The following is a 72089-nucleotide window of genomic DNA, read 5'->3' as shown; positions in this document are numbered from 1 at the left end:
ATAAACTATCTAGGGAAAAACTCCTAATTTGATAAACTGCTGGGAAAACCAAAAAGCAATCTGGCAGGTATTAGGTTTAGACCAACATTTTATATTATGTTCTGCAACACATTCTAAATAGATACACTACTTTAATAGAGAAGAAGAAAAAGGAGGAGGAGGAAGAGGAGAAACCAAATCATATGCCTCTCTATTCATGGGAGATATAGTCTTTGCCAAACAAAAGATCAAATTAATTAAGAAAGAAAAATAAAAGATAGCTGATTACATGAAACTGAAAAGCTTCTCCACAGACAAAATCAATTCAAAATATTAAGGAAAACAGTTGAAGGGAGAGAAAAATTTATATCAAATTTCTCTGATAAGGTTTAGTATCCAAACTATACAATTAACATATACACACACAAATATATATATTTATATACATGCATTATGCATATATGTGTGTATAGAGATATAGTTATTTGTGTGTGTGTGTGTGTGTGTGTGTGTGTGTGTGTGTGTGTGTGAAACAAATTTCCAGCCCACAACAACCTGGATGGCTGATGGGAAAGGTCTGTTGTGCCTGGGCTGAGAAAGGAGCACACTTCAGCATGGGCCTCACAGGCAAAGACAGGGCCAGAGGAAATCCAGAACAGGCCTCAGGGGACTGAATCATGGGCAGCTGCGGCAGTTTCCAGACTTCTCAACCCACAAATGCCCAAGACAACTTAGAAGGTCAGTGAGAAAGGTCTGTCTGACCAGGGTGAGAGAAGCATGGTCCAGCCCTGGCCCTAGTGCAGCTCAGGAGGCAGTAGTTGCTTCTGGAGCTCTCAACCCACAGATGGTGGGGGGAATCAAGCTGCTGATCAAAGGGTGTAATTGAAAGGATTACTTACTGCGCAGTTTCAATTTAGGTTCGGGTCTCAAAATATAATGACACATACTCAGTGTGAACTTAACAAATAATCACATTTATGTTACAATAATTAATAATGATTAAAGCTAAACATACATTAAGATGAGAAAAACATTCAATATAGTAAGTAATAATCAAAATAAAGAAAAGTGGGAATAAGAAAAGAAAGGATACACACTCACTGACCAGGTGAGCTCAAATACGTAATAGACCAGGGAGACTGAAGAAATGGCCAAGAGGTCTGGTCAGGCAAGCAACGGGGCAGCATCCCACTCCAACTCAACAGAAGGTTAGTAGACAGCTGGTGCAGAGACAAATACCCCAGAGAACTCAATGAAGGTAAAGGAGAAGTTTACATCCAACATCATTTAGAAAGTTTTTTAGCCCAAAAGTAGCTAGTATCTGGGGAATTCCCTTGGAGAGAAGCACCAAGTCATTGACAAAGGCCAGATGGGTAAGAAGCAAGTCTACAGGCCTCAGCCTGGGGCCAGTGAAGAAGGTGATGGTATAAAGGCCTAAGAGGAAAGAGTTTCCCAGGATCCCAAGTCCAATCTGAAAGATGAATAAATGCCTTAGTACTATGTCACTAGTAATCATTCTCTTGATGTTTAGAGGAGTTGACAAGAAATAAGAATCAGAGAGACGTAGAGAGAAAGAAAAGGTACTGATAATCTTCCTTAGAAGGAGGGAGTTAAACACAGTTATCTGACACAATTACCAATCACCAATCACCATTCATTCTCACTCAGAAATATCTACTGAGAAGGGCTCCTTCATGGCTGCCAGATGTGCTATATGAAACTATTGTAGACATGAAAATTATTAAATCCTGTTTTGTCCTGGAAGCCTAGAAAGCTCTTTTCTGAATTGTTTTATAGATTAAGTTCTGCTGTGGTAAGATAATAAATTACAATGCTCGTCACTCAGTCCTTGACATAGCATAAGGTGCTAGTAATGAAGGAACCTATCGGTAGAGGGTTGTGGGAGATGGTGTAATGTAAACCTAACACTGATAATATCTAATACTTTTTCTCAGTGTAAGGATGAGGGTCCATTGACTGATACATCTTACTGGCACAGTGGATACAGTGCCTGGCCTAGAGTCAGAAAGACACTAGCAGTGTGACCTTGACTAAGTCACTTCACTTTGTTTGGCTCAGTTTCCTCATCTGTAAAATAAGCTGGAGAAAGAAATGGCACACCACTCCAGTCTCTCTACCAGAAAGAAAAGAGTAGGGAGGGGGGGAAGGTCACTACTGAACACTGGACACTACTGTGTTGGACACTACTGAAAAGACTAAACAACAAACCAGAAGAAATTATCTTTGTTATATAAGAATAGTTCTTGATTGAATCAATTAATCAGATATAGGTATGAACAAGGCCTGGAATCTTCCTCAAATCATTTGATGATATTCAGTTAGGTACAGTAGGAAATCTGTTCAGATGCCATAAAGAATTTGGTCACATTCTGAGAAACACCTGTAGAAGCAAGAACTAGCTCAGAACTGGGAAGAGATTTTGAAGATTTACCATTGAAAGGAAGGAGTTAAAACAAGAAGAGTTGATATGGAAAAGATTAGAAGAATTTAGAGAACCAATGAAAGAGAAAATAGAAAGTGATACTTTAAATAAAAAAATGTGGCAAAAAAAAGGGAAAGATTGAGGAAAGGCAATGTGCTCTATAGGCATCTCAAAACAAGTCAAAAATTTCTTATGAAGCACCTGCCACGTGCCAGGTTCTGTGTTACGTGCTAGGAAATACAAAGACAAACAAAAAAGGTCCTTTTCAAGGAACTCAGAATCTAATGGGGAAGACAAAATGAAAACAACTATGAACAAAGATAAATTAGAAATCAACAGAGGAAAGGGACTAGAATTAAGCAGGATTGGGAAAAGCTTCCTGTAGAAAGTAAAAATTTACCTGAGACTTGAAGGAAGTCCCTGAAACCAGGAAGTGGAGATGATTGAGAGAATTCCAGTAATGGGGGTCAGCTACTGAAAATGCTCAGAGTCAGAGGATGGAGTATAACATGCAAGGAAACAAAATTTGTTCAGTGTCACTGGATCACAGAGAATGTTGAGGGGAGAAAAGTATAAGAAGACTGGAAAGGTAGGAAGGGGTCAGCTTGTGGAGGGCTTCAAATGCCGAATAGAGGATGTTATATTTAATCTTGGAGGTAATAGGGATCTACTTGAGTTTATTGAATGGGGGAGGGGCAAGAGTGGTTAAATCTATGCCTTGCAAAGAGTGAAAGATGCACTGGAGTAGGGAGAGATGAAGCAGAGAAACCAACTAGCAAAGTATTACCATAGTCCAGGAACAAGGTGATGAGAGCCTGCACCAGGGTGGTGGTAGTGTCAGAATAGAGAAGAGTTCATATATGAGAGATGTTGGGAAGGTAGAAACAGCAGTACTAGACAAATGATTGTCTGGGGGATGAGAGGGAGTGAAGCCTTAAAGGTAATACACCTAAGTTGTGATCCTGGGTGACTGGGAGAATGGTGGTCCCATTGATAGTAATAAGGATGTTAGGAAGGAGGAATGCTTTGAGAGAAAGGTACTGAGTTCAGGTTTGCATATGTTTAGTTTAAGATGTCTAAAAGGACATTCAGTTGGAAATGTCCAACGGGCAGTTGAAGATTTGAGACTGAAGCTTAGAAGAGAGGTTAGAGTTGGGTAAGTAGACCTGAGAAATAGATAGAGGTGAAAATTGACTGTGTGGTAACCAATGAGACCACCAAGTAAAATGATATAGAGGGCGAAAAAAAGATGACCCTGGTGCACATCCAGGGTTAGTGAGAATGATAGCCAAGAAGACTGAAAAAGAACAGTTCAGAAAGGTAGGAGTAGAACCAGGAGAGAACAGTGTCACAGAAACCTAGAGAGAAGCTAGTATCAAAAGGATGAGGGTGAACAGCAGTTTCAAAAGTCAAGAAAAATGAGGCTTAAGAAAAGGCCATTAGATTTGGCAATTAAGAGATTAAGTTGTAACTTCTGAGAGAACATTTTCATAACACCAGTTGCACCCACCTACTCAAAGATTGAAGGACTTTTTTTTTTTTGGCTAGGCAATGGGGTTAAGTGACTTGCCCAGGGTCATACAGCTAGTGTTATGTGTCTGAGATCGCATTTGAACTCAGGTCCTCCTGACTTCAGGGCCAGAGCTCTATCCACTGCACCACCTAGCTGCCCCTGTTTGAAAGACTTTCTAAGAAAAGGTCTGCTTTCCCTCCCTCAGCCTATTCATTAACAGACATTGTAATATACTCTGGTATTTTTTCCCCTGCACATTTCTCATAACCTGAATTTTGCTGAAAAGAGGCCAGCTGGACATTACCAAGAAATAAATGTAAATATTAAGGCAAGAAAGCCAAACCTCTGCCTAAATACTAGAAATTTCCCTAACTGGGGCTTGGAGCAGTTGCGATGATATTCCTAAATTTTCATTTAATATAATAAAGTCCCTAAAGTTATAAAGGAAGAACTTTTATTTTGCCACTAGATTTAAAGTAAACTGATAATTTTAACAGGATGTTAAACCTAATTGGAATCTAATTTATGCTTTTGAGCAGGCTGCCCAAAGATAGTCATAGCCCAATATGATCAAAATTTCTGGTCTTCAATTTTCCTTCAAAGGTTGAACTCGATTTTCTTGCCTCACTGATGTCCAGAGTGGTGGGGAGATGTCAGTAGAGGCAGTGAGATGGATGGAAGTGATGGAACAGCGAGAAGCTAGAAGAGTAAATGAAAAGATTAAGGAACAGAACACTAGTCCTGATGCTGCTGCTACTACTTTTTTCATCATGAAATTTCCTCCAGTCACTGCCTTCTCTCAAGACAGGGTCAAGGGAAACATACTAAGATACATTTCCCCTTTCTTGATACAGAGGTACAAGTGTATTGGTGCTAAAGTGTTGCAAATGCTGACAGATAGGGCCCGATGCTGTTTAACTCTACTTACTATATAGGTATATATGTATATATGTTTATGTATGTATATATGTATGTATGTGTACGTGTGTGTGTGTGTGTGTGTGTATTTGAAAGGTCCCGTTGTAAGATTATCAGGTAATAACTGTGGAATTTTTAAAAGGCACCAATAAAACATCCAAAAAGAGGCAAGTTTGTGAAAGGGGGGTATTGCCCAGGTTACGAAATCTAACATACTTTGACTTAAACCTCTTGACAATGTAACTAGATCTCTTGAGTGCTGGATTTGGATCAAATGACCAGGATTAAAATAACTATTCTTTCAATTGCCAATCTTTGTGATTTGGGGCAATTCATTCAATCTCCCTGGACCTCATTTTCCTTGTCTGCAAAACAAAATAGCTGTACTAGGTGGTCTCCAAGTTCCTTTTAAGCTATACCTATGATCATATGATCCTGAGGGAAAAAAGTAGAAAATGCCATAAGGGTGGCAAAAGAGTCTCAAATCAAGGAAGAGAAAAGCAGATAAGAAGAAAATGATATGAATATTAAAAGGCTGGGAGAGAAGAGGCTTTATACTGAGCAAAAAGGAGAAAGCCAGATGTATCAACATTCAAGAAACATCAGGGACCACTGTTATTATAAAATAATTAGAAATTATAACATCATCCTACCCTGGTGGGTTTTGGTACCTGATTCTCTGTATTATTGTTGTCTATAAGCAGACTATAGGGGAAAACATGTTCATATGTAAGTATGTATAACATAGGTTTAGTGGGAGAAGGATTAATTTCATTAAGCATGCATAAGGAATTTCCTTTGCTGTGGTACCTTGCTAAAGAATACATTTGATCTATTGGCTCCTGATTGGCCCTCCTGTGGACCCATAACGTCTTGCAATGTCAAAGATAAGTGACCACTGAACCAGGACAAGTTGCTTCCTCATTAGGGATGTACATGCACACACATGCGGGCACACACACATACACACATATACATATATCTATATGTGTGTGACATATTGTGTACAATACACATGCATGTATAGACACATGTTTGTATGCATGCACACATGTTATATACACATATGTGTGCCTATATACATACCTCTATACCACAGAGAGAGCATCTTATATACATATAAATAGATATCTGCCCTTTGTTTTTGAAGAAGACCAAAGCCATCATGATGAGTGATGTGTTGACTTGTGCATGAATTGGATTTAAGTGCACAGTCATCAGCCTCACTCTCTCTTCCAGAGTCATCAAAGTCCAGGGGCAAAACAAAAGTAAGGATGATTGGTGACAGTCCAGGATGCAGCAGATGAGCTTGGGATTTTCAATGTCTTACCAAGCTCTAAACACTTAATAATGCTTGCTTTAGCCACTTTCATGGCTCTTGGAATTAACTGTTCTTGTCCACCTATTCTACTGGGAGAAGTCTTCACATGCTTCTCATAGGCATCCCAATTCACTAATGGGTTTGAAGTCTGTCGGTTATTCTCAACCTGTTTAGCCCATCTGTTGAGATAGTTTACTGGAGTGTGGCCACTGTACATGCTACAACTACTTGGAGCTACAGGTGAGAGTTGGGTGAGAGGTGGACACCAATGGTGGGTGAGTAGTCCTAAAAAAGACTCAGCAAGCCCTCACACCAGAGGTGCTAGTCCTCCCTGAACAGCCCAAACAGACAAATTATGTGTGTGTTTGTGTGTGTATTTATATTTATACATACACACACATATAGGCAAATATTGCTAACATTTATATTACACTTTGAGGTCTGTAAATCTTTATAAGTGTTAGCTCTTTCAATCCTCACAATACTGCAAGGAAGTTGCAATTATTATTACCCTCATTTTACAAAAGAGGAAACTGAGACTGAAAGAAGTTAAGTACCTTGCCTAGGCTCACAGATCTAGTACCTGAGTACTTGAGGCTGGATTTGAACTCAATTCTTACTGACTCCAAGTCCAGCATTCTATGCACCACACCATATACTTGCATATGTGCACTATATCATATATATGCTCGCATACATATACACATATGCACCTGTATACATGCACACACACACACTTGGATGTATGTATATATAGGCAGAAATTTGGGTGAAATGTACCCTCTCTTTATTTCCACCCCATAGAATCCCTCATTTCCAACCAAATTTGGCTCAAGACCTCTTAAGGACATCCTGGATTCCCTAGCTGCTAGTGCCTCAATTATCCTAAATTTATTTTACATTTATTGTTTATACATAGATTTATAATGTACATTTTTACATGGGAAGGTAAGCCCCTCAAGAGCAAAAGATTAATAAATCCTCACTTGCTTAATTCATTGACAATCACCAAGAAGAAATTTGAGAAAAGCTGTGAGACAGCTTTAGGGACAAAAAGGTATAAAACACCCTTTAGGACTCTTCCTCAACTTCCCCTAGAATTGAGGAGTTGGGTTCCCAGAGGATGCCTGACTATTACTCCCCTCATGGTTCTAGAGGTAGCCCTCAGGGTTGGAGTTTCTAGGGCTGTAACTCATGAACCCCACCAGTACACCTCCCACCGATTATCAACCAAAATCAATGAGTATTTAGAAAGAAAATTTTTTAAAAATAAATAGGAAGAGCAAGGATAATTGTTACAGAAACAATTCCCCAAACCAGGGACACATTTTCCTCTTGTCGGTACAAGTCTCCGGGAAACATGGGCTTAAATTATAGGAAACACGTGTGGCTAGGGGGAAAGCTCACACAGTCTTGCTAGTGACAATCCTTTTCTGAAGCCTTCATGAAAATACTGCTGTCGTAACTTCTACTGTTCTGGAAGCACTGCTGTTGGAGTCAGTGAACATTGCTCCCAATAAATACAGGAACTCCAGATCTTCCAGACTTGGGGAATTTGCAAGGTCACCCCCTAATCCATGGGAGACTAGGGGTGAATACATCTACAACTCCCAGTACATACGTTCAACAGTATATATTTCCCTTTGTTTTTAGTAGCTTTCTTCCCAGCATGATGCTCGTAGAAAATCTTGACATGGCTGAGCAGCCCATCTGCCAAATGGTTACAGAGGCCAAATGGAGCCACTCGGGAAAAGAGAGAAGCACCATAAGCAAAGGAGCACTTAATGAGACTGGAAAAAGGCCTTCTGGCAAGATAGCTCAGTGTGAGGTTGGATATAAGCCATTACTTTAAAATAGCTAGAAATATGTCACTAAAATCAACAACAACTAAAATATGAGAAGGAAAGGAAACTCTAGATCATAGCATCATAAATTCAGGAAAAAAGATGAAAGTTTAAAATATTTAAAATGAAATTTAGATGAAAATAATGGTGGTGTTCAAAAATTTTAAGATAAAATAAGAAATATTGGGAAAGGGGCAGCTAGATGGTGCAGTGGATAGAGCACTGGCCCTGAAGTCAGGACAACCTGAGTTCAAATCTGGCCTCAGACATATAACACTTACTAGCTGTGTGACCCTGGGCAAGTCACTTAACCCCAATTGCCTAAATAAATAGATAAAAGAATATTTTTTTAAAAAAAGAAATATTGGGAAAAATCAAAGACAGCAAAAATATCTAAAATCAAAAATGACTGACCTAGAAAATATGGCACCAAGATATGAAGTAAGATCATTGGTCTTCTATAAAAATATCATGAAACAAAAAACCTGAAGGCCATATTTAAGAAAATCATAAAATCACATTTTCCAGAAGTACTGGGACCACAGAATAAAGTACAGATAAATTGAACCCACACTAAGGAAGTGTCCAAAGTTGGAAATCCAAGTTTTACTGACTCAGAGGTGTGATTTTAAAGTTCCTTATCTCCTATGTCAATGAAAAAATATTGCAGGTGGCCAGGAAGAGATGCATCACATCCTACGGATTTCCAAGGCTACTTATCAGAAACAAAAATAAAAGGAAAAGGAAAGAAATAATTGGATCATGATATCCCAAAAGGGACAAGAGTTTTTGCTTTCATTAGCAAAGGGAACTACTATATGAGGAAATTTCCTCTACAAATTCAAGCTGGCACTTTCTTGCAACTTATAGTCTTGGAGAGTTTCCTGGAGCACTGACAGATGTGAAGTACCTTACCAGAGTCACATAGCCAGTATGTGTGAGAGGCAAGGCTTGAACCAAGGTGGATCAGTGGATAGAGTACCAGATCTGGAGTCAGGAAAACCTGAGTCCAAATTCAGCCTCAGGCATTTACTAGTTGGGCAAGTCACTTAACTTCTGTTTGCCTCAATTTCCTCATCTGTAAAATGGATAGAATAATAGCATCTACCTCCCAGGGTTATTGTGAGGATCAACTGAGATAATATTTGTAAAGCTCTTAGCACAGTGCCTGGCACATAGTAGGTGCTACAAAATTATGTCATTATTCCTGTTCCAAGACCAGCTCTTTACTGACTATCCCACACTTTCTTTAAGGTATAGCAAAAATCAAGGGAAAATGGCTTTCATGTAAAAAAAAAAATTAGTCTGCAAAACTAAATGTAGTCCACAAATAAGGAGACTGAAGACAATGAGTAGAAAGACACTAAACTGACAAATGGAAATTCCCTGTAGTCAGTCTCCCCTATCCCACCCAACCCTGGAGGGGCAAATCAGTGAGACAGAAAGCTGATGATAGAAAAAGACTGGGACCTGGGAGATGTGGAGCTAGAATGGAGATAGAGAACCCAGGCACAAATTGGAAATCCTTCCTCTATAAAGAGGGAAGCATTATCATGGTTATCAACAATAAGAAGGGGAAATTTTTATCTTTGATTATTAGGACTTTCGAGAGCAATATGAAATATTGGTTAAGAGGCCCGCCTTGGAGTTAGAAAGATCCTGATTCAACACCTGTCTAACTGGTTAGGACAGGTTAGGTCTTTCTTAAGCTGATGAAATCATAGCTCGAGGGGGGGAGGAAATGAGAAGTATTAATAAAAGTTCTCTTCTTCCTATTCAAATAGTATTCTGGATCAATGAATCAATCAATGATTCAGATAACATTGATGAGACATAAATTGACAGGGAAGAATAAGGGAAAGCAAGAGACTAGGTAGTTAAGTGCATTTTCAAATCTAAATTATATGATTCCATGATCCTAAGACATAGACAAAGGGATAAACAGTATGTGTCCAGAGTAGGCAGCAACAACAGGCTTGCACAATCTTGGGTGGACAACTCTACCTACCTCCCCCTATAACCTGTACCTGCAAAGCTTCTCCATCAAGTTCAACCAGTTTGAGCCAAAGGTTAAGTTAATTTTTCTTTTCTGAATTTATATGCTATGAAATTTGGATCCTTTAAGTTTAAAAATGAGATTGGTTTATTGCCAATGGTTATTTTAAGTATAATATAATTTTCTTATCTTTGTGAATATTGTATTTTTTTAATCTTCTATGAGATTAAATACTATGATTCCTATCACTCTTGCTTTTGTGGATTCCCCTGATGCATACAACTTTATTCTCACAGGTTCTCTTCTCTCCACCCTCAACCTTTAACTCTCCCCCATTTATTAACCCTTCCCTTGTTTGAGTTTTACTTAATTTATTGATTATTTTTTTTATTCAGTCACTCAATTCTTCCCCTCTCTTTCCCTTATTTTTTCCCTATCAGTTAAATGATTAGTTCAAAGTCTCCCTCTTCATGCCTTCATTTTAGTTAGATTTTTCTTTTTCTAAGAATTTTTACTTCATTCTCTTCATTAATACTCTTCCATTTCTGTAATTTCTGAACTTTAATTCTTTGACTCATGGTATTTCATTCAAAAATGAAATCTGAAGGAGAAAGAAAAGGTAAGATATGACATGCAAAAGCAGAAATAGACATAGGGAAGAGGAATGAGGAAAAGAAGTATGTGAAGTGAGATGATTAATACACATTTTGGGGGCTTGTAGTTTGGGTTTTGGTTTTTGTCTTTTTGCAAAGTTAGAGAAAAGGGAGGTGATTTATGAGTTCACTAGGAAATTAATGGGCAGACATAATTCTCAGCAACAGAAAAGAAATTTGGATGAAACAGATCGTTCATTTACCCAACATATTTCTTTAGTACCAACTAAGCAGATGGTGTTGTCTAGGTGCAGTTAGTAATAAGACCTAAGGCTCACAGGATGTAATAAAGGAGATAAAATATGTGTAAAAATAACTGTAGGGCAAGACAACATGGGAATAGCACAATGAAGGCTATCAATTGTCCTGAGAGTTCAGAAAAAGGGCAGTTCATGTATGTATTGGGAAAATAAAAATTTCACGGACAAGTTGGTGCATGACATGTGTTGGGAGGGATGGGTAGGATTACAATAGGCAGTGAAAGGAGGAGGCGAAAGCTTGACCACCAGGGCAGAAAATTATATGTTTGGGAAATGGTGAATAATCAGATTTGGCCACCATTCAGAGTATGTGTGGAGGTAATGGAGGATTCCTTTCATGTGTGTGTTAGTCTATGTAGTTACTTAGGTTCCCTCCAACTCTCAAATTCTGCAGTGAGAGATGAGGATAGAATGGCACCAAAAGATGAAGAGACAGATGAGGGCAGAATGGAGCCAAATGACAAAGACCCTTGAATGTCAAGTTAACAAATTGGGAGTTTTATCAATGGGGAGTCTTTAAATGCTTTTGAGCAGATAAGTAGCATGTTGGAATGATGAGTGGTTTTACCAGATTTATCTGGCAGGTTATGTTTAAAAGGAAGAGACTTTTTCAAGGTAGGAAAAAAACAGAGGCCTCTCACAATGGTCCAGATTTGAGGTGATGATGCTGGTCCTGGAGAAGGCTGCTGTCAGTGGTACCGTAATACTGAATTATGAGGGGATTCTTGGAGTGGAGAGGACATTTGGGAATTGAGAAGAGAGAGAATCAGTTAGAGAAGAGGACAGAAAAAAAAAAACTGAAGTAACCTGATGATCCAGAGATGTCAAACTCACCTGAGAACGGGGCCAGAACCAGATTAAAATGCAACTGAGAAACGTCTCTCCTCTTCCAGAGGAGAGAATTAATGTAGCTAGAGGAAAAAAAGGCAGAGACCAAAGAGCAGGGGTACTCTATGGTAGGGGTACTTAAGTTTCTTGTGTCATGGACTATTTTGGCAGACTGATAATGATGGGGTGCTTGGGTGCTTGTGCTTGTACTTGGACCCCAATTTCTTCCTAGTCTCACAAACACTATCTCTGACAACCACTCCCCAGCCCAAGGACACTGTGCCTAGCAGTTATTCATGCATGGGCCTCAGCATGACCCTTATCTCTCTCCCTGGTACAGCTACACAGAGCTGGGCTGCTCAGGCCCCAGCCCTCAGATCATGTCTCTGGAAGCCTCCCAATTCCTTAGTAAGTTCCTGTCTTGTAAGAAAGCTTTCCCTTGTTGCAGAACATTCTCTCATCAAGACAGAGAGACAGGGGTGCCTTGCCTAGCCCAAGGAGTTTTGTCCTTGGCCAGCCCAAGAACTCTTCCTCCTTCCAGACTCCAAAGATCCATACCTCTGTCATCTACCTCCCTGTCTAGTATACTCCCTGTACTTTCCCATCCATAGCCCCCAAAGACACCTGCACCTTTGGATTACCTCATCAGTGTCCCTGGCATTTCTTTCCCATGCTCTTTTCCATATAAACCCTAGCTGCATTCTCAGTCTCTCGCAGGATTCTTAAGAATCCTTGCCCACTGAAAAGCGTAACAATAAACTTTGCCACCTTGGCTTAAAGAATGCTTGAGTCTGTGAATTCATTCCAGATGACCCACCCTGTATTCCAGTCTTTGAGGGGTCACAACCTCTCAACCTCTTACACCACAACAATAAGACTTATGGTATGCCTTCTTAAACAAAATATTACATGTGTGTGTGTGTGTACATATTTATACACACATACATATATACATACATATATTATATATATATGCACATATTTATTTACAAAGGAAATAAATCAAAATACAGTTACCAATATATTTTAAAACAAGTTTATGACCCCAGGTTAAGAACCCCTGCATAGAGGAACTCACACAAGAGAGGAGAAAATTAGGAGACTTTACCTGGCCCAGAGGAAGAAAAGACAGGAAAAACATCAGGAGAACAATGCCATCAATGGTATGCTGGAAGGAGATCTCTGTTCCAGAGTCTTCTCTGGATTATTTGCCCTATTTCTGGAAGCGAATTTGGATCTGTCTATGGCTCCTGAAAAAAACCCTTTCCTCTCCAGTTTAAGCTTGTGAACCTTGGACATAAAAAGAGACTCACTCACCAGTTTGGTCACTGCTGCTAGGTTAGAGAAGAGAGCTATAGAGCTCAAGTGTACCTGTGTATTTATGTGTGCATGCACATGGTCTGTGAAAGTACAGCACAGCTGAGGCTCCAGTTATAGAAGAGAATTTCTCAGCTCCTCTCCCCCAGAGCTGTGATTATCACGTCAAATGGAGGAGCATTAACAGTCTGATAGGGATGTCAGAAACGGGCTTTGACCTCAGGTGCAAAGTACTACTGATGAATCAAAATCCCCTCAGTCATTAGTAACGAATAATGAAAATGCCCAAACAAGCAGCAGGAATCAGTCTGGAGTAAAAAACTTTGCTCTGCTCCTTGGGATATGGATGTCATAAACACAGAAAACACTGAAGCCTAAGCAATGAGAGCAACTGGTTGGATATGTGGGGTAAGAACATCCTTAACTATTCATTCTCCTTCATTCTCCATATCTAATCGCTAACCATGTTTTGTCAATTCTATATCCATATATCTAATTTATCTCCTTGTCTATCTTTGGGAGGGTTGAAGGGAAGGGAGGCTCATTCCACAGTGCTACATTTCAATTCTTACAGCAATGTTTATCAACCAGGTCTTTTTTAATCTCTTAATGATTTCTCTATGCTCTTTATTTTACCCATAAATTAATCTTTATTTTTAATATATAATCAAAAACCTATAAACATGAGATAATTACTTCCATTACTTAGTTCTTTCTTGAATATTGTACTTCTTTACCTTTCTTGTGCTTCTGCTTGGGAGTGTCAAGTCAAAATTTTAATATAACTTATTTCTGTATTCCTTTTTTTTTCAGGAATGCCTCAAATGTTTCTGTTATGTTAAATGTGCATCTTTTTTTAAGTGATAATTTGGCTCAGGTTTGGATTGCAACTGGAGCTCGCAGACTTTGGGAATATATTATTCTGTTCCTCCAATTTCTCATAATACTGTACTATCCAAATCACCAGATCTTTCTCCCAATTGCTTATAAAATTCGCTATTCGTCATTGAAATAATCAAATCAACTACTACCTATCTTAGAGTTTAAACGAGTTGGGGGTGGGGATGCCATCAGTTACCTGTGGACTCTCTCAATTGATGCTTTGATGTCTGTGCACAGAATTTCTAAATAGGTTTTTTTTTTATCTCCTGAATTGTAGCATTTGGGTTTTTTGATTTATTTGTGTTTTGAGAGTCCAATGAGCCTTAAGTTTTCTTTATGTAGCCTATCTTCAAAAGTCAGTTATTTTGACTAATACAGAATTAGTAATATATGTAAAGAACTATATAAATATTAAAGCTTTGTATAAGTCCAAGTTAATATCATATGTTTTAAGAAACAACTTTTTTGTTTCTCTTGGGCCAAATTTTCTCTCATTGTTCAGCATTTTATGTCCCATATCTGTTCATCTCTCTTTCACTTCTTTAGAGAGATTCTCCATTTGGGATTCAATTTTTCCTAGGCTTACAGAAAATTTATGAGAATTTTCAAAAAGGCAAACTCATTTCACCTGGAAAGGTAAAAAGGAAATGTAAAGGTATGCCAAGCAAGCCTAATACAGAAATGCCACCATAAAGAGAAAATGAGAAAGGCAGAATTGTCTTGTTGCACTTATGATAAAGAGGGCCACACATAACATATATTGCCATATAAAAGAAGAATGCAAAATTGCAGCTGCAGAATCTAAGGGCTGCAGGGCTAATGCCAAGGAAAGGTAGGACAGACATCTCAGTCCCACAATATATGAGCATGTCCTCATCAGTAATTTCGAACTTTCATTTCCACCTGGACTCAAAGGAACTTGTGTAAAGATGACTGAAAGTTGGAACCTACAACTGCTTTCTTGGACAATAGAATACAAATGACCATCATTATTTAGATGAGAAAGATCAGACTTTATAGTGTCATCAAATGATACCACTCTTTTTATGAGAGACATAGCAATAAAATAGTTTCAGAGTCTCTTAAAGATTTTGGCTTCAGTAGCCTGAGTGACAAATAACTATGCAGACTTAGGATATTTTGAATTGGAATTCCTTGAAGAAATTGCTAGTGTCAACAAGGCTGTGGATATGTTGTGTGTCCAGACACAATATCTGCCAGTATACTGTTAGCTCTCATTGGAACCAGTTCCAGTCTGCTCAGGATATTAGAAAAGTGCTGCAAACAAGAATCTGAAAGAGATCTCCAAAGGAAAACTCCTAGGAATATTGTAGCCAAATTCCAGAGTTCCCAGGTCAAGGAGAAAATATTGCAAGCAGCCAGAAAGAAACAACTCAAGTATAATGGAAACACAATCAGGATAACACAAGATTTAGCAGCTTCTACATTAAGGGGCTGCAGGGCATGGAATATAATATTTTGGAGGGCAAAGGAGATAGGATTACAACTAAGAATCACCTACCCAGCAAAACTGAGTATAATCCTTTGGTGGGGGGGGGGGGAATGGTCATTCAGTGAAAGTCATCAAGATTTCTTAATGAAAAGACCAGAGCTGAATTGAAAATTTAACTTTCAAATACAAAACTCAAGTGAAATATGAAGAGGTAAACAAGAAAGAGAAATCATAAGAGACTTACTGAGGTTGAACTGTTTATATTTCTGCATGGAAAGATAATATTTGTAACTCATGAGACCTTTGTCAGTATTAAGGTAGTTGGAGGGAAAAAATATAGATAGATAGATAGATAGAATAGATAGATAGATAGATAGATAGATAGATAGATAGATAGATAGAGGGCACAGGGTGAGTTGAAGATGAAGGGGTAATATCTGGAAAATAAAATTAAGGTGTGAGGGAGGATTATACTGGGAGAAGGAGAAAGGGAGAGGAAGAACGGGGTAAATATCTCACATGAAACAGACAAGAAAAGGCTTTCACAGTGGAGGGGAAATGGGGGAAGGTGAGAGGGAATGAGTGAATCTTATTCTCATAGGATTTGGCTTAAGGAGGGAATAATATACACATTCAATTTGGTATGGAAATCTATCTTACCTTACAGGAAAATAGAGGGGGAAGGGGACAAGAGAGCAGGGAAAGGATAGAGAGGAGGGCAGATTGGGGGAAGGGGTAATCAGAACCAAACACTTCTGAGGAGGGACAGGGTCAAAAGAGAGAATAGAATAAATGGGGGGCAGGATAGGATGAAGGGAAATAGAGTTAGTTTTTCACAACATGACTACTATGGAAGTGTTTTGCATGACTACACACGTACAACCTGTATCAAGTTGCTTGCCTTTTCAATGAAGGTGGGTGGGGAGGGAGGAAGGGAGAAAATTTGGAACCCAAACTTTTAAAAACACATACCAAAAATTTTTTTCACATACAACCGGGAAATAAGAAATACAGGAAATGGGGTATAGAAATCTATCTTGCCCTACAGGAAAATAGAAGGGGAAGGGGATAAGAGAAGGGGAGGAGAGATGGAAGGGAGGACAGATTAGAGGAAGGGGTATACAGAATGCATGCCATCTTGGGGTGGGGGAAGGGATGAGATGGGGAGAAAATTTGGAACTCAAAATCTTATGGAAGTGCATGTTGAAAACTAAAAATAAATTTAAATAAAATACAATAATTTTTTAAAAAGTAAAAGCAATTTTCTGACAAAATAAAAAAAAAAAGAAAAGCTAAAGAACAGAGAAAAGGAAACCATGCAGACCTGAGGTCCACTCTGGCTCTAGCCTAAAGAAAGCCAATTGTGGGGTTTTTTTTGGGGGGGTTGTGTTTTTTTAGGCATTTGGGGTGAAGTGACTTGCCCAGCGTCACATAGCTAGTAAGTGTCAAGCATTTGGTCTGATTTGAATTTGGGTACTCCTGACTTCAGGATCAGTGCTCTATCCACTGCGCCACCTAGCTGCCCCAAGAAAGCCAATTGTTATAACAATGTGTGACTGATAAAAATGGGTGACTCAGGCAAGATATCATTCTCTGACCCAAGAAAGTGAGGAGTAGAGCTAGGGACCACAAACAAGGTCACATCCTGAGCCAGTCTAGTAAAAGGAGATAGGAGTGGCATGGTAAAATTAGTTCCATCACCTTTTCTGTTGGGTCAAAGTCCTTTGTCATCAAATTCTGCCCTCTATAGTAGCATCTACTGCTTACACCTTCAAAAATCAAAGTCCAAATTCTTACTTGAAAGAAGAGATTCATTAACCCTCCCCTTCCCCTCTCACATATATTTACAAATTTATAATTATTCCTATAATTACTTAATGAAAAACACCAATGAATAATAATCATGACAATAATAATAAAAGTATATGCAAGCAAAACTGAGAATTCAAAGGAAATTGACAAATACCTACAAAAATATAAACTATTCAGAGTAACAAAATAAAAAACAGATGTCATAGATCAGTCTCAGAAGACAAAATCAAATAAACCATAACCACAAGTGAATTTAGTAGAAATACTAATTACAATACAATAGAGTAAAAGTTGACGTATGAACATTGTAAAAAAAGAAGAGAAAACTATCCTTATTTGCAGAAGCCATGATGGCATACTTAGAAAATACTAGAGAATAAGAAACTGATTGGGCTGATTATTGGCTACAGCAAGGTAACAGGACATGAAAGAAACCATGAAGAGTTTTTAGAATTGCTATACCACAATAAAACCAGGAGGAAATGGAAATAAGTTAAATTACATTCAGGGTAATTATAAAATGCATATAATATCTGAGTTAATATAACAAGTCATACACACTCAATTTTTATAAATATAAGTACAAAAGAACTTCACAGAGATAAAGGAAAGCTTAGATAAGTGGAGAAATATTTACTGCTCATGGTTCAGCTATGTCAATATTGTAAAATGACATTATTGTCTAAATTAACTTACGGAGTTAGTACTATACCAATCAAATTATTGAAGTAATGCTTTTCAGAACTAGCAAAATAATAAAATTCACTTTGGATAGCAAAAAGTGTAAAATGTCAAATAGTTGAGGGCAGGGAACAGAAATGAAAGGGCAAAAGCATTATCAGATGTCAAATTTGACTATAAAGAAGAAATCACCAAAACTATTTGGTACTGGTTAAGAACAAAAAAGTAAATTAATGGAACAGATAAAACAAGAAAGCAATCAAAACAGTAGCCTAGTGTTTGATAAATCCCAGAACATAAATTACTTGGGGAAGGACTCCCTTTTTGATAAGAAGTTCTGGAAAAATTGGAAAGCAATTTAGTGAGAATTAGTTTCAGAACACTTTGTGTGTGTGTGTGTGTGTGTGTGTGTGTGTGTGTGTGTGTGTTGCTTTGGTAGTCTGGTGAAACCTCTGTACTCTTAACTACTTAAAATCTAAAAACTGTCATATAAATAAAATAAATTTAAATAGAATTCAAAGAGAAACAACAGAATGGGGAAAATACTTGCTTCAAATAAATAAAATTCTGATAGTCAAAATACATGGGCAATTGCCATACATTTATAATACCAAGAGGGATGTGTGGTTGCTCAGAGAAGACTAGTACCTCTGGTTTGAGGGCTGCTGAGCCCTTCCAGGGCTGCTCTCCACCTTTGGTGCCCACTTGGTTCACCCAACTGTCACCTGTGGCTCCAAGAGGCTGTAGCATGTGCAGTGGCCACACCCCAATAAATGAGTCTCAGCAGATGGGCTAAACAAGGTCACAGTAACTGAGAGTTCTCAAACCCATCAGTGAGTTATGGGTGTGTCTACCCCAAACATGTGAAGACTGGCCAGAATGACCAGATGAGAACAATTTCTTCCAACAGTTATGAAGGCTACTGAAACAGGCATAGTGAAGTGCTTAGAGCTCGGTAAGATATCAGAGATACTAAGGTCATCCACTGTATCCTGAGCCATCACCAGACTTTTGTCTTGCCACTGGACTTCAGTAACTCTGGAAGAGAGAGTGAGGCCAATGACTCTACATAACTGTGCCTCACTTAAATCCAATGTGTGAAAAGAGATCCTGAGGAAAAGATAATAAAGCATACATCCTCACTCGTTGTCAAACTCTGTTCTGGGTATTTTTATTTTACTAGCTTTCTCTGTCATGAGAAAGGGTTTAATGTGCAGTAGAGGTGGGTTGGCAAATAAATGACTGATATGGACACATACATATCATCCAGCTTCTGCTTAAAGACCCCCCCAAAAAAGAAAAGGTACCCATTTTACCTCCTGAGACAGCTTATCCCATTTATGTACAACTTTAGTTGCTAAAATTTTTTAAAATTACATTGATTAAATTGTATCTCCATAAGTTCCAGCAACTGCTTCCAGTTCTACCCTTTAGAGCCAGGCAGAAAAGGTATATGTTAGATTTAACACGTGCCTAAACTCTTTTCCACAGAAGAAGTCTTCTAGTATTTGAAAGCAATTAATGTCTCCCATAATCCTTCTCTTCTAAGGTTAAACATCCTCTTCTCCTTGAATTGATCTTCCAATGGCATTGTCTCTAGACCACTCAACTTTCTCATTTCCTTTCCTGTTGATATTAATGGCAGAAATAGGCACTTCACTTGTTTTTCAGTCATGTCTGACTTTGCACGACCCCATTTGGGGTTTTCCTGGCAAAGATACTACAGTGGTTTGCCATTTCCTTCCCTAGCTCATTCTCTCTGGCCACATCTCACCCTGAGGGTTTATGTATACCTCCGAAGGGTTTTTCACTGACTAGGGCTGTTGTAGTTTGAGAGATTGTGACCCCTCAAAGACTGGAGTACATGATGGGTCGTCTGGAATGAATTCACAGACTCAAGCATTCTTTAAGTCAAGGTGGCAAAGATTTATTGTTACGCTTTTCAGCGGGCAAGGATTCTTAAGGATCCTGAGATCTTAAAGGGGTAAAGTTAAAGTTTATATAGGACAAAATACAATAAAACATGTGCCAAATATGCTAACTAGGTGATTCAGGGTGGGATTAAGGAATGGTTAAGGAGTGGTCAGTTCTTAAAAGAACATGCACTTCTTGTACCTACTGTGCAGGCATTTTACCCACAGTTCACTGGGAAAAGCCCACAAGGGGGGCCACATGGAGGTGTGGTTTTAGGCCTGCTACATCACTAAGTTAACTAGCGGTCAGGGACAACTGAGAGTTGTCCATTCTGCCACCAATGTAGATAATGAGGTAGGACAGTAGTATAGATAGTCCAGTGGGTAAGAATGTCTTTATGACCCAGTGCAAAGCCAGTTCAAACTAATAATTCCTTCAGTTGCTGTTTGTAACTGCACCAAGGAGAGAGATAAGGGTCTTGCTGGGATCCACTCATGAGTAACTGCTAGGCACAGTGTCCTTGGGCTGGGGAGAAACTGTCAGGGATAGTGTTTCTGAATCAAGGCAGAAATTGGGGTCTAAGTACAAGCACCCAAACGTAATCACTACAGCACCCCATCAGGGCCTCCCATTACACACATTTCTTCCCACTGCTAATCACCAATGAGTAGCACCCCAGTTCTGTTTAACCAATTAATATCAATTATCTTTTACAAAGGGATTATTTACTTCAAAGATATAGCAAGAATAAAAATACATTTCCCTCTTGGAACACACACCTTGGGGGGACAATCTCTCCTATCCCACCTCAGTCTATATGGAGAGTAGGTTAGGTATTAACTGGTCCCACAAAGTTCATCTCCAAAAATGGCATTCTTGTCAGATGACTCATTGCAGCTCCTGCTTGGCTGGATCCTGAAAGTTACTCCTGACTTCTCAGAATTCCTGAGGACATCAAGGTTTGGATGGCTGGTTGCAAAAATCAGCATGGACTCCAATCCTGCGCTCTTAAGATTTTAGATGACTCATATTCCTAACCTTTCAAAACTCAAAAGTTCATAGCCACTAGAATAATATTTATCTAAAATAAAGAAAAAGTGCTAAGCAGGAGAATCAAATCATATGTCAGCCTCAGAGGAAAAACGCACAAGGCCTCTTCCCTTACAGTATTGCCTTTCATTGTACATCCTCATCCAGGAAAATGGAAGAAGAGAAAGAGTCAAAACACAACAGGGAATTCTGGGTTAGCTTATGCCTTTTAAAGGCACTCACAGTTTCAGTTCTCCACCTGCAGCCATAACCTCTCTTCCAACCTCTAATCTCCCACATCCAACTGCCCATTGGACATCTTTAACTGAAAGTTAAACAGACATCTTAAACTTAACATGTCTAAAACTGAACTCATTTTATTTCTCCTCCAACCCTTCCTCTTTCTAACCACCATCCTCCCAGTTACCTAGGTTTACACCCTCTCATCCTCAAATATTTGTTGTCAACCCCACTCCACCCTCGATTTTCAATCAATGGTCAAGTCCTACTGATTTCACCTGTGCGTTATCCCTTGTACATTTCCCCTTCCCCCTTTTGAGACCTCCACCGCCCTGAAGCAGGCTCTTCTCACTTGATCCCCTTGTATTACAATAGCTCTCTTGGTTCCCCTGACACAAGTGTCTCCTCACTCTAGCTGATACTCCATTCAGATATCAAATTGATCTTCCTAAAAATGCACTTCTAACTATATCACTGTTCAATTCAATAAAATCTAGTGGTTACCTATTATCTCTAGGAACAAACATAAAATCCTTTTCAACATTCCAAGCTCTTCATAATCCAGCCCCTTCCTACCTTTCTAGTCTTCTTATACCCTACTCCCCTCTATATACTCTGCAGCTCACACTGGCTTCCTCATTGTTACTTGAAAATTACACTCCATCGCTTGACTCCATGTATCTTCACTGTCCCCCAAGCCTGGAATTTTCTCTCTTCATCTCCACTTTCTAGGTTTCCTGAATTCTTTCATGTTTCAGCTAAAAGCCCACCTTCTGTAAGAAGCCCTTCTGGATCCCCCTAATAATGATGCCTTTCCTCCATAATTATCTCCAATTTATCGTGTGTGTGTGTGTGTGTGTGTGTGTGTGTGTGTGTATACATATATGCTTTGTTTGTATATTATTGTTTGCTTATTGCCCCTCCTCCATTGTTTTGTTAGCTCCTTAAGGGCATGTACTGGTTTTTGCCTTTCTTTGTATTTTCAGCTGTTAGCATAGCTCCTAGGTTTAAACACTCTCCTCACAATCCTTTATTTATTCCTTATAACCAGCCTGCTTTGGACATAATTAGACTCTGTTTTGGGGGCAGAGGCCCACATGAATGGCATCAGACTTTAGCTAAATGATACCACCCTATGATACCACCATATAGACCTGGCAGATGGTACAAATCTGAGTGAAGATTGTGGCAACTCCTATAGCTGTTGGGGCAAATAGGACTATCTACACATAAAAGGTACTAAAATAAAATTCAAATAAAAAAAACTTTACTGATCAAACTAAAAGAATATAAATCCCAGGTTGACAATCTTAGTCAACAATGATTTATTAAACACTTGTTATATGCCAGGCCCTGTCCTGGATCACTGTTTTGTTGTGGTGGAGGGGTACAGCTCAGTGAAACTGAGTTAAGCTGTTCAGGGTTATAGGTCATAGTGGACAGTTCTGACAAAAGGTGATCCACTAGAGAAGGAAATGGCAAACCACTCCATCACCTTTGCCAAGAAAACCCCATGGACAATATTAAAATGATAACAGATATGACATCAGAAGATGAGCCCCTCAGGTTGGAAGGTATCCAACAGGTTACTGGGGAACAGCAGAGGACAACTACAAGTAGCTCCAGAAAGAATGAAGTCACTGGGCCAAAGCTGAAAGAAAGCTCAGATGTGAGTGTATCTGGTAATGAAAGGAAAGTCTAATACTGAAAGGTCAATATTGCATAGGAACTGGGAATGTAAGATCTATGAACCAAGGTAAGCTAGATGTTGTCAAACAGGAGATGGAAAGTTTAAACATCAACATCTTGGGTGTCAGTGAGATTAATGGAGAGGAATGGGTGAATTTAATTTAGGTGATCATTACATATACTACTGCGGGCAAGAATCCCTCAGAAGAAATGGAGTAGCCCTCAAAAGTCAATAAAAGGGTGAGAAAAGCAGTACTGGGGGTATAATCTCAAAAATGACAGAATGGTATCTGTTCAAATCCAAGGCTAACCATTCAGTATCACAGTAACACAAATCTATGCTCCAACCACTGATGCCAAAGTGGACAAAGTTGCTCAGTTCTATGAAGACCCACAAGATCTTCTAGAAATAACACCAAAAAGAGATGTCACATTTATCATAAGGGATTGGAATGCTAAAATACAAAATCAAAAGATAATTGGAATGACAGGAAAGTTTGGCCTTTGAGTACAAAACAAAGGAGGGCAGAGGCAAATGGAGTTTTGTCAAGATAACTTGCTGGTCATAGCAAACACTCTTTTTCAACAACCCAAAAAGTGATGAACATCACTAGATGATTAATGTCAAAATTCGACTAATTATATCCTTTGCAACCAAAGGTGGAGAAGTTCCACACAGGCAGTTAAAATAAGACCTGGAACTGATCGTGGCTCAGATCAAGAGCTTCTTATTGAAAAATTCAGACTTAAATTGAAGAAAGTAGGGAAAACCATCAGACCAATCATGACAACTGATCTCATCACTTCCTGGGAAACAGAGGGAGAAAAGCTATGGCAAATCTGGAAAGCATACTAAAAAGCAGAGACATCTCCTTGCCAACAATGGTCCATATAAATAGTAGTAATGTATGGCTGTAAGAGTTGGATTATAAGGAAAAGTGAGCACCACAGAATTGACATTTTCATACTGTGGAGCTGGAGATTTGAGAGTCCTTTGGACAGCAAGGAGATCAAATCAGTCAATTCGTTGTTGTTCAGTCATTGCAGTTGTGTCTGACTCTATGTGACCCCATTTAGGATTTTCTTGGCGAAGATATTAGAGTGGTTTGCCTTTTCCTTCCCCAGCTGATTTTATAGATGAGGAAACTAAGGCAAATAGGGTTGAGTGAGTTGCCCAGGGTCACACAGTTGGTAAGTGTCTGAGGACAGATTTGAAATCAGGTCTTCTTGACTCCAGGCTCAGCAGTCTACACAGGTAATCAGCCAAGACTTAAAGAAATTAATTCAGACTACTCATTGGAAGTACAAATACTGAAGCTGAAGCTTAAATACTTTGGCTACATAATGAGAAGACAGTAGTCTTCTGATGTTGGGAAAAGATTGAAGGCAAAAGGAGAAGGGGACAGCAGAGGATAAGATGGCTAGAGCTGTCATGGAAGCAACGAACATGAGCTTAGACAGACTAAGGGATATAGTGAATAGAAGGGCCTGGTGTGCTATGGTCCATGGGGTCTGAACTGAACTGAACAACAACAAAATACACTAGGTACTGTATTAAGCACTAGAGATATAGACAAAAAACATGCCCCATGCCCTAAAAGACCTGTATGTCTTATTGGCCAAAGTAGAAAAGCTACTAGCTTCAAAAGGCCCTGTTTCCTGGAGCTTGAGCTAGTTTTTGCCCTGCCTCCTCAATTATTCTGTCCAGAGTACCCCCAGCTTTCTATCTTGTATAGCACTAGGCTGGATGGATATGTTCCTTTGGTTTGGTTGATCACTGCTTCATCTGCTTTTACATCTTTGCTGTGAAATTTTTCTTTTTAACCATTAAAAATGATATTGATATTTTCCCATTTTGTAAAAATAGCAGTTATCTCCCTATATACCTTCTCCAAAACCAGAACTGTTGTATTAAAAAAAAAATTGAACAAAATCAAATAGCAAAATGATGGTAAAAGCATATGCAACATTATACATTCATAGTTTTCCACTCTTCTACCCAGAGAAAGTGTCTTATTATATGTTCTTTTGGACCAATATAGGCCATTGTTTTATTAAATAGCTTGCTGCCTTTTTAGTGTTTTTGCTAAGAAATTTCTTAAGAGTACTGGCTCACCTGTAAGATTTCATATCACTATTATTTACAATATATCTAATCATCCTGAAAAGCAATTTAGAATTACATTCAGGTGACTAAAATATTCATGTAGTTTGAACCAGAGATCCCACTGCTATAAAAATAACTTGAGGTCAATACTTTTTTTTAAAGTTCCTAACAATACTAATACTACTAATAATAACAATTAAAAGGCATTTTAAGTTTTATGAAGTGCTTTACATATATTATTTTATTTGCCCCTCACAATAACCCAGTGAGGTAGTTGCTATTACTCCCATTTTATAGATGGGGAATGTGAGGTATAAGTGACTTGTCCACAACCATAGAGCTAGTGTATGGATGAAGAATTTACTGAAGCCATCTGAGATATTTAGCTAAGAGAAGACAAAAGGAACATCACTGTTTTGAAATGTCTGAAGGGCCACATTGTGAAAGAGATTAGATTTCTTCTGCTTAACCCCAGACTAGGAGCAATAGGTAGAAATGACAGAAAGGAAGCTTGTTTTAAGAAAACAGTTTCTTTAAAATCAGAGCGATACCAAAACAATGACTTGTTTCATAAAGCAGTGTCCCCATTCTCTAGAGGTTTTCAAACAGGCAAGAAAAGCACGTATAAGGTGCTGTGCATGGAAGACTCTTGTGCAGGAATTTGAAGTTGGTGGCCTATGAGATCCCTTCTGCCACTAAGATTCTGAAGTGACTTCTTTTCAGAAGTTTTGTGGTGAGAAGTGATTCATAATAGCATGAAGTAAAGATGATTTTTTAAAGATGAAATTTAATAAGGACAAATGTAAAGTCTTAGATGGGTTTTTGGTTTTTTGGGGTTTTTTTAGGCAGTTGGGATTAAGTGACTTGCCCAGGGTCACACAGCTAGTGTCAAGTGTTTGGTCTGAGGCCAGATTCGAACTCAGGCACTCCTGACTTCAGGGCTGGTGCTCCATCCACTGCGCCACCTGGCTGCCCCTTAGATGTTTTTTTTAAAAAGCAACTTCATAAATTCAAGATGGGGAATACCATCTAAAAGGAGTTCATCTGAAAAATAAGTGATGCTTGTAGTTGACAGCAAGCTTCAAATTAGTAAACACTATGAATGGTATGACCCTCAAAAAAACAAATACCAAATTAGAATCTCTTAAGGGACACAGTATTTATGACTTCGGTGATGATAGGATGGTTGCACTCTGATAGCCAAACCATATATAGTGCATTATTTTCAGTTCTTTTAGTTTTTCAGTCATGCCCTACTCCTTTGTGAAGCCATTTGGGCTTTTCTTGGCAAAGATACTAAGTAGTTGCCCTTTCCTTCCCTAGTTCATTTTACAAATAAGGAAAATGAGGCAAACAGGGTTAAGTGACTTACTCAGTCACACAGTTAGTGTCTAAGGCCAGATTTAAACTTGGGTGAGTCTTTCTGACTCCAGGCCCAACACTCCACCCGCTGTGCCACCTAGCTTCCCTTAGGAATCGCATTTTAAGGCAAATATAATTAAACTTGAAAGTGTCCAAAGAAGGTCAACAGGAAGGTTTAGTTAAAAATCAAGTTCATACTAGACAAAGAAATGTTTAGCTTGAAGAAAAAAAGGCAAGGGAAACGTGTCAGTGGTCAAGTACTTGGAGGGTTCTCAAATAGCAGAAGTATTATACTGGTTCTGGTTGGCCCTGGAAAACAGAAACAGGACCAATGGATGAAAGTTACAAGGAGAGAACTTAGGCTTGATGTAAGGAAAAACTTTCTAATGATCAGAGTGATCCATTGGTTGAATGGACTCTCAGAAGGTAGTGGGTTTGCCTGTGCTATAGGTCTTCAAGCAAGGATAATAAGGATAATAACTGTGTGTGTGTATGTATGTGCCGTATGACAGATTCCTTTGGCAATCTGAAGTCCATCTCAACTTAATGGTTTGAAAAACATAGCATAAACACATAAGACTGCAAAGGAAACCAGTTGAAAAACTTATCCAAAATATTGAAAAGGCAAATAATCCCTAATTAAGAATCTCTGCTAAAGAGTTGTTATTCAAGTATGGATTGGACTGGATTACTTCTCAAGAATCTTTCAACTCTGAGATTCTTATTGTAAGCAAGAAGGAAAAAGTCAAGAGTTCAAGCACTTGCATGTGGGGAGAGTTTTCATGGTGAAGCAAAAAAAAAAAAATGACTACCCTCTATGAGTGACTACAACAGAGTGGAAATAGAGGTCATAGGAGTTGAGGACACTGATGAATTAAGAAGTCAGGGAAAGAGAAAGTTCAGAAACATTAGTACTGAAGTCTATGATAATAGTACTAAGAATGGGATTAAGAAGACATGTCAGATACTAAAATTATTGCTAAGTATGGATCCATTTTATTATAAACAAGGTTGGTGGAACGATTGAGACAGGGTCATAAAATTGCCATGAACTTCAAAGGAATAATTTATGAGTGGTAAGAAAGGAAAGGCCTGGAAATAATTATGGAGAATGAGAAACTTGTTGACTATACTTATTATATTGTGAGATAAGGAGCATGAGAAAAATGGACATTTTAGTAGATGACGACAGATGTGGTTTCTTCTAGAAAACTCGTATCAGTGCCAGGAGGTGAGAATGTCAGGGAAAAAAAAAGGATGAGAGGAAGTTTACTAATAAGTAGTAATTTCATATTAATAGCAATAAAAGTTAAAATTTATATATGATATGAAAACTACCATCCTCAGCACCCTCTGCCACATTTTTTTTTATGACATTGTCACTATCACTTTAGCAGCAAATGAGATATTACAGGATTGGGGGTTATAGTGTATTTTTTAAGGGTTTTTTTGTGAATAGTTATGATCACAAAATTAATTAACAAATTACCAAAATAACTATTGATGATCCTCCACATACTTAGCCACACTGTTCTTCAGAAAGAAGACAGTGTGTCATGAGGTGTGTAATTTCAATTTTGTAAAACCTGTCAGAGACTGGTTTGCTTTACACTACCCTATTGAGAAATTAGAGTGATCTCCATGGCATGGTATACCAAAGAAAGGCTTTTGTGGAGAATTATAATGCTCATTTTAAAGATGAAGCTATTAAGGCTCAAAAAGAGGTAAAAATGCCCTTTACAGGGTCATATCATTTAAATGTGTAGGAAATGGGATTGGAATTGGATTCTCTTTTTTCTGACTCTAGTCCAGTGCTTTCTCTACTAACATTAAAACAGCAGAAACAGCAGCAGTGGTAAATCATGCAAAAGAAAGAATTATGAAGGACAAATGAAAGCAAAGAAGACATTTTTGTTACCAGTTTGATAGCATTAACTTACATAATTTTTATTGAGAAAACTCTATATAACAGTTTATGACAATCACAGATCTAGAGAAGGAAGGGATCTTAGAGATCATCTAGTCCAACCCCTGCAGGTTATAGATGGAAAAAAAAAAAAGAAAAACCAAAATTGTTGCCCAGAGAGGTTGTGATTTGCCCAATGTCACACAGAGGAATTTGAATCCAGGTCCTCTAACACTAATGCTCTTTTCCAAGGTAATGCTTTAAAATTATGTGTTTATTATAACTAGAATATTTTTAAAATAATATAAAAGATATAGGCAAGTGATTATATGACATTTCAGTAACTTTACTGAACAGTTTAAAAAATATATTGTACTTCAGGCCCTATTTCGGCACCCAAACACTGGCTGCACTAACTCATGTAATTCAGCCTTCAGTTGGCAGCCAGTATGTATTACAGGAAGGAAAGTAATAAGATCTAATTTTTTCTCCCTCAAAGCATTTAAGTACAAAGGAGATGATGACAAACTCTGCCATCTTTACTCTTTAATACAGACAGTTCTCGCTTATCATAAGTGGACCTTTCTGCAGACCTCTCCCTCTTCCTGGGACTCTGCCCAAGAAGCCCAGGCTGCTTCAGTGCTTGTAATCCCCAAAGCCAGAGGAGCTTCACTGTCTGGAGAAGCCGACCCGTGCCCTGGGGGTTAGGGGTGGAGACCTACTGCCCACCCATAGGGAGTCAAATTTGCATAATGCATACCTATGGAAAGCAACAACTGTCTGCATTAAAAAAAAAACCTGACAGGGCTTCATTATGCATTCCTTACATAACAGCTAGCATTTATATAATGCCTTTAGGTTTGTAAAACACTTTACACATTATCTTATTTGATCTCACTTGATCCTCACAATAATCCTGTGAAGTAGGTACTATCATGTATCCTTGTTTTACAGAAAAGGAAACTGAGGCTGAGAGCAGTTAAGTGACTTGCCCAGAGTCACACAACTAGTAACTGTCTGAGGCATGACTGGATTTCAGGTTTTCCTGTCTTCAAATCCAGTACTGTATGCAGTGTACCACAATTCCACTGATAATCTTGTATGGAGTCTCTAACATTTGATGAGGGATATACTACTCTAAAAGTTTTCATAGTAAATACATTCATAAGGTTTTCCTTTAATTAGAGTTATCTGATGCTTTCTAAGGCTTCAGTTACTACTGAAGGTTTCCCACATGCATTGCTTATATGTAATTTTTCAATATTATAAAGTTTCTGATAATATTTCAGGGATCACCATGATTACAGCACAAATCCTCTGATGTTCATTAAGCTTCCCTTTGTAGATAAGAGATTTTTATACTCATTACTTTCAAAAAGCTTCTCACCAGTGTGAATTAAGGTATCTACTGTGGCTAAAAGATTTCCCACAATTACTGCACTCAATAAGTTTCACTCAAGCATGAATTCTCTGATGATAAATAAGGGATTTCCTGTGGGTAAAGGCTTTCCCACATTCAGTGCATTCAAAGGGTTTCTCTCCAGTATGTATTCTTTGATGTTCAGTAAGATTTCCTCTCTGGCTAAAAGCCTTCCCACAATGATTACACTTGTAGGGTTTCTTTCCAGTATGAATTCTCTTATGTAAGGTAAGATAAGAGTTGTCACTGAAGGCTTTCCCACATTCATTACATTCAAATGGTTTCTCTCCACTATGAAGTCTCTGATGGTAAATGAAGGATTTCCTATGGGTAAAGGCTCTCCCACACTTTTTACATTCAAAGGGTTTCTCTCCAGCATGGATTCGTTGATGTTCAGTAAGACTGCTCCTGTGACTAAATGCTTTCCCACATTCACTACATTCAAATGGTTTATCTCCCGCATGCATTCTCTGATGTTCAGTAAGGCTTCCTCTCTGTCGGAATGCTTTTCCACACACATTACATTCAAAAGGCTTCTCTGCAGTATGAATGCTCTGATGTGCTGTGAGGTGTCCCCTTTGTCTAAAGGCTTTCCCACATTCATTACATTCAAAGGGTTTCTCCCCAGTATGGATTTTCTGGTGCTGAGTAAGGTATTTCCTTTGGCTGAAAGCTTTTCCACATTCACTACATTCAAAGGATTTATCTCCAGCATGAATTCGCTGATGTTCAGTAAGGTAACCCTTCCGACTAAAGAATTTCCCACATTCTTTGCATTCAAATGATTTTTCTCCAGCATGAATTCTCTGATGTTCTGTAAGGTATCCCTTCCGACTAAAGAATTTCCCACATTCTTTACATTCAAAAGGTTTCTCTCCAGCATGCCTTCTTTGGTGTTCAATAAGTTTCTCTTCCTGGCTGAACATTGCCCCACATTCAGTACATTCAAATGGCTTCTCTCCAGTATGAATTTTCTGATGTTGGGCTAGACGTGAGTTTTTGATGAAGGTTTTCCCACATTCATTACACTGAAAAGGTTTCTCTCCAGTATGAATTCTCTGGTGTTCAGTAAGACTTCCTTTGTGGCTGAAGGCTTTTCCACATTCATTACACTGAAAAGGTTTCTCTCCAGTATGAATTCTCTGGTGTTCAGGAAGATATCCCCTTCTGCTAAAGGTTTTCCCACATTCATTGCACTCAAAGGGTTTCTCGCCAGTATGAATTCGTTGATGTTCAATAAGGTTTCCTCGCTGGCTAAAGGTTTTCCCACATTCATTACAAAGATATGGTTTCTCTGAAGTATGAATGCTCTGATGTGTAGTAAGATGGCCTCTGTGGCTAAAGGCTTTCCCACATTCATTACATTCAAAGGGTTTCTCTCTAGTATGAATTCTCTGATGTTCAGTAAGGTTTCCCCTCTGACTAAAGGCTTTCCCACATTCATTACATTTAAAGGGTTTTTCCCCAGTATGAATTCTGTGATGATAAATAAGGGATGTCCTGTGGCTAAAAGCTTTCCCACATTCATTACATGCAAAAGGTTTCTCTCCAGTATGAATTCTCTGGTGTTCAGCAAGATGCCCCCTATGGCTGAAGGCTTTTCCACATTCTTTACATTCAAAGGGTTTCTCTCCAGTATGAATTCTCTGATGTTCAGTAAGGTGACCCCTTTGGCTAAAAGCCTTCCCACATTCCTTACATTCAAAGGGTCTCTCTCTTGTATGAATTCTTTGATGAGATGTAAGGTTTCCTCTCTGGATAAAGGCTTTTCCACATTCATTACATTTATGGGGCTTCTGTCCTGTATGAATTCGCTGATGTTCAATAAGATATCTCCTCTGACCAAAGGCTTTCCCACATTCATGACATATATATGATTTGTCTCCAGAATTTGCTATTCGAAACTGAATAAGGTCTGAGTGGTAACTAAAGGGTTTCCTGTATTTATTATACTTAGAAAGCTTCTTCCCTAAGGAGATTCGATTATATTTAAGGAGACTTTTTCCTGTAGTAATTCTCTGTTGTGAACCAAAGAATGACCCTGGGCTGAAACTTCCTAACAATGTATTATAGTCACTAGATATTTTTCTGGGAATGTATGCTACTTGTCTGGATTGTTTCTCCTGGTTGTACTCTTCCCTCTCTAATTTGACATCACATTCCCGACTTTCCCTCATCTTGGAATCCCAGGTGGCTTCTTTTCTGAGTCTTTTCTTGGATATTCCTGTATAACTAGTCTGCTTTGAAGATGAATATTCAGTTTCATGCTTAGTTTCCAGGCTAAAATAATCTGAAAGAAATAAAGAAATAATATCAATATCTCTTCTGAAAGGAAACTACTTTATTAAAAAAAGAAAATTCTAGATTCTGCTTCTTTCATCAAGAAAGATGATGATCAGCCTAGAAAAGAGAGTTAGGTGGTCAACAGATCCTCATCTCACAAGAAAAGCTCTCACACCATTTAGCAAAATAAATTCTAAACAAATACACAATTGAAATATAGAAAAGGTCACAACATAAATTAGATGTGCAAGGAAGAAAGAACCTTTTACAACTATAAATAGGACAAGATAAATCAAAGAAAATAAAATGTACAATTTGGACTATATAAAATAGAAAATAAATTTCACAAACAAAATCAATACAGCTAAAATAGAATTAAAACAGTTAAATGGGGAGGGAGGAAATCTTTGTAGCAAATTTTTGATAGAGGCCTAATATCCAAAATATGCAAGGAACTGATTCAAATGTATAAGAATAACAACCATTCTCTTAGAAATGGTTAAAGAATATGAAGTCAGTTCTCAAAGGAAGAAACCTAAGCTATCAACAACCATATGAAAAAACATTTCAAATCACTAATAATTTAAAAAATTAAAACAAAAGCAACTCTAATTGTTTTACCTCTCAGATTGACTAAAATGATTTTTTTTTCAAAAGGAAATTGATAATTATTAGAGAAGCTATGGGAAGACAGGAACATTGGTACCCTCACTGTTTGTGGAGTTGTAAACTAGTTCAGCCATTCCAGAAAACAATTTGAAGCTATGCTCCCAAAAATCACTAAAGTGTATATACCTCTAAAACAATGATACCACTACTAGACCTACACTCCAAAGAGATTAAAGAGAAAGGTAAAATAACCTTATGCACAAAAATATCTTTAGCAGTTCTTTCTGTTGTAGTAAAGAACTGTACACAACTACTTGTATCCATTAACTGTGGCATAACCAAAGAAAAAAAATCACTGCATGTGAACGTAATAAAATAAAATGTAGTGCCACAAGAAATAATGAATGGGCAGTTGCAGAGACATCTGAATAAACTTCCATGAATTGATAGAGTAAAGTGAGCAGACAGAGAAAAATTCACACAGTAAGAACACTGTAAAGAAAAACAACTTTGAAAGACTTAAGAACTCTTATCAATGCAATGCCCAACAACACCTCTAGAGGACCAATGATGAAGCACTGCACTTTATGACAGAGCAGTGATGAATTCAAGGTAGAGCATGAAATATACATTTTTGGACATGGCAAATGTATAGATTTATTTTGCTTAACTATGTTTATTTACTACAAGGACTGTTTTTCTTTCTTTTTAATTTTCCTTTGGGAGAAGGGGAAAGGGGGAGAGGAGAAGCTAACAACAGTGTTGTCAAGAAACAAAAAAGGGTCACTGAAGAATTTTTTTAAAATGCACTTAGTTCAGAAATACACACAGAAAAAGCTTTGAAAGAAATATGATGAATTTATTATATATTGTATTTAAAGGGAAGTTGTGTATCAGAATTTCATTATTTCACATAGCCTCTTTTTCTATTCTACTTTACACAGAAATGTTCTCTTCTTTGGGAATCCATTAAGTTCAAAATAAGAAAAATAAAATCTACTTCGAAGCTATGTGTAGAATAGATAGGAGAGAGGGAAGATGAGACAAAGAGGTCAATTAAAAATTAATGCAATACTTCAGGAAGAGGTTATGAGTCTAAACTAGGGTGGTGATCATGTTAAGTAGAGAGAGAAGAATGGATATAAGATGTTACAGAAGTAGAACAAAACTTGGCAACTGCTTAGACATGCATAAGAAAAAGGAGTAAAAAGATTGCAAATGGGCAAATGAGACAGTGATGCCCTAGACAGAAATATTAAGTTTTGAATTTTGGAAGAGGGGTAGAGTTTGAAAAGATAATTAATTGTTTTGGACATATTCAGTTTGAGATATTTGTAGGATATTCAGTTTAAAATGTTTAATAGTCAATTAATTACGAAGGACTAAACCTGAATGACTACTGAATTTTATCTTATTAAGACTCTGCTTATCATAATTGATCAATACTTCTTTGTATTCTAACTACCCATTTTATAAGCATCATCTTCCAGGGTCATATGAACAACTAAAAACTTGATTAGCTTACCACACCTGCCTTGGGGGTGGACTGTCCAAACTGGCCAGACCTTGCTATATCTAGTCAGCCCCAAATTTGACCATGCTGTTTCACCTCAGCCAACTTCAGACATGTTGCTATGCACAGACCTACCCACTTCTTTTCTACCTCTTCCCATAGGAACTATAAGCAAATCAATGCAACCATATTTCTGAAAAGGGCATGTCAATTAACTGTTCTCCTGTGATACTGATCATTCCTGAGACTTCCTTTACCAAAATATCATTTCTTTGCCAACATAATCCTTCATATATTGTCTCTTCCATCATAATGTGAGTTCATTAATAATAGAGACTGCCTTAATTTTGTATTTGCATGCTCCCTACTTATTTAGCAAAGTAGCTGGTAGGTAACAAGTTATTAAATGTTTTTTCATTCATTTGTATAATTCATTGGTAATATACTGAAACCTACTTATGTCCACCATGAACTTTGCAATTATCATTTGAATGACACTCATTTGTATACACACAGTATTACAAAAAGACTACTGCCACAAAAAGAATGAACCTTTGTTCCATGCTGAAGTCTGGGGTCATGAACAATACTTTTACAAATTCCCAATCCAGACTGCTCTTCTCCTCTTCCATCCTAGACTCTGTAGTGCCTCTGTAGTCTGTTCAAGATACCTGTATTGATGGACCAATACTATGAGTTGTCCATCCCAATATATATATCATAATCTGTACAATGACTATCCTTACCGTTTGTTTGTTTTTTGTGTGAATAGGTACATTTCTGAGTTTACAGCTGACTTAAGAGATACTTCAATGTTCAAGCTTTCAGTCAGTTTTGTAATGGTAAAGACACAGAACATCTGTAAAATGCCTAGCTGTTGCCTTCTCAAACATTTAACAAAAATACTCTCTATTCATATGTAGGTAACTCAAAAAATTACATATGAGATGATAAAGTATACTTATAGATTAGTATTGATATTTTCTGTTATCGTATTGAAGTAATAAAAAGGTCTGATTTTTCCCCCTACCACTTGTACTCCCTTCTTTTCAGATATTTTGAACATCAGTCCCTCAATACCCTCAAAAATGGGTTGCCTAGAGTATATTTGCTCTAGTGCAAGTTGCTCTTTTTACTGTGGTTTGCTTTATTGTCATTTTTACATCTTTCATGCAGCAATGTTGGGTCCAAATGTGATGATTCCACCATTATCAAACAAGAGATGGATTTTTTAAAATAAATCCTTAATCCTCCTTAAATAAATCTTTCCTAATTAAGTCTATTTCTTGTACTCTTTTCAGTTTCATCCTTTAAATATGCTTAGGAGGATTTTACTCAGTTGGGTCTCTAAGCTTTCTTTAAACCTTTTTCCTTTACTGCTTCTCTTTTTATAGATCGGACTGACAAGCATCATCTACCATCATCCTCCATAAGATTTTTAGATAAATTTTACTAGTCTGATCAAGTGTTATCCTTGGCTGTAATAATTCTCACCTTGCAAAGAGGTCACAGTTACTGGCAAAGGTTGTTCTATGCACTTTTGGACTTTGTAGTAATTAATTATTGGTTAAACTTTCTTAACAAACTTCAAGAGCTGTGTCAATGCCTGTTCTTTCATCTATTTTCCACTTAAACAGGTCAGGGGAAAGATGCCTCAATTATGTGCCACATGTTCTGTATTTTTAATTCTTCTTCAGTATTGATTTTAATCTCTGGACAAATATACTGGTGGTCTAGCTGTACATAGATAATTTAGAAATGATACCCATAGCAGTAACCAGTTATTTCCTGTTAGAACATAATCAATTTCACTTTTTCATCAAGTATGCCTTGTCATCCATGTCCAGTGCCTCCCAAACTCTCTTCTTAAAGGGATTCCTGATGTGACTTGTAGATGCTCTGGATACTTCTATAGAAGTCCACATTTGTAGGCAAAGGAGAAAAAGCCAGTAAACAGGAAAAAAACTCATAACAGAAAGGGAATTATTGGCAAGACCAGTTCACAAGTTGAGTATTAGAGTTGGCAAAGAGCTCCTCCTTATGCTTAGAGACCAGAAGAAAGGGTGAGAGTATCAATATAGGTATTCTGAAGTGTGAAAGAGTGTGAAGAGATAAAATAGAGGCCAGAGACAACTGCAGACAAAGTGAGATTAGGTGCAGAGTTCGAAGGTTTGAGGAAAGTTTTAGAACAACCATTGCTGGAAGTGGAATAATAAGTATATCTGAAAAGAGGGTCTTTGAGGCATCTTTTTTAAAATGTAGAGAAAATAAGGTCAGAAAGAAGCACAGACAATCAAGATAGCTTTGAATACCAGAGGCTGAATTTATTATATACTTGAAAAGCAAGCTATACATAACAAAGATCTGCAGCTTCATGTACAATCCTTTTTCCTATTCTATTAAATATATGGAAATGTCCTTTTGTTTAGGGGGTTGTTAAATTTAGAATTTTTTTAAAAGAATGAATATGAAATAAACATGCAAGTTCCTTAAGAGAAAGACCTGTTTCCATTTGTCTTGCACCTTTGGTGCCTGGTAACTACTTAATAAAATGTTACTGAAGTTACAGCAGTCTGGGTTCAGATAGGCTACAAGACTGTGAAATTGTAGATCTAGTTAGCTTGTATGTTTTTTGCTACCTGGATTTAGAACCTATGAAGAAGAAGCGGCCAAAACAAAGCAGGAAGCAAACTGGGATTGGGAATAGATGAACAAAAGAAGGATAAGAGGCAGAGATTCAAGTCACAAAGGGTGGAGGCCAATGCACTGTTCAAATACTGCCTCAAGACTGTTAAGTGAAGAAAGAGAAGTCAAAGTAGGGGTGATGGACTGGAAAAGCACTGAGAATTAAGGAACAAATTTCATGACCAAAAAGTATATCCAGAGAGAGCATAAACTGAAGGACTAGGTAAATTTTGGAACTCATAAACTTGGAAGTTCATGGAAGTTTCAAGTGATGGTAAGATAGACAGCACCTCTATAGGTGTCTCCAGAAAGGTGAAGGTGAATGTCATTCAACTCTGCAAACTGATGATCTGGGAGGTTAAATAAAGTTAGTTCAGCAAGATATTTAAGTTAATGAGCCTGATACCAGTGAATGGATTTTTTGAAAGGAAGACTAAGCCAGGTGGTAAAGTTACTGATGAAGATTTGAGAATGTTAGTAGAATGAATGGGACAGAAGGATATAATTTAATGTTGTGGACCTCAAAGGAGGTTCCTGAATGATAGTGATAGAGGAATGAGGAATATGCTGATTTCCTACTGACACTCTAAGTTAAAGAGCCACAAAGTAGGTGAGAATATCAGAGTGGTAGGATACGGTATCTTCACAAGGAAATCCAAGTTCAGCTAGTGCCAAGAATATAACAAAATATATAAAACATGAAATGACATTTGAATCACAGAAGAAAGATCTCATACTGAGAGCATCAGTTTAAATTTATCTTTATATTTTATAAAAACTGCTTCTTAGCACCCTCTTCTCCCTTTAAGTCGCTTTACTACCATCCCTATAGAAGCAGGCACCACAGAAGTGAGAGCTGTTACGTGGTTTGGTTTGGTTTTCTTGAGGTTCATGGTTGCTACTGTCAAAGAATATATTACATACTGGCTAGGGACAACACAGCAATATTAGGTAGAGATACAGATTCAAGAAGACTTGAGTTTCAATCCTGCTTCAGACATTTACTACTAGGGACTAACTTCTTCTAAGCCTCAGCTCCCTATCTGTAAAATGTGAACAATAATATACCTTCCCAAAAGGGTTGTTTATGCATATCAAAATGTATGTAAAGAACTTTGCAGACTTTAAAGCAACATAAAGCAATGTCATCTATTAGGAGTTTTTATGAACCTAAGGTGATTAACCTCCTAGAACACTTAGCTAGGCTGATCCTCAGACAGATAAAAACTGCCAACAGGATTGTACTTGAAATATTTACAGATCCTGTAGTCCATTGTTAGCTTTTAAGAATTCAGGATCACTGTGCCACGTATGACTAAATATAAGTATGGGATTTTTTTTTTCAGAATGCAAGGAACATCATCCTTAGGCTAAAGATTCCAGATGAATTATCCATAATTTTTGTTTTTATAATGAAGAAAATGCAATTAATGGGTCTGGAGCGTAATGCACATTTAAGAAGAGCCAATTAAAATTTATAATATTAGGCATACACCTAGAAGAGATCCAAAATTCCATAAGTAGAAATGTTTAATGAGATTCATACATCAACTAATTAATTGTTAATAAACTTAGTAGTGGATATGATTTTTAGGTGCTGGTTATTAGATTTTGTATTTAAATTATAGTAGTGAGCAGCTAGGTGGCACAGTGGCTAGAGTGCCAAGCCTGCACTTTAGGAAGCCCTGAGTTCAAATTTTGCCTCAAGCACTTACTAGCTATGTGTGTGATCCTGGGAAAGTCATATAACCTGCTTGCCTCAGTTTCTTCAACTGTAAAATGGAGATAGTAATAATACCTATCATCCAGGGTTGTTGTAAGGATCAAGTGAGATAATAATTATAAAGTGCTTAGCACATTACATTGCCTTGCTCATAGCATTATAAGTTAGCTATTATTATTTCATATCGTCAGTCTTGATTTAAATTCATGCACCACATTGTATTTTACATTTTTATTACATGTTCTCTTCATATTTAGTTTTGTGGCTTCGGCTTCAAAACATTCTCCAATATGAGATGGTTCAAGTTCAGTTGTAAGTAGTTGGTTAGGATGTCATATGACAGTCAGGTATGAAGGTACTTTTTTTCTAAAGATTTAATTGTATTTTGGGCCAACTTAGTAGCAATGTCAGTAGTTAGCCAACAAACATTTAAGTATTAATTATGTCCCAGACACTAAACTAAGCAAAGACACAAAGACAAAAAACAGTACCTGTTTTCAAGGAGCAAAGAGTTTTTGGTTATAGTGCTACAAAAGCAACTGAAGTATTCTGAAAGCTAGATTGGGATACATTTGCTTATACCAGTGGTGTATAAAAAATGGATCCTGTGGGCAACATTTTGACTCTGAAAATTACAAATTAACATTATTTATATTTTACTGTATTTTTATTTCTTTTGTTAAATATTTCCCAATTACATTTTAATCTACTTCAGGCAGACTGTGGGAGTGTGGTAGAATGAGGATGTTTTGACACTTCTGGCTTGTACTATATTAACTGTCAGTTGAGTAGGCTTAATTCTACTTGTTAGAAGGGATAGAGGTTGTATCCACTTGAAATACTTGGTACAATATGGAGTTAAGGTGTTGGGAAGTCTTTTTGCCAGCTACTACATGGTTATGGAAAAATATACTCTAGTATTTTCTAGTTGATTATGTAGTGCTAGAGATAACTAATAGAAAAAAATATAAAGTACTAGAAGAAAATTAATAAAACACAAAAAGCAAAATTTAATTAAATATTTGCTGGAAATGGACAAAGTGGTAGATACAGAGCATTGATGAGACTATTAACCTTTAAGGTCAGGGTTTAGTTTTGTTTTGTTTTGAACACCAAATAAACTAGTACGATAATAACTGACTGTCCTAGTTGACAGTTTGTTCATTAGGCATCCTATACTGTGTATCACAGGGTAAAAACAAACTTGGAAGTCATAAAAATAAGAATGATTGAGAAAATTTTCCAGTTACATTGCTATAAAGTACAATAGAGAATGTGGCAATCCACAAGAGTGTCAGTTTTAGAACAGAATAGTACAGTCATAGGTTTGTTCTTAGGTATGGCCACAGTTCAGGCCATTTTCCCACAACAAAAACAAAAACAGCAACAACAACAACTACAACAAAACAAACAGAGTTGAGAAACAAAAGGAAGCAAGACACTGTTACCACCTTATTAAAATTAGCATTTTTTTTATTTAGTAGACTGGATATAACAAAACTTATATTTTATGTAAGATCATTTCATATCCTTGTCTGTGTAACTGAATGTTTTATTGAGTTACTCCAGAATGAAAATGAACGAAAAAGAAAGAGAAAAAAAATCCCTTAAACTAACTAAATAATTATATAATTTAATTTAACAGGTTTTTTTTTAAATTTATCAGTTTACACTCTATTTCAAATGCTATCACTTGATACAGCATATCAGCTGTAACAAAAGCACTTTTCTACTGAGAGACCTACTTTTACCTGATGGCAGCTAATGTGTGATATCAGAAGGAGGGGCATATAGTACAAAACAATCATCTTTTCTCTCACAAAGCACCGAAGAATATTAGAGGGGATGACAAAGTATTCTATCTTGACTTTTAAATATTTAGCAAATGACAAATATCAATGGAATGCAAATATTCCACATTTTACATTCCCACTGTTAATGTGTTGCATGAAGTCTCCAACACTTGATAAGGGATAAAATACACATCACAGCTTCCTTGTCATCATTTCACCCATATCATTTTTCTGCAATCTGAGTTTTTTGAGGCTGCAAAAGGATGCACAAGGTACTGAAAGCTTTCTCACATCATGCTTTTATGAAGATTTTCTTCCACCATTAACTTTACAAGGAGAAATGACAATTTATAGTTGAAAGCTTTCCCAAAATCATTACAATTCACATGATTTCTGTGTGAATTCTCTGATGTTTAATAGTTTCTCTGGTAACTACAAAAGTTTCCCATTCATATCCACAGGGTTATTACCCAAAATGAATTCTCTGATGTCGAGTAAGGCTTTTCTTCTGGGTGAAGGCTTTCCCACATTCAGTACAGTGAAAGGGTTTCTCTCCAGTATGAATCCTCTGATGTCAAGTATGATGTGAGTTTTTACTGAAAGTTTTTCGACATGCAATGCATTCAAATAGTTTCTCTCCACTATGAAGTCTCTGATGTTCAGTAAAGCTTGTCCTATAGCAGAAAGCTTTCCCACATTGGTTACACTCAAAGGGCTTCTCTCCTGCATGAATCCTTTGATGTTCAATAAGGACGCTCCTATTGCTGAATGTTTTCCCACACTGATAACATTCAAATGGTTTCTTTCCAGCATGTATTCTCTGATGTTCAGTAAGGCTTCCTCTCTGTCTAAAGGCCTTTCCACATTCATCACAAGGGTTTCTCTGCTTTATGAATACGCTGATGTACAGTAAGGTGCCCCTGCTGGTTGAAAGTTTTTCCACATTCATTACATTCAAATGGCTTCTCTCCAGTATGAATTCTCTCGTGCTGAGTGAGGTATTTCCTTTGCCTAAATGACTTGCCACATTCCTTACATTCAAAGGGCTTCTCTCCAGCATGAATTCTCTGATGATAAAAATAGGATGTTCTGTGACTATAGGTCTTCCCACATTCTTTACATTCAAAGGGTTTATCTCCTACATGAATTCTCTGATGTTCAGTAAGGTTTCCCTTCTGGCTAAAAGTTATTCCACAATCATTACACTCAAAGAGTTTTTCTCCAGTATGAATTCTCTGATGTCGATTAAGAGATGAGTTTATACTGAAAGTTTTGCCACATTCATCACATTCAAAGGGTTTCTTGCCCACACAAATCTTGTGATGTTCAGTAAGACTTCCCCGACTGCTGAAGGGTTTTCCACTTTCATTATACTGAACGAACTTTTCTCTACTGTGAATTCTCTTATGTGCAGTAAGGTTTCCACTCCAGCTGAAGGTTTTCCTATATTCATGACACTGAAAAGGTTTTTCTCCAGTACGAATTCTCCAATGTGCAGTAAGGTTTCCTCTCCAGCTAAAGGCTCTCCCACATTCATGACACTGAAAAGGTTTCTCTCCGGTATGAATTCTCCAATGTGCAGTAAGGTTTCCTCTCCAGCTAAAGGCTCTCCCACATTCATTACACTGAAAAGGTTTTTCTCCAGTACGAATTCTCCAATGTGCAGTAAGGTTTCCTCTCCAGCTAAAGGCTCTCCCACATTCATGACACTGAAAAGGTTTCTCTCCGGTATGAATTCTCCAATGTGCAGTAAGGTTTCCTCTCCAGCTAAAGGCTCTCCCACATTCATTACACTGAAAAGGTTTTTCTCCAGTACGAATTCTCCAATGTGCAGTAAGGTTTCCTCTCCAGCTAAAGGCTCTCCCACATTCATGACACTGAAAAGGTTTCTCTCCGGTATGAATTCTCCAATGTGCAGTAAGGTTTCCTCTCCAGCTAAAGGCTCTCCCACATTCATGACACTGAAAAGGTTTCTCTCCGGTATGAATTCTCCAATGTGCAGTAAGGTTTCCTCTCCAGCTAAAGGCTCTCCCACATTCATTACACTGAAAAGGTTTCTCTCCGGTATGAATTCTCAGATGATCAATCAAGTTTCCCTTAAGACTAAAGGCTTTTCCACATTCTTTACATTCATATGATTTATTGTCATGAAGTTGAATAAAATCTATGTGGCAGTCGAAAGTCTTTCTGTATTTAATAGACTTACAAAGGTTTTTCCCTGAGAAGCACCTATTATGTTTAGTTAGGTCTGAAAACCGTTTGAATCTCTGTTGAAGTATACCACATTTATGGGGGCTTTTCCCTGTAGGACCTCTCTGTTTTGGAACAAAGCTGGACTTGGACCTGAAACCTTTCTGGAATGTGTTATATTTGTGCATTCTCAGTTTATTCAAGGTTTTTCTGCGAGTGATTGTTATTTGTCTGACTTGTTGCTCCTGGTTGCCCTTCTGCCTTTCTAACCTGATATCACATTCCCAAGCTTCTCCCACCTTGGAATCCCAGGGGACATCTTTTGTCAGTATTTTCTTAGATGATACTCCTGTACAAGTGCCCTTCATTGGAGCTGACTTCTGGATTTCACACCTAGGCTCTTGACTAAGAGAATCTGAAAGAATGAAAAAGTGTCAGTATTCACCCTTCCTCTGTGCTGGAAGAAAGGAAACTGCTTTACAGTAGGTCCTAGATTCTCTTTCCTTTATAAAGGAGGATGGTGATCAGTCTGAAAAATTAGTTGGTCAAGTTCCTTATCTTGGAAAGAAAGAACATTTAATATAATTCTAAGTGGCAAGAGCCTTCAGGAAAAGAGTAGCACTGAATCTGGAAGACTTGCTTTTAAAAACTGACGCAAGGGGAGGGTGAAGTACAAAAAAGCCATTAATTTCATTCTGTTAGATTCCAATTCACAAACTTCTGCTCTGCTCTGCTGCTCTTTGCACTGAGACTTTAGAAGGGAATTGATTAATGCTATACAAAGATGGCTGAATAAGTTGGCTTCAAACAAGAAAAGGCAGGAAATCTGTTAGAAATAAATGGATGTTCAGAAGACCTCAGTTAGGGGTGTCTAACAGGCAATTTCCAAAAGATATTTGTTAAAGAGTTATCAACTCGGCTGACATAAGACTGAGGACTTCATTCTAATAATTTTGAAGGCAAGGATTGTTCTCCAGTATCTCACGATACTAAAAGAACTGGCAGATAACTAAGGCAAAGCTCATAGAGAAGAGTAAACAATCTACAGGTCTGCAAAAGAGTAATTTTTGTCCCAATTTGCCCCAAAATGAAGAACTGTAAAATCCTACATTGTACACTACAGATGACTAAGTTTAACTTAGATTCTTGGCAAAATCCTGGAATTTATTACCTAATGGTTACCGAACACCTAGAAAGGGAAGAAATGTTCATAAACATGAAGCATGAGTTTACCAAGAATACATCATGTCAAACTAATCTCACTTCCTTTTTGGAGAGGGTTAGTAAACTGATACATAAGTGGAATGTTAGAGATCTAGTTTAGCTAGATTTTTAGCAAAGCAATTGATTTCTCTCACATAATTTTTGTTTGTTTGTTTGTTTTTTGGTGAGGCAATGGGGGTTAAGTGACTTGCCCAGGGTCACACAGCTAGTTAAGTGTTGTATGTCTGAGGCCAGAGTTGAACTCAGGTCCTCCTGACTCCACAGCTGGTACTCTATCCACTGGGCCACCTAGCTGCCCCCATAATTTTTAATGGACCCAAATGGAAGTCTTAAAGCAATGACCAGATGACTATCAGGTATGCTAGAAAGGGTATTCTTACTTGGGTAGCAATAGTAATAGAGGTAGTAGTGACAGAAGTAGTGGTAGTAGCAGCAGTAGTAATGATGATGAAGATGATGATTTTAGATAGTATCTACATAATGTCTTAGGTTTACAAAGATCTTTACAAATATTGTCTCATTTTATCTTCACAACAACGCTGAAAGGTAGGTGCTACTATCCTTCCCATTTTATAGATGAAGCAACTGAAACAGAAGCAGTGTCTGAGGCCAGATTTGAATTCAGGACTTCTTGACTCCCAAGCCCAGTGCTCTATAAACTACACCACGTAGCTACCCTCTGAAGTCTCTTCAAAGTATGAGATTATCTGATTTGGGGAGATACAGCATAGAAAATAGTACCATTAAGCGAATTTAGGACTGGTGGAATGGCCACATTCAAAGAATAGTCAGGAATGAATAATTACCAGCTTGAAGCAAGATCTCCATTGGAATGCCTCAATTACTTCTTCTTGACTCAACCTAGTCTAACAATTTTATCATGTTTTAGATCACAGTACTGATGACATGCTTACTAAATAAAACCTGAAAGGATAAAGAGCCAGGACCCAAAAAGATTTTGACAGGCTATTACACTGAAGCAAATCTCAGTAAGATTCAATTAAGTAGGGAACTACTGTGCTCTAGTTTAAAAATCAGCCCTAGGGATGTGACAGTCCCACCCACTCTGCCCTATCTGGACTACATCTGGAGCACTATATTCACTTCCAGACTGTCCACAAGATAACTGGAAGTTAAGAAAGAGATCAAGACTGGATACAGAGATCTGGGACTCAGCTGCTTAGAGCTGTTACTTGAATCCATAGGATCACTGAGGAAGGAAATTCAGAAAGACAAGTGTGACCAAAATAAAGCCCTGTGGGACTCTCAGCAAAAGATACTGAAGAGCAAGAAGACTAGAAGCAATGAAAAAGGAAAGAACAGTCTCAAAGATGGCAAAACTGACAAAATTTGCAGGAGAGAATGGCAAAAAGTGTCAAAAAGTTGAAGACAGGTCAAGGGGGTTATGGATAAAACAGACAAAAAGTTTTGACAGCTGAGATTCCAGAATCCTGGAAACCTTTGAGAGGGAAGTGTCAGCAGAGTTTGGGGACCAGAAGCCACTAGAATGCAAAAGACTGAGAAATGAGTGGATGGTGAAGAAACAGATGCAGATAGTATTGATAATTTTTTCTACAAGTCTGACAATGAAATAAGAGAAAACATACAATAGTTTGAGAGGATATGAGGTTAAAGTAAAAATTTATTAAGGATGGGGAAGATTTTAGAACGTGTATAGGCAGAGGAGAAGTACATAGAAAGACTAAAAATAAAAGAGCTAGAATGATGGAGGAAGAGTACCCTTGAAGGACACAGGAGGTCATGGGAATGAAGGGCACAAGTGGAAGGATGGGCCTTGGCAGAGAAAAGGGCCACCTCCTCATCAAATATTTCAACAAAGAAGGGGAAGCTAGTTGGAGACTTAGGAAAGGTTTTGAGTTATGAAGTAGTGGAGATGAAAGAACTCAGAATAGAAGTCTTCCATTGTCTAAGCAAAATAGAAAGACAGGAAATCTGCTGAGACAAAGGGGGTCAGGAATAGCACTGAGAGAGAAAAGTAGATTGAATAGCCATTGAATGAAGGGAGATAGATTACCAGCAAAGAAAGAGCAAAAGAACTGCCTTGCAGTACTGAGGGCCAACCAGAGAAGGAAATGGCAAACCACTCCAGCATTTTTGCCAAGAAAATCCCAAATGGGATCATAGAGAGTCATACATGACAGAAAAATGACTGAACAACAACTGAGGGCCCAGATGAAGTTATATCATAAATTTGGCATAAACATCAAGTTGATATTGTTGTGACCTTTTCCATCAGCATTCAGCAGAAGAACAAGAATAAAAAAGGCAAATGATGAGGATAGACTGAGGATGAGATTTGAGATAATATGAATGATGACAAAACAAGGGGGAAAGGGATTCAAATATAGATGGTAATGTACAGCTGAACTGCTCGATATGGGGTCACAAATGAAATAAGTCAAATGAATCCAGAGTAGGAGTTAGGGAATGAGATAACAGTGAAAGTGGAAATACTAGATGCCACAGTTAAGACAAAAGGAACATTTAGGAAGAGTAAGGTAGAAAGGGTAGAAGCATGCACAGAACACTATGAACTGAGAGAGGAATTTCAGACTTCAATGTCATGAAAGCAGCAATCACTGTGAATTCTAAAGTGTGTGACACTGCCATGTAGGATGGCCTACATAGGGTCTAAATGGAGAAAGGATTCTCTGCAGATAAGGAGGTCTCCTAAACATTTCTATTTGTAAATGACATTGTGGTGCTTTGATCACAAGCCCAAGAACACTACAAAGTCTCTTCAATGACATCCACGACTACTCAAGAGATATTGGCCCAATAATCCATAAGGGATTGGGCCAGAGGCATAAAAACGAATGAAAAATGCCTATTGGCCACAACGGCTAGCAACTGAATGGCTAGTCCAGAGAATTATTAAGCATATCAGTACATATATATATAGGTCTAGTAAGGACTATAAGTGGGGTGGAAAATTGAATGAAAGTGGACTATCATGCTTTTATGAATCCTAAGGTGCTTCCTTACTTAAAAACACATGTTTTTATATCAATTTGGGGGGAAGGGATTGGGGGAAAGGGTTCTGATTATGTTGTGAGTCTTAGAACACCACAGTATATAAACAATCAAAGCAAAGGCAAAGGAAAGATGCATCATGGGCATAAGTTAGCTATGGTCTACTTCCAATGATGATCTATGTGAAAGAAATGGCTTAAAGAGCATCATTCTAGAAATGTGTAAATGAAAAAAAGCTTGCTCATTCATGTAATGAGAACAATGGACAACCTGAGTAGTTAAGCTGGTAGCCCTGAATGCAAAAAAGCAAAAGCAAGGTTTTCTATATATTGTCAATAACAGCAACAGCAACCAAAAAATACACATAAGACAGCTCTGAAGTAGACACAAAAGGAAATGGCAAAAATAAATTTACATTACAAAAGTAAATGGCACGTTTTTATTTCTATATTGTTAAAGGTGATACATACATTTTTAAATAAAAGATAATGGAAGTTTGCCAAGTAATGTATAATCCTTATTCATTATATATCCAAAAGTTTGTTTTTGTTGATGTTCTGTTAGATTATTTTAAATTAACAAAACAAAAAACAGAAATCTTTTTCTACAAGGAAATACGAGAGGAGATACAGGTATCAGTAAAGTGAAAGAGGAGAAAACAAGAGGGAATTCATGTTAGAGATGGCTCTAGATCTTACCCACAGGCCTGAGGCCCTTTGAGGAGGTCTATGTCCAAAATTCCAAAGGTGCTGGTCCACGACCGACAAACTGAGTTGTTGCTTACTTTTTTCTGCATGACCATCAATCACTCACCTAGACGAGTGCTTCTTGGGAATTCTTCCTCTGGCATCCATGGTGCATTTCCTCTTTCCAACTGGGAGATCACATCTGGTTTAGAAACTGGAAGTCCTGCTCATGGGGTAGAAGTGGGAAAATGTTGTGGACAGACAGCCATCTCAGGATGGAAACCTACACCCTTTCTCTTAAGGGAAAAGAGTATATATGAGGATAACATCAAAAAACCTCTGATGGTTTCTGTATATTTGTTTCCCAGAAAGTATAGGGAGACTGTCAGAGTTAACTGGAGTTCAGGAAGAAATTTCATCTGACCTTGTCTACGCCAAGAGACTAGGATCCATCCTAGAATATTAAAGGATCTCTGGCCTGGGCAAACAGAAAGCAAGTAGGGTGTAGCCTCAGGACAAGCACAGTGAAGTTGTTGCTAATCTTTAGTTGTGTGGAGCAAAGCTATTTCATCTGGGAATATGAGGAAGAAACAATCTCAGCCATAATGGATTTAGAAGTTATCCATGTATTCTTGAATATTACTAAATATTTTAACTTGGGCAAGCACTTTAGACACACAAAAGACTTTCAGGAAATAAAAATGAAAGGTTCTCAGTCGGAGGAAAGCTATCCTTACCAATGGACACAAGGTTCCCATAGTTCTCCAACATCACATCCCTGTACAAGGCCCTCTGAGAAGGATCCAGTTGCCCCCATTCCTCCCGAGTGAAGTTCACAGCCACATCCTTGAATGTCACTAATCTCTGAAACAACAAATGCACCCTAACTCAGCCACCAATTATAACTATCTCACATAGAAACACGGAATTGGAAGGATATCTATGGAGTAGTTCTGATAGCTTTGAAGGTTTTGAATACCCCATATCAAGTATTTATTAGGGAAAATGGTACTGTACATATATATATGCCTATATACACACACACACACCTCTTTGTATCAGGCACTATAGCAAGGAAGTAGTTTTATTTTTAATCACTAAAGATTCCCTGACAAATCAGCTCTCAACATGAGGCTCAAGTGAATCATATACTTTAATACTAAACTTCTAGAATTAAATTTGTTTGGTATTTAATGAAGATTTATTACCTAATTACTACATACAAAGAAACAGTCGAGTACTCTTGTAAGCTCAGTTCTACTAGAGGGGAAAGAGCTTGCACAAAGATAAATACAATACAAGAGGAAGATAAAAGAAATGTTCAAGGAATATTCAAGGTGGGAGAGGATGTTAATGCCTAGAAGAAACAAGCAAGGTAAACAAAGGAGGCAACATCTAAAATGAGCCCCAAAAGGCAGAAACGATAAGGAAGTGCATACCAGAAATATGGAACAGCTAAAGCAAATGTAACAACTGAGCATGAGAATTCAAGGAAGAGAGAAAAGTCCAGTCTTACTGGAATGTGGGGTGGGAAAAGGAGAATACCATGAAACTAGGCTGGAAACATTATACTAAAGCTCAGAGCTATCACTAGGTCAGAATGACAAGAGTTTTGTATAACGGTGTCAGATTTAAAGGGTATCAACAATACTTGCAGCCATTTATCAGAATAGAAACAACAAAGCTTGGCATCTAATAGGTAAGGATAATAAATTACAATGGAAAGCTACAATCTGACAGGCCAGGGTAAGTTCCTTGAGCTCCAGCATCAACCCAGAATCAACGTTCTAAAATCTTTGTCATGTCTCCCATTTACCCTCCTCATCCACACCTGAGGGCATGCTTTGTACAGCTTGCCTTGAATATAAAGATTCCTCATTAGAGCTCCTGTGGCTGGCCTCAAATATCGACAAAGAATTTTTACTATATCATGAGGCAAAAGTGATCCTTAAAATTATTTTGGCAACAATGTGAAATATGTATTATAGAGGGGAAAATCTATTATAACTTCCCAGGCAAGACATAATGAGGGTCAAACTTTTATCATAACAGTGGGATTAGAGAAATTGGAATGTATGTGGAAGCTACTGTAGTGGCAAAATTGATAGACTCGACAGCTGATTGAGAGAGGTAATATTGAAATGACTCAAGCCTACATAACTATACAAGAGGACCTTCAAACCTGCATGAGAGGATGGTGGTGTAAAGAGACAGGGAGGATAGGAGGAGTAGAAAGTGATGAGTTCTATTTTAGATATGTTAAGCTTGAAATGCCAACAGGATATCCAGTTGGAGCTGTTCTATAAACAGTTGAAGACGTGAGACTGGATTTAAGGAGAAAGACCGAGTTTGATTATATAGATTTCTGCATCAGCATAAAAGTGATCGTTGAACTAATAGGAGCATATGACATAACCAAGGGAGAGAGTATAGAGACAGAAGAGAAGAAATTCCAAAACTGTGCCTTTGGGAACATTCTATGTTCATATAATGGAAGATGGATGAAAAATAAATAGAGGACACCAAGGAACAGTCAGAGAGGCAGATACAAAACCAATAAACATTTTGAATAAACATTTGAAGACACTGGTATAAAATATATCATACAAGGATGATACAAAAAAGCAGAAATGGTAGTAAAGGTATCCGATAAAGTAGGTTTCAATCTACAAAGAGACAGGAATATTACATAGCGGTGAATGAAAAAGTGAGTAACATTTAAAAATTCTTATTTTAAATGAAACTATTTTAAAGTTTGTTTTTATTAAGTTTGTTAAAGTTCACAAAAGAAAAGTTAACAATGATACAAGAATAGACAACATATAATAATAGTAGCAGAAATAAACACCAAGCATTTACTAAATGCCTTCTCTGTTCTAGGTACCATGCTAAGTGCTACAGATACAAATACAAAAGTTAGAGTCCCTGCCCACAAAAAAAAAGTTTGCATTCCATTAGTGGAACACAGTGTGTTCGCAGATAAGTACATCCAAGGTACATATAAAACAAATACACGTGAACTGGGGGGAGGGGAGTTTCAGTGCAGTTTGGGGAGGGGAAAGTGGTGCAACCGGGGGAGGGTGGGGGGGACATGAAGAAAGGAGAACAAACACGGAAATTGGGAAAAAGCTCTATAAGGAGATACCTATTAATCTTAACCTTAAAAGGAGGCTAGCATGTCAAGAAGCACAAGTGAGGAGTGAAAGCATTCCCACACGGGACGTGGTTGGTATAAAGCTTCAATGGCAATAGATGTAAGGTTGTGTGCTTCCCTGGTTCATAACGCAAACCATGCCCCCAGCTGTGGATATAAATCAAAGCTGTCTTGGACCCTCCTCTTCTTTATCTATATCCTCTTCCTATGTGACCTCAATAGCTGCAGAAGTGAACACAACACTCCAGGTAAGGTCTCACAAGACTCCAATGAGATACTTCTCACCTTCTTAATGCAGCCCAAGATCTCCATGCTATTCTAGGGGCTGCTAGTCTAGTTAATCACACTGCTGATTCACAGTAAGCTTGTAATCTACTCCAGCCTCCTTATTTACAAGGCTAGCCCGACAGACTTTCTCAACTGCTTGACTAAAACTTAGGCACACTCTGTCCCTAGCGTTCTCTTGATCATCACCTTCAGATGAACAAGGGAAAAATGAGATTTGCTTTGGATTATGTATCATTCAGGAAGTCATGCTTGTTCTTGATGAACACTACTTCTCTTTCTAAATAATCACTGCCTTGAAAATTCAATCTATGATCTCACAAAGAATCAAAGTAAAGATATTTGCCTATAATTTGGAGACTCTAACCTCTTCCTTTTCTTGAAAATTGGGATCAAACATCTTCTAGTGATACAATATCTCTTTTGCTTTCAATAACTTTTTAAAGATCATTGATAAAGGCTCAGAAACCACATCTGCTAACGCAGTCAGTACAATGAGAAGCAGTTCATATGGTTCACGTGAAAATTCACTGAAAAGCTGGGTGCTCTTACTAGCTTCTCACTTATCTCTTGGTTCAAGTCAGCAAGTCATCACTAAGCATGTATTAGCATTTACTACATACCAGGTACTGTGTTAAGCACTGGGGATACAAAAAAAAAACCAGCAATCACTATTCTGTTGTTGTTATATTGTGGTTATTCAGTCATATCCGACTCTTCATGATCTCATTTTGGAGTTTTCTTGGAGTGCTTTTCTATGTCCTTCTCCAGCTCTTATATCTGCAGAACTGAGGCAAAGCTAGCAAGTTTGTGAGGTCACATTTGAACTCAGTGATGTGAAACTCCTGATTCCAAGCCCAGTGCTCTATCCACTACACCACCTAGCCACCAAATCTCAACTCTAAAGGAGCTCAAAATCTAACATGCAAACTGTGTATGAACAAGATATATTACTGAATAACTTGGTGGTAATCTCAGAGGGAAGGTAGTAGCAGTAAGGGGGAAAGGCTGCTTGTAGAAGGTGAGATTCTACCTGAGAAATGAAGGAAGTCAAGGAAGAGAGGAGGCAGGGTGAAGAGGGGCACTATAGGGAACAGCCAGTGAAAAAGCACAGTCAGAAGTTGGAGTGACTTGTGCAAGGAACAACAAGGAGGCTAGCACCACTGGATTACAGAGTACGTGGGAGTGAAGTACATGAACACTGGAAAGGTAAGGACTATGTACAGGTTATGAAGGTTTTTAAATTCAAATAGAGGATTTTATATTTGATTCTGGTAGTACCAATGGAGTTGACACAACAGGGGAGTGGTCAGCTCTTTGCTTTAGGAAGATCACTTTGAGAGCTGCCTTCAAGACAACTGGAATGAAGAGTGACTCCAGACAAAGAAACCAACCAGCAAGCTATCACAATAATCCAGGTATGAGGTGATGAGAGCCTGTCTCAGGATAGTGTCAGCACAGAGAAGGGGGCATATGTGACAGAAGTTACAAAGGTAGCATTGACAGGACTTAGTAACAAATTGAATGAGGGTGGTGTGAAAAAGCGAGGATTCCTGGATGACATCTAGGTTGTAAAGATAACTAGACTGCAAGCCTGGGTGACCTCAACAGTAACGGACCTGAATTCAAAAGTGTCCTCAGACACTTACTAGAAGTGTGAGCCTGGGCAAAGCACTTAACCTCTGTTTGCTTCAGTTTCCTTATCTGTAAAATAGAGATAATAAAAGCACCTACGTCCCAGGGCTGTAGTGAAGACCAAATGAGGTAACTGTAAAACACTAGTCATAGTGTTTGGCACGTAGTAAGCACTATATAAATGTTCACTATTATTATTATTATTATGGAAGTTAGGAAGAAAGGTAGGTTTGAAGGGGAAGGATAAGTTTAGGACTTCTATGGGCCATTCAATGCAAGATGTCCAAGAGGCAATTTGAAGTGCAAGATAGTACGTCAAGAGAGCCATTAGGGCTAAATAAACTGACCTAAGAACCATGTGCACTACGATGATTTCAATTCCCCAGTAACCATTTTAGCTCTCTCTTCCACAGTCTGATCCCTTCTGGAGGGAAGCAGTAGCATTTGAACCAGGCCTTGAAAGAGACACAATCCTTATGGCTTTGCCCAGCTGACAATAGGTCCTTGGGCCCTTGTGGTTCAAGAAATAAAAAGAATCAATGCTTCAATTGAAGAAATCTCCACCAATGCACAGGTTTTTGAAGCTAACAGCTTCATGATACATCCCTATGTGTCAAAAGCACAGGCCAGGGCCAAATGATAACAGCACAACCTCCATTCCTTTGACTTAATAGCAAAGACTAGTGGCTCAATCTTTACCTTCATCTGAGATGTTTAAGAAGAAAAATGAAAAGAAAAAAAGCAAATAATAGCCTGAGGTTGCCTCATACTCAGGGCAAGAGACTCTCCAACACTGACACAAGAAATTCTCAGAGACTTAAACCTAAAAACACTGTAAAAGGTGGGAGAGAACTTAAGAGATCCATTAGTCCACCCTCTTCATTACGCAGAGGGACACCAGGCCCGTCTTCACACAATCTAACATCACAGAGAATTATAATGACCTGAGCTGGGCCTGAGGAGCCATAGCTAGGGAATAGCTTGGGAAATTTAAGAGTTTAGCCTACAGCTAGGCAGAAGAAAACTGTTAAATAGGTAACAGCTAATAAAGCTCTGAACTCAGAGACCAAAGAAGTTCAGAAGACACAGTGCCTTCAGTCTGTGATTCAGGGATAACTAAAGGATTAGAAAATGGTCATAATAAGCAAAAGCCCTGAGACAAAAGGCAAAAGTCCTGAGGACCAGTTTTAAGTGGAAGCAGAGACCTGGAAAAACTGCCTTGGTTTGGCCCAAGGCCCAGGGCTAGAGTCTTCAAAGAACCTATAGAATAATGCATGATGTCTTTGTAAAGGCTTTTTTATGTATTTATTTTTTATTTTTAGACAATTAGGGTTAAGTGACTTGCCCAGGGTCACACAGCTAGTGTCAAGTGTCTGGTCTGAGGCCATATTTGAACCCAGGTCCTCCTGACTTCAGGGCCAGCACTCTATCCATTGCACCACCTAGCTGCTGCCCCTGTAGAGGCTTTTTAAAAGAAGAATGTGGTAGGATTAAAAAATGTTGCCCCAGTTATCCCAGTACAGTGAAAAAGAGCACAGAGAATCTGGATTCACAGCCCACTTCGAAAACTTACTTCCTATGTGACCCTGGGCAAGTCACCTAGACCAATCAGGGCCCTGCTTTCTTCACCTACAAAATGAGAGGGCTGCACTAGATGCCCTCAAGGCCCCTCCAGTTCTAGGTCCGCAGTCTCATGATCAATGCCTTTTAGGCTCCCCAAAACAAAGGACAAGTTCCACATGTCTGTCACTCAAGGCCTTCAGTCACATGGTCTCACCTACATACAAAATTTGATCTCCACTACTCCAAATAAAAATCCTCCACTCCAGACAAATCCATTTCATCGCTGACTCTTAGAAACCATACATACATTTTCTAGTCGGAGGCAGTTAGGTGACACCATTTGTAGAGCACTGGGCCTGGAGTCAGGAAGACCTTCATTCAATTCCAATCATGGACGTGTAATAGCTTCAAGACCCTGGACAAGTCACTTAACTCCTGTTTGCTTCAGTTTCCTCAACTGTAAAGTGGGGATAATAACAGCACCTACTTCACAGTATTTTTGTGAGAATCAAATGAGATATGATTTGTATGGCACTTGGCACAGTGCCAGGCAAGTAGTAGATGATATATCAATGCTTATTCCCTTCCTTTCCCTTCCCCCGTCCAAGTCTTTGTTTAGATGTTTCTGTCTGGGATGCCATCCCCTACATTTTCCAACTATCACTCCTTACTCACTCATCAATAAACCAGTCAACAGACACGAATTAAGGCCCTACCATATGTTAGGCACTGGGCTAGGCAGGGGCCGGGAATACAAAAAATCAAACAACCAACTTCTACTCAAAAGGAGCTTATATTCTAAGGTAGGAGACAAGTACATAAATAAGTATGTAGAAGATGAATATAAAGAGGATGAATACCAAATAGTTAACTACAAGGAAGTTTGGGAAGGAGGAGGCTAGCAGTCGAAGAGATAGCAGTAAAGGCTTCATGTAAAAAGTGGTACTTGAACCAACTCTTGAAAGAATAGAGGGATTCTATGAGCCTGAAGTGAAGAGGAAAACAAGTTCCAGGAATAGGGGATGGCCAGCACAAAGAAATTAAGATAGGAAACAGAGGGTTGCACATGAGGAAGCAAGAGAAGGTCAGTCTGGCTAGATCACAGAATGTAGAAAGGGGAAAAAATATCCAATGAGACTGGAAAGGGAGGTTGAAGTCAGGTTGTGATGGACCTTAGAAGTTAAGTAGAAAGGTTAATATTTGATCCTAGAGGCAACAGGGAGCCACTGGAATTTAATGAGTAGAAGAGAAACAGGGTCATATATGTTTTAAGAAAAATCACTTTGAAAGCAGTGTGGAGGATGGACTGGCATGGGTAGAGACCTGCAAGGTCAGTTAGGAGGCCACGGCAATACTCTAGGTGACAGCTAACGAGAAGCTGAACTAAGATAAGATGATGACTGCATGAGTAGAGAAAAGGGATGAGCAACAAGAGATGTGTGGAGATAGTAACGTTAAAATTTGAGAATAAGCTGGATACACAGGACAAGGTAAAGTAAAGATAATTGTAGAGTTGTAGAGTTATGAACCTGAAAGACTAGAGAAATGGTGATACCCCAACAGAAACACAGAAGTCTAGAATAGGGGGATATTTGTGGGGAAAGAGAACAATTTCCATTTTGGACATGCTGTTTGAGAAGTCACTGAGATATTCAGTTTGAAATGTTCAACCGAGGCAGTCTAAACACTACTACCCTTGAGAAGCCTTCCCTGATCACTCTCTCCCACAAAGACCTCTCCTTTCTCTAAGCTCAACTCATATCTATGCGACATGTTTCAACAGTGAACCATGCCCTCTTATATTATTATTACTTAAACTTTTCAAGTTATGTGTTTGTTTATGTGTATATTGCCTCCCACTGTGACTATTTAAAGACAACGATCAGATCTAATATTTGTTGGACTCACAGCATTTAATTCAGTACTAAGTCTATATTGGACTAAATATGTGGAGAAAGGACAATGAGGGAAACCACTAGTTAAGTGGTAGAAATCCCTCATAGAGGGAGTACTACGGCACAGGGGAAAGACCACCGCAAATAGGAAGCAGGAGACAGAAGTTCAAGTCCCAAATTTCGAAGTGGTGAAACATTAACAAGTTATTTCACCCCTATGTCTCAATTTCCTCATGTGTCAAATCGAGGAGATTAGACTATATCCTCCCTACATTCCCTCCCAACTCTAGTAATCTATAAATTCCATCATTAAGAATAGGAAGTCTTCTGTGGAAGAACAAATGAGGCTCTGATCCCCAGAGAAGACTTGAGTGAATAAAAAAGATCAAGGACAAAGGAAAAGTATATCAATCTGACTGCACATGTATAATCTATATAAAATTGCTTGGCTTCTCAAGGAGGGGTGAACAGGTGGAGGGAATATGAATGCTAAAATTTGTTATTACACATAATTGGGGGGACAATAAAATACAAAAATTGTTTTAAGAAGAATAAAATTTATATCAATATTCTGATAAATAACATGGTATTTAGAAGGAAAACCCTACTCACCTGGGATCTAACTGAAAGTAGAACAGAAGTCATTTCCAGCTCCTTCTTTTCCTCCTTTTTACTATATTGGGGAAAGGTAGAGTTCTGAGACAGCAGCAGAGTTCTGAGCTAGGAGAGAACAAAAATGTCATGAAAGTATCCAGTCTTGCCTTTTATCTCCCAAACTCACAAGAATGATATTTTTGAATCCCAACAAGGTATAATCTGCTCTGTAGAGCAAATAGCCAGGAACAAGCCCACCTCTCTTATGACCAATGACGGAGGATCACAAACATTAGTATCTGGGAACCTAAGACTGTCCCAGTGTTCATAACGGGCACCAAAGGACAGAGCTCTGATCTGAGAATTAGTATTTACAAAATACATACATACCTTGGGTTCCTACATGCTCTATGAAATTAAGTTTGTAACTCAATCTAGAGGTGTAAATGACAGAAAATAGCATCATGAAAGAGTTGGCCCTGCTGGACAGTCAAATGTGATGTCTACACTTCTGAGCCTTTTGGTGATTAACAGGGGGTGAAAGAGGCTCAAGCTATTGTGAAAAAGGAATTGAACAATATTACAACTGAGACCAAATGATAACTCTAAGATAACTCTAGGACTTCCAGTGTATCTGAATGACAGTACTGAAAACCTGCCTTAGCTACTCTGGTCCAGCATGCTCTGGTCTCCAAGGAATAGTTCATGGGAAAAGTGTAACTGTTCTAAGTCAGAGAAAGGAGTGAGATAGAGGCAAGAAGTTGGGAGATTTGCACTGTGCTAAAGCAATGTAAAAACACTTTGGTATAAATGTCACAGAATGAGGCCTTAAAAGTCTCATAGCTACCAAGAATACTCAGCTTTGCCATTAGATCCTAAACAAATCATTTGATCTGTCTGACCCTCAATATTCACATCTACAAAAAGGGAAAGATGATACCTGCTTTACCTCATAAGCTTTTCTGAAGACGAAGCAAGAACAGCCATGAAAGCATCATGAGAGGTGAAAATAAAACTTATTTAAGGGGGGGATGACAAAAAACTTTAGATGAAGGGCTTACAAAGGAGTATCCACACAATTTCCCAAGGTACAAACATCTAATGAGTGATGTTTTCCTCACCCTGGCTTCTGTGTATGGTTTTACATGCATTAAAAACCAGAAGCCAAAAACTGGACTGGATACAGCCCCTACTATGGCTACAAACATCTTGACTCCCTGAGCTCCCTAAACTCTAAACCACAAAGACTTTCCTGTCCCTCAATTCATATGTCCCTAGGGATAGGGAATAGACCTGTGATTTCACTGGTACAGGGATCTCTCAGGAGAGGAACTTCCTCTATTCGTACAGGTCAGCACCTTCTCTGCAAATTATAGTCTTAGAGAGTTACCTAGAGCACTGAAGGGTTAAGTGATTTGCCCAAAGTTACACAGCCAGTATGTGCTGCACACAAGATTCCAACAGAAGTCTTCCTGGCTCTAAGGGCTACTCTCTCTATCTGTCTACCATGTCTCGTACTACACCATTAAAATAGAGTGAATAGCCTATGAGGCCTAGAGGCAGAAGACAAAAGGCAGGGCATGTATTCTTCAAATCCATGGTCCATGGGAAGTTGCCCTGGAGTTTGAAGTCCTTGTGGCAGGAAGTGACAGAGTTAAGGAATCCATTGCCATCTATATCAGCTCAAATCTCATCCCTATGGTTAGCCAAATTAGTAAGATGAATTATTCCTACTAACCCAAAATTCATGATGTAAGGCAAGAAAGCATAATTCTATATGTTCATAGAGTTTCAGGATACATGTTCACTGTATCTAATGTGGCAGATACAACTACATATGAACTAGTTTGAGTTCATCATGGTGAGCTGGTTGGAGAGATGATCTGGAGGATAACATAGTCATCTATCATGAAGAAACTTCTGTTTTGTATTCTAGAGAGCCAGCACTCTCAATTAGCAAACCCCTCTCAGAGATGATTTGGCATGATGGGAACTATTTCTAATGGTATTCAAAGACCTTCTGTCAGATATTAACCAACAAACTCAAAGCAAATAGTTCTCTAAGGAGTTAAAGTATCCATTCCTAGCAGAAATGTCTAATGAGATTTTATATTTTGCAAAAACCTTCAGAGTGGCAGTCATGTCACTAAAATTAGAACAGCTATTTCCCTCATAACTCCCTCTAGATCAGGCCTCCACAAGATATGGCCAAAGGATTTTGGGCTGCCCTAGAAAAATGCAGTCACTATTAGGCCCATCGTGTAACTTGGCTGTGCCCATCATGTAACTTGGCAGGAGGGTTGCCACTATGAACTGTCTCCTGTTTGTCACATGACCCACAGCCATCCTCAGTCTGTCTCTAGTTACCTTCACTTAGAAAGTGAGCAGCTAAAAACCTATCTGCAGCCCAAAGAAGTTTAGCCTATTTTAATTTTGGCCCCTACTTACTGTCAAGCTATGTAGGTCTGCTCTGGATCTTCAGAACAACTAATTAATTAGGTGCACTGTATTCGGCAGAGAGCAAGACCCAATAAATTCAACTAAATCACTACTATATCTTCATTACATTGTGCCTCTGTACCAGATTTAAGTTTGACTTGCTTCCTGAACTATCATCTATCTCTTTTTTCTTTTCAAGTGGTGTACAGTATACTCCAGTTACAATATCACTTATGCTTCTGACTATGTTGATATTCACTCAAATAATTTCCCCACTCTGACTCCTGGATTTTCTCAATAGGCAGATCTTGTTTTAATATACAAAGCTACCCTGAAAAGTTGTGGCTAGGTCATATTTCACAGGGAAAAGACTCAGGGATTTCAACAGATTGCAAACTTAACAGTAGAACAAAGGCAGGGTTTTTTCACTACCTCCACTTGGTTATTTAATGCCCTTCATTCCTCTCTTGGGATATCAGGCTTTTGTTTTTATTTTCTGTTTGGCCTTCACTTTCTCTGTGTTTCTTAAAGTTCTTTCTTAAAAAAAAAGAAAGAAAAGAAAAGAAAAACTACAACCTCATTTGGGCTTAAATAAGAAGGAAAAAAAAAAGAAATGCTTCCATAACTTAAGCATCATATGATGGTGGTAGAAAGGAAAGGAAACTGGACCATTTCAGAGCCTAGATAGTATCAGCAGATTTGGGGAAGACAACCATTTGTATTTTGTTTAGGAGGGGATAAAGAAATGAAAGGACAAGGAAAGAAAATACGAAAAACAAGAGTTAGGGTAAGCACAGATGACCCAGGAGGACCACACTCCATCATGTATCTTTGTCTCACAGTGGACAGATAACACTCTCCCTTCTCCCCACCCCAATTCCCTTCAAACACTTTTGTAATTCTTACCTTTCAATTCTAGCACTACAGTGAAGTCCTCTATAGTCATTCCCTCCTTGCTGTTCAGGCTTTAGCAGTCTTGTCTCTCCTAGCAGGATGAGTCAGTAATTCCTCTACCACGAACAGTCCAAGATCTGCTCCTTCATCTCAATCTCTTCCCTGAAGCTCTGGTGAAAGGTCTCAGTCCACATATTTCTAAGGCTGATTCTTGCTCTTTAGAGTTGTGCTCTACCAACAACATGTTTCTGTAAATCCGTGACCTGGGATCAAAAATCAGGTCATTTTAGCTAGAGCCTTTACCCTAGAGCTCAAATCTCTGTTCCCAGCAAGGAACCAGCTCTCTGATAGTTCTTGAAAGGACTGTGGCTCTTCAACCAATATTAATGAATGGATTCCTATAACCTCTCAATATACTTAACTATTTCAAGGATTTCTGATTTCATTGATTTAGTACTCACTACAAAAACAGAGGTGGCATCCCTTCTATGTTTTAGCTGTTAATGAAGTGCTATAGCTGAAAAGAGTCTTCCAGCATCTTTGAATAAAGGTACAATGGCCCTCTAACAAAAGAGATAGAGCCCATCATCACACCCATATCAGAAGTCTTTCCAGTTTGGTAGGATCTAGCACAAGTTACATTCTACTGATATAGCTTTCCAGACCCCTTCTGCCCCATTGTCACAGCACAATGAGACACTTGAGCAGGATGACATTTATGTATAAGGTATGCAAATACATATTTATAGATAAACACATATATGCTTATATGTGAATATATGTATACACACATACATATATCTCCTACCAAAGTAAAAAGACTCCAAGTTTGAACTTAGAGGATCTGCTTAGCTAAGTTTGAAGAGATTCTTCCCTGGAATTTGGCAATTACATGATAGTATTTCTTTAATCAAAGCAATTCATGAAAAAATATCTACTAAAGTGTGGAGGGGTTGTGCTCTGAATTAGTAGTGTGTATCTCTAACACCAATGAAATTACAGATCTTTCTAAGTATCAAAGGAAGTATACACACAAACTTATTGTATTATTAACATTAAGTGGCTGAGCTCCATAGCAAAGACCTGAAGGAAGAAAGAAAAAAGAGAAGGCCAGTTGGAAATGGAGGAAGAAATACACTGTAAATTAGTAGAGTGATAAAGGGAAAGAGGAAGAGAATGAAAGAGTGAGCAAAAGAGGTTCCAGATAAGAACAAAGTAGATCTCAAGGGGTAAAAGACAGAAAAAAAAGAAGATAATCAACAAACATTGGCATTAGTGCTTACTAAGAGCCAGGCACTATGCTAAGTTCTGGGGACACAAAGAAAGGCTAAAACAGGATCCCTGACCTCAAGGAGCACTCTCATGAGCCTCAGATATCTGAACTAGCAGATGGAAAGGGGTGTGGGGAGCAGAGGGGAGAAGTGACAGGGGACAGAGGGCAGACTATGGATAAGTAAAGCAAACTCAGTGCTGTGGCAGCCTCCCCAGAGTTATCCTTTTCTACTTATTTCTTCAGTCTTCTCAATAACCCCAGGCCTAGAGATCTGGAACCCCTATCTTTGCCTCTTGACCTTCACCCCCAGCTCTGAGCTTCCCTCAATCTTTACTCCCCACATCACTCCTCTCTTCCCCCATCACTCCTCTCTTCCCCCCAAATCACTGCTCAAATGAACCTTCTAGCTGTGGGACTCTATGCAGGTGAATAACCTTCTGAGCTTCTTCAAGAGAATTTTTGCACTAACTCGTTTTTGTTTTGTTTTGTTTTCTATTTTTTTTGACAACTATTTCAATATAATCGGTTTCTTTTGTAATCCTATTACTTTGTCTTTACAAATATTATTCTGAGTGAGAAGGTACCCATGGATTTTACAAGACTGCAAAAAGCCTTTCCAGGTCCCCCTTAATGCTAGCACTTTCCCTCCACGCACCTCTAGCACCTTCTCTTTCATATATCTCCAATTTATCTTGTATGTATCTTGCATACACAGTTGTTACATGCTGTCTCTTTCATTAGACTGGTATCACTTTAAGAGCAAGAACTGTCTTCTGCATTTCTTTGCACCCCTCTGACTTAGCACAGTGCCTGGCAAACAGGCACTTAAATGCTTGCTGACTTGACTACCAAAGGGGTCTACGACATAAAAAGTTAGGCACTCCTAGACTATAAGAACTCCAAAGTCAATTTCAGTCAGGCATATAACAAGCACTTAACGAATCACACACACAGGTTTACAGCCCCTGAATTGGATGAACTCTCAAGTCAGTTTCCTATCAGTCAACCCACATTTACTGAGCGTCTATTATGTGCTAGGATACCACCAAAGAAAAAGGCAAAAAATAGTCTCTGCTTTCAAGATGCTTACAGGCTAATGAATGAAAGACATGCAAACAACTATGCACACACACTTGGATCTAGAAGGAAGGCAGAGAAGGAAGCCAAGAGGAAGATCAAGAGGGAGTGCCTTCCCAGCTGGGGGGGGAGGGGGGAGAGAAAGACCGAAAGAGAAAATGCTGGGAGTCTGGAGATGGACTGTCATGGCCAGGAAGGAGACCAGTGTCACTGGACCGCCTAATCCCAACGTTTCCTCCCTTCCCCATCCCCATGGCCGTCCCCTGAGCCACCAGCCCACACCTGCAGAGGAAAAAGGACCTACGTTCCAAGCCTGGACCTGCCACTTCCTGTGTGACTTCGGGCAAGTCACCTAACCTCTCTGGGGCCCAGAATCCCCACGAAATCAGGGCCTTAGCCAAGATCTCACTGCCGGCCCTACGGTGCTCTGACCACCCCGGCCCTGCCCACCAGGCCGCCCAGGACCACAGGGGCCTCCCGCAAGGCAGCCCCCGGAAGCGCCGACACTGCACCGCGCTTTTTCGTGAAGGGCAGTCCGGATTTCCCTTCACAAGAACGCGAGCGCACTGGCTTGAGGCCCCGTCTCCTTCTCAGCCAGGTCGGGGGCCGGGCTGCTCTCCCTCCCTTGCTTACCTGCCTGTGGCCTTCCCCGAGAACAAACGGCAAAAATCACCCCTGGACAGAGACGAACTGCGCCTGCGCACATCCAGCTCCCTCTCCCACCAGAACTACCATTCCCAAAATTCCCGGACGCAAACAGAGACACAGACAGACACACGCACGCACACACGTTCTTCCAGGCTGAGCATGGGGTGGCGGGGGGAAGGAGGAGAGAATCTTCTCTGACAGGAACACGAGCATTCCCCGATTTGCGCACGGACCTTTCTCAGTGACACACTCCACTTGTCTGCGAGTTCTCACGCAAGGGCAAGGAGCCGCTATAAGTCGCGCCTGCGCACTGACAGAACCTGAACTACATTTCCCAGAATGCACCAGGATCCCAAGGCTCCTGATCAGAATTCGACCAAAGGCCACGAGGGGGCAGTGAACCGCAGTGAATAGATCACTGAGCCTGGCGTCAGGAAGATTCATCTACCTGAGTTCAAATATGACCTCAGACACTTAATAGCTGTGTGACCCTGGGCAAGTGCCTTAACCCTGTTTGCCTCAGTTTCCTCATCTGTAAAATGAGCTGGAGAAGGAAATGGTGAACCACTTCTGGATCTTTAATGAAGAGTTGTAGACAACCTAAAAGACTACAGCAAATCAACATCACTATTATAACATAGATAAAAGCTTATATTTGTGGAGGATTTGGGGAACATGTAGTCTGGTCACAAAAACCTGTTATGGCCTGATGAATTCTGGGAAATGTAATGGCCCATCTCTCAGAAATATTTTTTAGTTTGGGATGGGAGAGGGGGCCACGCAGGGGAGTGCTGAAGCAAAAAAAAAGGGGATAGTTTTCATAAGATTTGAAGGGGAACTGAAAGATCTTTAGTTCAGTTTGCCAATGAGGAAATTAAGGACTAGAGAGTCAAAGTGCCTTGGCTAAGGCATATAGGTGGTCAGCACCAATGAGTCTAGGAACACATTTACAAATGAAAACAAAATCTCTCTCTCTCTCTCTCTCTCTCTCTCTCTCCTCTCTCTCTCTCTCTCTCTCTCTCTCTCTCTCTCTCCCCCCATATATATGCCAAAAAGCAATAGACAATTTTTGGGATATGTATTCAGCATTCAAAAGAACTAACAATATAATCACATATATAGAAAACAAAAAGGAGGAATTCCTCATGAGCTTTAAGATCTCCTACCAAAGCACAATCTTCAGCACAACATTTGCTGACTTCCTTTGGAGAGCACTAACTACTGTCCTACCTACAGCCATCTGGAAGAAGATAGTTCTTGACCTGCCCTGGGAATTTAGGACTAACTGCCCAGCCTTCTTTGGTAATGGAGCCAACTTGGAGAAACACTCTCATCCCTGTAGTTAAAGACAATTACAGGCAGTATATTCTATCTCCAAAAAAAATTTTTTTTAAAGAATTACACTGAGATATCAGATTGGCTAATATAACAAAAAAGAAGTGGGGGGAGAGAGGACTGATACAATCATTCTGGAGAGCAATATGGAACTATACCCAATATGGAACAAAGGCAAGCAAACCTTTGATCCAGTAATACTAGGTCTGTATTCTAAAGATATCATAAAAAAAGGAGAAAGGACCTACACGAACAAAAGTATTTATAACAGTTCTTTTTGTGGTAGAAAAAATTGGAAATTGAAGAAATGTCCATCGATTGGGGAATGGCTGAACAAACTGTGGTATATGAATGTAACAATACTATTGTGCAATAAGAGATGATAAGCAGGCTGATTCCTGAAAAACCTGGAAAGACATGTATGAACTGATGCAAAGTGAAATGAGCAGAACCAGGAAAGCATTGTACACAGTAACAGCAACATTGTGTGATGATCAACTATGAATAACTTAGCTCTTCTCAGCAATACAATGATCTAAAACAATTACAAAGGACTCATGATGGAAAAAGAAAACTGATAGACTCTGAATGTGGAGAAAAACATTCTATTTTCAATTTTTCCATGGCATTTTTTCCCCTTTGGTCTGTTTCTTTCACAACTGTGACTAATATGGAAACATGATTTACATGATTGCACATATGTAAACCACATTAAATTGCTTATCATTTTAGGAAGAGGGGAGGGAAGGGGGAAATTTGTAACTCAAAGTTCTATAAAAATGAATGCTAAAAATTGTCTTTACATATAATTGGAAAAAATAAAATACTATTAATTTTTTTAATTGCACTGACAAGTATGTCAAAGAATGTAACAGTAAGGTGTTACAGGCTACAGCACTTATAATTTGTTTCCCAGGTTTGGATATGTTCCCACAACGACATATTCACACTTTTCCTAGTCCATAAATGATTTAATAATGTTAATAATCATAAACATACATGCATACAAATGTGATTACATATGATTATACAATCTTAGAAGCAGAGACTATTAACAGAAAGATAGAGAGATAAAAAAGAAGTACATCACCAATCCGAGGAAGCACTGACTCCTGAACATCTGTCTGGGGGAGTCCTGTATCACAGCTGTCAGGGTCTCGGTTGGGAAAGTCCCTATGACACAGTGTCCTCTCCAAGGGAGACTCCCAAAGTCACTTTCCCAAGACAGACCTTTTTATCATCCCCACACAAAGAAGGCAGAGAGCCAAGGATTAATCCTAAGGACCTAAGAGTTTTGGCCGAAACTCTCCATCCTCAGGAACAATCTTTGTTATGTCAAAAAATGTCTCGGATCAATACCCAGGAACTGGCCAAGTCCCTGGATGTTTACCTCAAGACTTGTGTTTTTCAAGAAATAGTTCCCAAGGTGGATCTGGGTTGAAACTAATTCCAGAACAATATGTTAGGGAAGTTCCTTGTCCCTTGGCTTGGGCTGTGGGTAGGGAAGATTATACATTAACCCTTCAAAGAATATTGTTGAAATAGAGTAAATGAGAAAACGAAGACATTTTTCAATGAAAGTTTACATTTTTTTTCTTCCTGCTATTGAGAATATCACAGTGACTAAGGCCCAAAATAAATCTCTGTCTGTATGGTTGAAAATGCTATGTAATAATCCAGGATATTCATCTGACCCTACCAAAAACAATTCTGTATATGTATGGCTGGACATATTGTGTAATCGCCTGGGGAATCATTTGGCCCTTCCAAAAGGAAGGTTGAGAAGCACTGAACACTAGGAGATAATGGACATCAAATTCCACTGCAAAGCAATGAATGGACCCTTGGACACCAAAATCTGGAAGGTAGGCTCTAGAATGTTGTCTTTAACCAACTAGCATCAGGTAGCTTTTACAAAGTGATGCTCACTTGGCAGATAGCCTAAGAACAGAAGTACAAGCATTTCTCCCCAACAATTGGAGACATATTCTACCAAAGCTGCTTAAATTGTGGGTCATAATCCCATGTGAGTTGGCATAACTGAATGTGGGGGGGGTTCACAAAAGAACTGGCAACAGTAAAAGTGTTCTGAATGCACGATGAACAAAAATTAATTTAAAAAATCAAACGTGTAATGAATTTGAGATATTTCTGGCAGCACTTGCCCATGCGCATCACACAACTTCACTGCAGCCTTAGTTCTGAACACACAAAATTTACACTTTGCATTGCACATGCTATCACACCACGCAACACCAACGAACGCTGCCAGAAACACCTCAGCTCAGATTTGAGACTATTGTATGTTATGAATTGTACTGTTTTTACTGTACATAGAAAGTCTTCGGCTCTTACAGAAATGTAACAGTTTAATTTTGGAAAATAAAGACTTTTAATATTTTCTGACCATCATTCCTCAACATCAAGTATCAAATTAGCATATCTTAGGATTACATTGTGTGAGAATGTTTGATTTTTAAAATTGCTGTTATCTCCCTTTTTACAGAAACACAAGTGTTTAATTGCAGCAAATAAAGACAAAAGACCTTTAATAATATTTCTCCCTCATCACCACTATATGTGTACGTAAACGTGAACATCAATATTTTAAATGAAGCACAAACAAATATAACATCATACATTAAAGCTAGTGTTTATTTGAGAAATTATTAGCAATATTTATTTCTATCTCAGGACCAAAATATTTTTTTCAGTTATGGATAAGTGGCTAAATTTAGACAGAAGAGGTAAAAAATACTAATGACAATGCAGCAGAGTCTTTGCTACCAGGTTATACTGCATTTAAATTGATAAGAAAAAGAAAATATGTCAAATATGTTTTGCAATATGGATTTACTTCTAATGATGATGAAGGTGTGGAAAAACCTCTTTGCTTAATTTGTAATGAAGTTTTGGCTGCAGAGAGCATGAAACTTGCCAAACTAAAATGATATCTTAATACCAAGCATGCAGCATATTGCAAGAACCCAAGGAATATTTTGAATGACTTTTAAAATCTTCAAATGAAGATAAACAATGTTTTGAGAAATTTATTGCTGCCAATTAAAAGTATTTACTTGCAGCTTATGAAATTTCTTATTTACTTGCAAAAACTAAAAAGCCCTACTGGATAGAAGATCATCTGTGACCTGCTGCTATTAAAATGTCAGAAATAGTTCATGGGAAAAAGGTATGGGGATGAACTTCACAAAATTCCTTTATCAAATGATGCTGTTTCCAAAAGAATTTTTGAAATTAGTAATGACCAATTCCAGTAGCTTTTACCAGGTTTAAGGGTAGCCCAAAGCATACAATTCAGTTAGATGAAACAACTGATATTTCTAACATGGTCTAGTTGTTATTTTGTATAAGATATGTTTAAGAAGGAAGAATACATGAGGAATTATTGTTTTGTCTCCTTTTGGAAGGGCACACAAGAGGGGAAGATATACATATATATATATATATATATATATATATATACACACACATATATATACACATATGTGTGTGTGTGTGTGTGTGTATATATATATATATATATATATATACACATATGTGTGTGTGTGTGTGTGTGTGTATATATATATATATATATATATATATATATATATATATTAAAGTCAATGAGTTTTTTCACAAATGAAGGTTTACAAGTAGAAAAATTTCATTGGAGTCTGTGCAGACAGTGCAGGAGCAATGATGGGCAAGAATGCTGGACTTGTAGTTATAAAGCTAGTGGCAATGAACATATCACTTTCACTCACTGCATGATATATCAGGAGGCACTCATAGCCAAAACAATATCACCAAAGTTAGCGGTTGTGCTTCCCAATACTATCAAAATCATTAACTTCTAACTTCATTGAAAATCATGCCCTTAACAGTCATTTGTTTTCAAACCTTTAGAAAGACATGGACTTTGAATATAAAAGCTTATTACTACATGCAGAAGTAAGGTGTCTCCCAAGAGAGTGAAGTTTAAACAGATTATTGAAATTGAAAGATGAAGTTGTTATATTTTTGACTCAACAAAAATCTGATTTTGTTACTTTTTTTCATAATGACTTATAGCTTTCAAAACTGTGTTATTTTTGGGTATTCAAAAAACTCAATGATTTAAACATGTTGCTTCAAGGAAAAAAAATTGTAACATATTTATGTTAAAAGCTAAAATTGAAAGTTTTACTAAAAAAGTTAATATATGGAAGAATAGGATGGAAAATGGTTCTTTAGACATGTTTATAGCTACAGATGATTTTATAATTGAAAATAACCTTCCCAAAGATTTAATTGTAAGAGTTATGATTGATTATCTGAAGTGCCTAGAGACACAGTTTCAGAAATACTTCCCTTCTAATTTTGATTCTAAAAAACTAAGTTGGGTTTATAAGCCATAGTCAATTGAAACAAAAAACGTCAGTCATCTGCCATTAAAAGTTCAAGAAGAATTTGCCAACTTATCAAACAACACAGGCTTAAAACTTGAGTTTCATAAAATATTGCTAAGTGAAATTTGGCTTTGGGTTAGGACAGAATTTTGACAATTTCTAAAATACACCTAAACATACTTCTGCCATTTTGTATGATATATTTACGCAAAGTGGCATTCTCAGCATTGATGATTATAAAATAAAAATAACAATCATCTCTGAAAAACATTGAAGATGCTCTACATCCTGCAGTATCAAATATTCCACCAAGATTGAACTCTGTATGTAAAAATAAACAAGCACATCCATCTCATTAGTGTGCAAATTTGCTTTCATCTTTATTTATTTATTTAAATTTATTTTATTAATTTATTTTGATTTATCAGCACTCACTTCCATGTGCTTTTGAGTTTAAAATTTGTCTCCCCCTTCCTCTCCACCAACCTCCCCAAGATGCAACACAGTCTCTTATAGGCTATATATTTACATTCCTATTAAACATATTTTCACATTAGTGAAGTTGTAAGTAAAAATTAAAACCAATAGGAGGAACCATCAGAAAGAGGAAACAGAACTCAACAGAAGAGGAAAAAAAAGATAGCAATTCAACTTCCATAGTTCTTTCTTTGGCTGTGGATAGCATTTAAATCCATTCTGCTATCCACTTCCGTTTTATGGGAAAGTTCATCCCATTCACATTCACAGTTATGATTACTATCTGTGCCTTTTTCTCCATCCTTTTTTCCCCCTGTTTATGCTTTTCTTTCTCCTTTCTCCTTTCCCCCACCCCACTAGAGTTTTGCTTTTGACCACAGCCTCCTTCAGTTTCTCCTCCCTTCTATTAGCCCTTTCCCTTTTCTTCCCCTTTACCCTTACTGCTTCTTCCCTCCCTTCTATCCCCCTTCCCTTTTCTTTCCCCTTTTCCCTCCTACTGCTTATAGGGAAAGTTGGATTTCTATACCTAACTGATTATGTTATTCCCTTCTTGAGCCAAATTTGATGAGAGTAAGGTTAAAACAATGCTCACCCCAATCCCTTCTTTCCCTCTGCTGTAATAAGATTTTCTGTCTTTTCCTGTAATGTAATTTACCCTTGTCTGCCTCCTCCTTTCTCAGTACATTTTCTAAGATCAGACTAATCCACTTACTTGGATCCATTTAACCCACATGATTAGATTTTTTTTTATCATTACATTAGAGTCAACTAATATCCACCCCCTTTATGTATACTCCATTGCTTTCATCTTTAAGAAATGGTGTATGTGTGTATATATGTGTATATGTATATATATATATATATATATATATATACATATATGTATATATATATGTATATATATAGCCAAAAATTACTTTAAAATAAATTTCTTTATGATTTATTATCAGTAAATGTTTGATTTGTATACCTATTTTATATACCTATATGTACCCAGGGTTGTGTAAAAATATTTTGGAGAAAAATGGGTCACAATTAGAAAAAGTTTAAGAAGCCCTGCTCTATATTATACTACATTGTTACATGAGGAAAGTGTAATCAGTCCATTTTCTCTTTATCTGAAAATAGATGGAATGCTTCATCATGAATCCTCCAGAACTATAGTTATTCACTGTGTTAATCAGAGTTCCTAAGTATTTCAAAATTATTTGTCTATAAAATATTGTTTTTATTATATAAATTTTTCTCTTAGGTCTGTTCTCTTAACTTTGTATCACTTTATATATATCTTCCCAGGTTTCTCTGAAACCATCCCCCTCATCATTTCTTACAACAGTAATTTATCACATTCGTAAACTGTGACTTGTTTAGGAATTCCCCAATTGATGGATGCCTTCTCAATTTCTAATCCTTACTACCACAAAAAAAAAAGCTGCTATTGATATTTTCTACATGTGTGTCCTTTTTGTTTTTCTTGGATTTCCTTGAAAAACATATTTAGTGGCAGTATTGCTGAGTCAAAGAGTATGCACATTTTAATAGCTTTTTGGGTTCAGTTCCAAATTGCTTTCCAGTATGGCTGAACCAGTTCACATTGTCACCATCATTACATTAATGTAGTTATTTTCCAACTACCCTTCCAGCATTTCTTATTTTCCTTTTTTTGAAATTTTCCAGTCTGATAAATATGAGGCAGTACTTCAGAGTTGTTCTAACTTGTATTTTTCTAATTATCTGAGATTTAAAGCATTTTTCATATGGCAATTTATAGAATGGATTTCTTTCTCTAAAAAGTGTCAATTCTTAACCTTTGACCATTTATCAATCAGGAAATGAGTCCTATTCTTATAAATTTAAATACATTCCTTATATATTTTGAATGATACTTTTATCAGAGAAACTTGCTGCAAAGATATTTTCATAATTTTCTGCTTCTTTTTAAATTTGAGCGGAATTCATTTTGCTTTCCACAAACTTTTATAATTCTATACAATCAAAATTGCCCATTTTACCTTTAATGAACCTCTGTATCTCTTACCTGGTTACCAATTTTCCACCTAGCCAAAGATCTAAAAAGTATTTTTTCCAATATCTTCCAATTTGTTTATAATGTTACACTTTGTACCTAAATCATGTTCCCATTTGGAGTTTGTTTTAGTATATACTGTGAGATTTTTATCTATACTTCATTTTTTGTCAGACTGCTTTCCAATTTTCCCAACAGTTTTTGTTCAGTAGTATTTTTCCTAGTAGCTGGGATCTTTGGGTTCATCAAAAACTGGTTACATTCTGCTCATTTGTTTCTCTATGTTGAGTACCTAATCTGTTCCATTGATCTGCCACTCTATTTCTAATCCTGTACCAAACAGTCTTGATGATTATAGCTTTCTAATAAAGTTTAAGATCTGGTACTCTGGGTCCCGTTTGTTCCTACTTTTAAAAGTTAATTCCTGGGGGCAGCTAGGTGGCACAGTGGATAGAGCACCAGTCCTCAAGTCAGGAGGACTAGAGTTCAAACCCAGCCTCAGACCAAAACGCTTGACACTTACTAGCTGTATGACCCTGGGCAAGTGACTTAACCCCAATTGCCTAAAAATTAAAAAAAAAATTTAAAAGAAAAAAAATATATATATATGGGGGGGCTGTGTGCACATATGTGTATATGTTAATTCCTTTGGTATTCTTGATCTTTTATTCCTCCAGATGTTTGTTTGTTTTTTTCTCTAGCCCTGGGAAGTAATCCCTTGGTAGTTTGATTGATATAACAGTTCCTAGGTTTATTTATTAATCCAACAGGTCTTATTTACTTTTCTGTTTTTGCTTTCACTGTTGTTCATCTGGCCTAACTTTGCCAAATGCAATCAGTTGCATTTCCCCTTTAGGCCCTGATAGGAGGCCAGTTACATCCCCCCTTCAGGTTTGGGGTATTTTTCTATAATGTTGTTTTCAAGCCCTAATTGTGGCATTCTCTCTCCTACTGCTAGCCTCAGTGATAAGCATACAAGTTGCTTTTAACCAATTTAGATATATTACCTTTTATAAAGAGACTTTATAGATGTTGAAAGAAAATGAATGCCAACATTAAGCCTCAACACATGCTACATTGCACCACCTTGATACATGATAAGAGCAGGATCATACTTGACTCAATTTCTCTATATC

The 72089-nt window shown here is 38.0% G+C and overlaps 2 protein-coding genes across 2 annotated transcripts; both read right to left on the bottom strand.

Moving 5' to 3' along the window:
• Positions 1–28162: 28162 nt before the first annotated feature.
• On the bottom strand, positions 28163–62824 carry LOC110200501 (uncharacterized). The gene is made up of 6 exons (XM_078157008.1): positions 62710–62824; positions 59739–59989; positions 56412–56519; positions 48005–48131; positions 47395–47490; positions 28163–31857 (listed from the first exon to the last, which is right to left on the bottom strand). The coding sequence occupies exons 3-6, from the start codon at positions 56442–56444 to the stop codon at positions 29603–29605; spliced, it is 2511 nt and encodes an 836-aa protein (XP_078013134.1). The 5' UTR covers positions 56445–56519; positions 59739–59989; positions 62710–62824; the 3' UTR covers positions 28163–29602.
• Positions 39897–47388, bottom strand: LOC144458239 (uncharacterized). The gene is given in 2 exon segments (XM_078157009.1): positions 39897–41048; positions 41050–47388. Coding segments are annotated over 2 exon segments (2091 nt in total). The 5' UTR covers positions 42732–47388; the 3' UTR covers positions 39897–40639.
• Positions 62825–72089: the final 9265 nt, after the last annotated feature.

This window comes from Phascolarctos cinereus, unplaced genomic scaffold (genome assembly GCF_003287225.1).
Source record: "Phascolarctos cinereus isolate Bilbo 61053 unplaced genomic scaffold, phaCin_HiC Scaffold_726;HRSCAF=1367, whole genome shotgun sequence".
Classification (NCBI taxonomy): domain Eukaryota; kingdom Metazoa; phylum Chordata; class Mammalia; order Diprotodontia; family Phascolarctidae; genus Phascolarctos; species Phascolarctos cinereus.
This window is presented reverse-complemented; position numbering and strand designations above follow the sequence as displayed.

Excerpts from the sequence above, each read along its gene's own strand:
- LOC110200501 (XM_078157008.1), bottom strand. The coding sequence starts at position 56,444 with ATGACTTCTGTTCTACTTTCAGTTAGATCCCAG. Across the intron at positions 48,132-56,411 it reads TACTTTCAGTTAGATCCCAG|AGATTAGTGACATTCAAGGA; the intron begins GTGAGTAGGGTT and ends TTGTTGTTTCAG. Across the intron at positions 31,858-47,394 it reads CCCAAGAAGCACTCGTCTAG|ATTATTTTAGCCTGGAAACT; the intron begins GTGAGTGATTGA and ends TATTTCTTTCAG.